This window comes from Pteropus medius, unplaced genomic scaffold, assembly GCF_902729225.1.
Source record: "Pteropus medius unplaced genomic scaffold, Ma_sr-lr_union100, whole genome shotgun sequence".
In the NCBI taxonomy this organism is placed as follows: Eukaryota; Metazoa; Chordata; class Mammalia; order Chiroptera; family Pteropodidae; genus Pteropus; species Pteropus medius.
The window spans coordinates 6,782,080-6,854,168 of NW_024352783.1; the positions used below are offsets into that span (position 1 = coordinate 6,782,080).

Here is a 72,089-nt window from a genome sequence, read left to right on the forward strand (position 1 = left end):
GAGAGAAGTCTTACATTAAAATTACTTTAAAATTGTTGTCAAATCATTCATCTATCACTAGAAGATAATGCATACAGTATCATTCTTTCAAGATGTTTTATTTCCCACTCTTTCCTTTGTATTTTTCCATATGCTTACAAATGTGAACACCTTTTTTGTTTTCTTTTGTTTTTTAATGTAAAAAAAATTAGCATTGGCTTCCTTGTGTTTTTCTGGCTGTTGCATTTCTGTCCTTCTTTTCACTGCTGCTCAACTCCTATTGCCCATGGAACATATTCCTTTTTCCCTTAAATTCCTGTTATCTGGCTACAGATAACCGTGCTCCCTAAAGAGAAATATTAAAAGTTATAGGCAACCTCCTTCATGTCCTTCAAGTCTATTTCTGATCTTTAACCTTCTATAACTTCTTATGTAATGTTACATCAGTCACCACACTGTTTAGACTCACCTCATCTGCTTTGGCCACTGCCTAGCCTGGCTCTCCTCTGACTTTTCTGGGGGCACCTTCTCTGCCTCCTCCCCTGCCTCCTTGTTCTTTCTGTACTTTCTGTACATGGTTCTCTTCCAAGAATGGATGGGTGGCCCTCCATAAGTTACTTAACTTTGATCTCCCCCAAATCCAAAGCACATGAGGTGGTTTAGTTCATGTGGTTTAGCTCACATGACTTGTGTTCATCAAGCACTAGCTAACATTTTCACAACTCAGTCTACTATCAGTTAACATCTTCCTGACTTAAAAATGAACTGCTCACCTTCTTGTGGACTCTGAGAACAGGTCCCCTCCTTGACATTCCAATGCCACCATTGTCCCCAACACCTTCCAGGTGTGACATCTTCTGGGTATAAAATAAAAGAGCCACTAAGTTATAAAACCTTGCCACATGGTTTTCTTGAAGTCCTCACTTCTTTCCACCCTAAAAACACAACTAGGTTATTATTCCTAGTTCCTTAGTAGCATTCACTAAGAAGTTTCTTAAAAGATTCTCAGGTCTCCTCTGTCAATGGATCAAATCCAAACTTCTTAGCTTGGCATTTAAGACTACCACAGTCAGTACACAAACTCTGATTGCAGTATTGTCACCTACTGTTATCCTAATTAATATTTAGGTCAAAAGGATCTGGATTTCAGTCTGGACTTGATCCCTTAGTAGCTGTGTGAGCTTAGACAAGTCACTTAGCCTCACTCTCACCAAACCCAAAGATCTTGGAGTGGTATAGTCAGTGGGATTTACCAACCTGTGTGTGTGTCAAGCACAAGCAACCCTACTGTGCTCAAGAGACTTGCCTGTTGAGCACAGAGGCAGAACTTGACTCATCTTGTACAACTGTAGTGGTAACAGCTCTGGACTTCTGCAGGTGAGCACGGGGACACTTCCTTCCTCCCTGGTGCTCTACAAGGTCCACACAAGGACTCTCTTTTCTTCTTCTTTGCTCTTAAAGGTCAATAAAGTAATTTTCTTTTCTTATTTCTCACTTCTCCTTTTTTTGTTAGTTTCAAGTATACAATACATTGGTTTGACATTTATATAGTTTAGGAAATGATCCCCCGATTACTCTATCTTCCTTCTGGCTCTACACATAGCCATTACATTACTGTTGACTGCATTCCCTATGCCATGATCCCCTCTCCAATCTATCAACTATAATCTATCAACTACTAATTTGTACGTCTTTAACCTTTCACTCTTTTCTTCCAGCCCTGCAAACCTCTCCCCTCTGGCCATCACCAGATTGTCCTCTATATTTGTGAGTCTGTTTTCAATTAGTTTGTTCTTTTTGTTCCTTAGATTCCACATATAGGTGAAATCATATGGTATTTATCTTTCTCTGACTTATTCCGTTCAGCATAATAACCTCGAGATTCATCTATGTTATTGCAAATGTTAAGATTTCATTTTTTTATGGCTGAGTAATATTCTATTATATATATGAACCATACTTCTTTATACAGTCATCTCATTTTATTTTATTGTTTTATGCCTACAGCACCTGGTATTCCAACATGGTCTCCCATCCAAGTACTAACTGACCCTGCTTAGCTTCCCAGATCAGACGAGATCAGGCACGTTCAGGGTGGCATGGCCGTAGACTGTACAGTCATCTCTTGATGAGCCTTTAGATTGCTTCCATATCTTGGCTATTGCGAATAGTGCTCCCATGAACTTAGGGATGCAAAGATCTTTATGAATTATTGTTTTGGTTTTCTATAGATAAATACTCAGAAGTACAATTGCTAGGTCAAAAGGTAGAACCATTTTTAATTTTTTGAGAAAACTCCAGACGTTTTCTACAGTGGCTGTACCAATTTGCAATCCCACCAACAGTGTATGAGAGTTCCCTTTTCTCCACATCCTCACCAACACTTGTTGTTCTTTGATTTATTGATGATAGCCATTCTGACAGGTATGAGGTGATATCTCATCATGATTTTAATTTGCATTTCTCTGATGATAAGTGACCTTGAGCATCTTTTCATATGTCTATTGGCCATTTGTATTTCCTCTTTGGAGAAATATCTATTCAGGTCTTCCGTTCATTTTTTAATTGGATTGTTTGTTTTTCTGTTGTTGGGTCGCATGAGTTGTTTATATATTTTAGATATTAACCCCTTATCAGATGTATCGTAAGTGAATATCTTCTCCCATTCCATGAGTTGTCTTCTCATTTTGTTGATGGTTTCCTTTTCTGTGCAAAAACTTTTTAGTTTGATGTAGTCTCATTTGTTCATTTTTTCTTTTGTTTCCCTTGCCCAAGGAGATAAATGTGAAAAGAAATTACTAGTAGCAATATCAGAAAGTTTACTGCCTATGTTTTGTTCTAGAAGTTTTATGGTCTCAGGTCCTATGTTTAAGTCTTTAATCCATTTTGAGTCTATTCTTGTATATGATGTAAGAAGGTGGTCCAGTTTCTTTTTTTTTTTGCATATATCTGGCCAATTTTTCCATCGCTGTTTATTGAAGAGACTACCTTTACCCCCTTGTATATGGTTGCCTCTTTTGTCATGTATTAAATGAGCTTATAGATGTGGATTTATTTCTGGGTTCTCTATTCTGTTCCATTGATCAATGTATGTTTTTATGATTACTGTAGCCTCATAGAATAGCTTGATATCAGGTAGTTCTCGCTCCTTTTTCACCCTATTTTATTTCTTGGCACCCCCCCAAATACTTATTTCACTTAAAAGATGCTCTATAAAACTGCAAATAGTTGTATAAGACCACCTGTTCACAGTATAGAGAAAGGATCACTGAGAGCTAGAAGATCTGGGTTTTCCCTATTCTGGGCTGTAACATTGAACAACTAAATAACTTTTCTGAGCTTTAGTGCCCAAAATTTTCATGTGGGGCTCTAGTCAGTGTTCAATAGCCACATGTGACAGGTTGTTGCCATTTTGGACAGCGAAGATACAGAACATTTCCAACACTGATAGATAAAATACCACAAGAAGGATGGTATGCCTGACAATAATGTCATAAAATAATATTTGTGAGAAATGCCTAGAACAGAAGCTTCAGTGACAACAGAAACACAGCCACATTAACTAGAAGAATGAGATTAGTGGAAATTCATAATCATCTGGGAGCTATTTGAGCTCATTAAATAGTAGGAAGGAAGAAGGAAAAGTAGCCCCACCTTATGTGGGAGTCTCTAGCATTAAGCCAAAGATATGAGGCAATTCCAAAAGATATTGTGAGGTTTCAAATGTGAAATGGTGGTTTTCAGATCTATTTCTTAATCGATTTAAGAAATTGAGCCTCGATATGAGGAAACAAAGGGAACTGATATTTAACTCGGACAAAATGAAGATCAGAAGAAACTGTGTAAGAGACTGTAGCTTTTCCCAACCAGGAGACTTCATTAGATGACACTCCCCTCAGTTTATCAGAGTCCTCTTCAATATATTTCTATAACTTGTTACTTTTAATAAAACCCCTTGGCCAGATTTGGTTTTATGAGTCATACTATAAGTTCCTAAAGGGCGATAACTATGTCCACCTTTCTATTCTTCATATCACAACCAGAGTGGTTCTTTAGGAATTGAGATTACATCTCTACTTTTCTAAAGCCCTCCAATGGCTACATATTACAGGATCAAAGTCCCATGTCCAGACCACTTACATACTTTGAGGGACCCAGTGCAAAATGAAAATGCAATTTCTTACCTTTCAGATCATTGCTTAAATGTTACAATTTCAAGAAAGCCTTCTGAGGTCTAATACCTCTCATAAATTTTCATAATTAATTTAGCACTTTGTGTGATTATTTTATTATCAGTCTAATCCGCTGGATTATAAACTCCATGAGGAAAGAGGCCATGTCTATCTTGTTCATCATATTATCCCCAAAGCTGAATATAGCACTACCATGCGGAATGCACTCATTAAAATTCCATTTATTAAGCGAGTGAACAAATTAATGAATTGCAGTTTTCTGTATCTTCAGAGAATTGACTAGGGTAGGGAGACAGGAGGAAGATGACTCTGGAAGAGGGCATATCACAGTTCCCACCCAAATTCCAGTTCCTAGCATAGGTTCACTTTGTACATTTTGCTCTGCTTAGTCAGGGATTCAATCAGACGGTGAGCAGGAAGACAGAATAAAGAAAGCTAAGGTTTGGATTACTTCATGATCAAATCATCCTGCCCTCCCTGTTGGGTCTCAGTGTATTCTTACTTGCCACTGGATTTTACTTGCTTATATTTTATTAAGAGGTTTTTACTAGTTACCTAAAGTACTTAATTAACATATTCCTTAAAGTCCTGTGTGGATTTTTTAAATCTTGCTTTGAAGGGCACAGTAATTGTTCCCAAAAGGCCAAACAAAGCAGTATTTACAACCAAATATTTGAGAATGCCTCAGCAAACCAATAACAGTACTTACCTCTAAGAAGAGAGAGGCTGGCACTCTGGGGGGTGAGAGGATGTGGTCAAAGGAGAATTTAGCCTCATCTATAATGTTTCATTATTTTAAAAGAATAATATATTTCTAAGTCATCATGTAATTTTAAATAATATTAAAATATAAAATATAAGTTCTTTGTCTCATTGAACTGGCCACAAAAAATTTTAAACTCAAATCGTTAAAAACTAAGCTATCCTAGCCTCTGTGTGTGTGTGTGTGTATTGTGCCTTGCTATGTTCTATTTCCAATCATATATATATATATATATATATATATATATATATGATCATATACACACACACACATACACACATATATTTATAGTTTAAATGTTAAAAATAGTTGTCTTGATTGTATCAATCACATATCTGACTTTACTGAGCTTTTCATTGCTGGATTGATTTTATCGACTAGTTTAATTTTTTAGATGCTTTAGTCTTTTTACTGAGCCAATGTGATTTCAGTAACACTAATCTGGTCTTCAAATTTTTATTTGGTATTTCTTCATCTCCAAATTATACTCTAACCATGCAGCCTTCTGTAAATTTATGCAAGAATGGGTGACATCAAGTCCTTCAAAATGACCAGTTTGGGATTTGTACAAAGTCCTTCAACTACATGTGGCCTACATGTGCCTCTCTCTCTAGTTGTTCTGCTGCCATTTCAAATTTAACATTTGAGAGTGTCAGGCTCCTTTAACTCTTCATAGATAGAATTAAACACTACTATACTATTGTGTAGACATTGGTAAATGTATGTTGTACTCTGGGTTAGGTCTGGTTGATTTCTAACAACCATAAATTTTTAAAGTTATTTTATGTCTTAGTTCTCCTGAATGATCTTTGATCCAATTTCTCATTTTCAGTTGAACAATATAGTGCAGTAAAATAAAACTCTATACTGTTACCTGTCCCTATAGGTATATTCTTAGATTTCAGGGGTTGGTTCATCTCAGGCTCAATGTGGCCATCAGCACTATAATATACAGTATGAATATAATAAACCTAAGCTCCAGGTCTGAATCAGGGTTCCACTCCACCAGGATCCTTATTATTAAGTTGCTTTGTAAAACAAGCATCTGAAGATATTATAGTATAATTTCAGTCTTGATTTCTCTCATCTCCCCAAGCTAAAGCCTCTTGACTTGAATAGGATTTAAATAACCACAACAGTGGGGCAAAGCAGTTCCAGCAACACAGGACCACATTCCTGCTCAGCAATAATTTTCCAGAGAATAATAATGGCCCCCTCCTTTAGACTGGGCTCACACTCCTCAGTTTATGTCAAGTCTATTCTCCAGCTCCCAACAGTCTCTTTTGTTTCCCCAACACAGAAACAGAAGTTCAGCTACCATTTACCCTCATGATTGCACTGTTGTTTTTCTTATAGCAGAGTTATACCAGGAAACTTACATACTTTTTATTTATATCTCCTGGCTGGCCTGTAGGCTTTTGAGTTGCCATCCCAGCTCTAGAGCCTTTGAGAATTTTGACATTAAATGGCCTTGGGTTGTTTTGGTTCTTATGTAGACTTGGAAACACCTGCACCTCTACACTGGTTGCTCCTGTGCTTGGAAAGCCTTACCATATCCTATTTCCAATCCTAAATGTGTGCAAAAGATTTTGTCTTAACTTGCTATTTTTAGGGATGGTGTGGACTCATGCCCAGTTGCTTAGTCAGCACTACTGCTTGCATTCGGGGAAAGTAAAGAGTCTAAATTTCACAGTAGAAAATGACCATTCTCCATTTAGTCTGCATTCAGCTGCTTCTTGTGGCTTGTGTATCACTCAAGATAGGCTGAGCTAAGCTGCAATACAAAACAACCCAAAAGTGTCAGTGGCTTCAAATTATACAAATATATTTCCTACACACGTAACATGGCTGCAATGGGGCAGCAGCTAAGTTATTTTTCGTGTAGTTGCTCAAGGAATATCTCAAAAGTTACTACTTGTCATGTGCAATGCTTAATTTTATGTGTCAGCTTGACTGGGCTAAGTGACTGGGCTAAATATAACATTATTTCTGGTGTGTCTGTGTTGATATTTCTGGAAGAGATTAGTATTTAAATTGGTAAACTGAGTAAAGAAGATGGCCCTCACCAATGCTACTAGGCATTATCTAATCTGATAAGGGCATGAATAAAACAAAAAAGGTGGAGAAATAACAAATTTGTCTTCTTGAGCTGAGACACCCATCTTCTCTTGCCCTCAGACTTCAGTGCTCCTGCTTCTCAGGCCTTTGTATTCTGACTGAATGACACCACAGGCTTTTCTCATTCACCACCTTGCAGATAGCAGGTCATGGAACTTCTTGGCCACCATAATCACATAAGCCAATTCTTATTTTATATTTTCAGATATGTAAATAAAAAAATAAATATCTTTTTCTCTGGAGAAGAGAATTTTGGAAAGTTGCATGTTGGCTATTAAATACTCAAGCCTAAAGTGGCTCACATCCCTTCTACCCATAACTCATTGCACAGAACTAATCACATGGATCCACTAAACTACAAGGACCCAGGAAGGTAGAAATAATTTGATGTACAGCACTGATGACTACCACAATTGGTTTCCAGTGATGATGTTTAACAAATATGGCAACATTGTCCTCAATTCTTTTCCTGGTTATAGATTTGCTCCACATGCAGACCAAGCCATTATGTGGCTATTTCATTTCTGCATTTCACCTCAAATTTATTTTATATTTTACCAATAGCTTTATCTTAGCCTAATTCATGCTAAAAATTTTTTTACAGAAACTAGTCATTTGTCTTCAAACACTTCTCACATAGGCAGACTGGAAAACAAATCAAATAACTGTCTGACATATAGCTCAGAAGTGTGTCTTGGTGGGTGACTAGTCCTCAGTTTTCTCTTCTGTAAAGCAGAGACAAAACTCCTACTAATAACCACTTTATAACATTGAGATCCTCAAATGAAAAAATATCAAAGCATTTTCTTCTATATGTCTAACCATGCATTCAGCAAGTAGTTTCTTTTTTAAGAAATAGACTAATAATCTTCTTTCTTTAAAAATTGCATACTTTCAAAACCATTATAAACTTTGAATGAATTTATTATTTTTGAGTTGAGCTCAAAAACAAGTCCAAACTCCTGATCAGAGTCAGTTAATTCAGACCAAATTATTTCTTATCAACACACCACCTTTGCACAATACTATTTGGGATGGTGGGTTCTACTCTCTCAATATCTAATCAACCCTTCTGAAAGTATGCCCTACTGTAGAGGCTAAAGCTTTTTTTAATACTACATTTTATAGACTGTCTTACAAGCTCAGATTCTGGATCTCATTTGGATTCCATTAATCAGATTGTAATTGTGAGAGGCTTGACTTTGGAACTCAGTTATATGAGAAGAGAGGAAGGACGTGAGGTGTGAATTTTGCTCCTGAGGATGACAGAGGTCATGTTCCTGGAGTTGGTGATTATGTTTACTGCTTCCTGATTTACCAGAGGTGAGTTTCAGATCCCAACAGAAGTGGCATAGTTCTAAATCTGGTAACTGTAGTGGTAGCTTCTCAACTCGGTGGGAAGTTTTCCTGGTCCTGATAAAAGGCATCTTCCTTAGTGACCTACCTAGTTTAGCAATGAGATTTTGGAGTTACTCAGGAAAGTTAGCCAAGAGTCTGTTTCTTTAGCTGTCACAGTGACTCTAGAAGCCATTTAATACCCCACTATATCTTCTTCTGTCTAATTCACCTAGAGGAGATTTTTCTATCATGAAACTGACCAATAAAGATAGTCATTATTTCACTACCAGTGGAGTTTTTTGTTGTTTTTTTTCTCATTTCTAAACCTATGAGTTTTCTCCTTCCTAAGAGACAAACATTATCTTCCTCTTCTTGAAGGCTTCTATCCTTTGTGAAGGTAATTACTCATCCTGAGTACCAACCAACAAAAACATAAATGACTCTTGAAATTCTCACTAGATAGCTATATGTCTATAAATTTGGGTTATTCATTGACTCATCTCTGTATTTCATAATTAGACTCCTTTCCACATTCTCCAACACTGCCCCTCCACAATTCTTAGTACTCATTTTATTAATATGTTCCTGTGTGTCCTGAGCTCCAAATGAGCAAAGAAACCTGTTGTGACTTAAGGGTCTTAAAATCTGCAAGATACTCCAAACCAAGGTAAGAAAAGGAAGGACCTAATTCTAAATTATCTTCTCTCTCTAGAGGAAATTAGCTATTTATGTAGCTATAACTCCAGCTCAGATGACAGTGTAAAATGTAAACATACAGGAAATAACTTATTTTATTTAACTAGCACCAAATTCTGGTATAACTGGTCACTAAATACAAACATTTGGAACCGAATGCTCTTTTGGAGAAATATGCTGCCACAGACCCACGTATGTGGAGGGCAATCCTACAATCTATCAGTGTCGATGGTCATTGCCAAAAGGACATTAGAAGAGACTAAATAAAGAATAATTATTTGATTTCTAGAACTGAGTACCTTTCATCAAATTATTGGAGATTTTTCTTCTATCTGACAAAATAGTATATACTCAGATATTGTCTTTAAATTCTACTTAAAATTAGAGCTAGGAATTTGCAATACTATAGTAAAATTAATTTATTGTGTTGTTGAGATTAATTGTTCAAAATATCACACCTTCATGAATATCTGTGGGCAAATATAAGACATTGGTTTTAAAATAATTTTCTTTAAAAACCACAACCTTTGAGAATGTCAATTCATTCTAAAAAGCTTCAAAAAAGGCAATGAAAGTTTGGAGCAAAACTGAGTTCAGCTCCTGACTCCAAAACATTTATTAGTGATTCAACTCTGAATTATTTTACTTCTTTAAGTCTCAATTTCCTAATTTTGAGTGTAAATAATTAATTGTATGAACCTTAGAGAATAGCTGTGATAATGAAATTACATGAAAAGTTGCTCTGCTCAGCAAAAATTAACTGTCATTATCATTTTATGTATCAATTTCAATATGTGATCAATGGCCCAGAAGCTGGATCCCACTCATACTCTAATTTTATACAAATTTTCAAAATTAAAAGTTTATTAGAAGCTTCTGTGCTCAAATATAAATCTATCGATGCAATAATTTTACACATTTTGGTGTTGCTGTTGAAAAGGGGTGCTAGTGGATAAAATAACGGTTAGGAGCTCAGATATTAGTGTCAGGTAAGGACATTGAACACTAAACCCCACCATGATCTATCTGAGTAACCTCAGACTAGTTGCTTAACCACTGTGGGATTATTTAACTGGTCTAAGTCTCTGTTTCCCCATTTGCAGAGTGGCAATAATAACTATCTCATGAGATTGTCATGTTAGACAATGGAAATATAATAGTAAGCACTCAACAAATATTAGATTCCCTTTATCTCCAGGTATTTGATGTCTGAAAAGCCAATGAAAACTTGTTTTGGTTGCCTACCATTGCATAAAAATTATCCAAAACTTAGTTGTAGTTTGTTTAAGACAACAATTTATTATTTTGTATAACTCTTTGGGTTGACTGGACAGTTTTGCTTCACATGTGATATCAGCCAAAGCACTGGGAGAGTGGGAAGAATCCAGACATTCTCTCTAACATAACATGGCTGCTAGTTGGAGTGCATCTGTGGCAATTGGCTGAGGACTCAGTTCTCTTCCACACAAGCCTCTCCATTTGGCTGCTTGGGTTTCCTCACAGCATGATGATCTCAGAGTAGTCAGACTTCTTATGTGGCACCAAGCTTTCAAGGGCATAAAAGCAGAAGTTTCTAGCCCTTCTTAAGGCCTAGGCCAGAAACTGGCAGTGTTATACTGCATTCTGTTGGTTCAAGTGATCGGAGTCAGCCCATATTCAAGCATGGGGGTGAGGGATAAATTTTGCAACATCATAAACATTTGGAGGCATGATTTTTTCCCCTGAAGACCCTGAGAAACAACTATTACATCTCCCTTAGGAAACTGGGAAAGTTGGTTGCCCCATCCAGCATTGTTTTAAAGTGTCAATACTTTAATCTATTAAACTGTAGTATGTGTGGCATTCTGGGGTCTTGTCTGTGGCCCTGGCTTATTATCCTCTCCAGTCGCCTGGCCTTATCTCTGTTAAGGAGACTCTATCTTTGCTACACACATTAAGTGGGCTGATGTTGGGAGGTGAAATCCATCAGCTTGTTGCAAATAAATGGATACCCCTCAATACATATATAGATTTTTGTTATCAGTAAATATATAGGTTTCCATAAAGAGCAGGTTTTCAGGCAAGCAGAGTACCATTAGAAGGAAGTAGGACAAGCATTCTTATGTCTGAGTGACTGCAGAGCTAAAATACCCAAGATGAGAACTTTGAAAGTCAGTCCAATGATATCACTTCACTTTACAAGAGAAAAGAAAGTAATTGAGAAATAAAAGTAATTCTTATAGTTCCCACAGCCTTACTCATACATAATAGGATATCATTTCAAATAGCAGTGAAAGGCTTCTGTCCCCTAGGAACTCCTTTCTCTACTAGGATGCAACCAGAGGTGCTTTTTTTGGGTCACTAGGAGCTCTTTAGAAAGTCTACATTAAATGGAATAATTTGGCAGCAGAAAGAGTCTCCTATTAGCTTCCAGCAAAATAGCAAACTGCAAGGTCTTCAGGAATGAGCCATAGATCACAAAACAGAATCTTTTTGAAGTTGAAAGATAAAGATCTGAGCTGAAGGAGAATTCAGAAATGTTTAGAGCAGAGATAACAGAATTTGTGCTGCCACTCTTTATCCTGGACCCCCTACAGAGATGACTATCCTATGGGATCTCTAGATTCTTACCTATCTAAGCTCACACGTGACCTCAGACTCCTTCCTAATTCAACAGTCCAAATAAGCTCTACCCTGGTAAGAGCTAGTTCTCAAAGTGAAGTAGATTTGGCATCCCTAGTGAAGAGATTAAGTATTGTCTTTTTTTTCATGAATGCATGAACTCTATCTAATATAGGATTCAGAAAATGCCATCGGGACACTCTGCACAGAAGGCTGGTCTTGACCATCATGCCAGTGGTGAACCCAGCACTGCCAGGAACAGATGAAGGGCCAGAGCTAGAAGACTGGAGACCAGTCTAGAAGATTTGGGCACAACAATGAGCAACAACTTCACCTCCTTCTCTGTGCTTTGGGTCAGCCCTTCACAAAGGAAAGGAAACCATCCCTGTTTTCAGAACAAAACAAAAATTATAACCTAGAACCAGACCCCACCTCAGCTATTTACAGCATGAACTCAGGATTCAAAAGTGCCAGGTGAGGTGTTTATGACAACACTCTCCAGAGACATAAATGGAAATTACTAAAATTGTAGGTGACTTGGCTATTTAGGGGCAGTTACACACATTTCTAAATCTGAATGAAGCTTGGGTAGGTGGAAGCCTTTGACATTCCAGCAGCCCACCTTAAAGCCACACAATATTAAAGATAGTTTGGACCTGAATATAAAAAGCCAGATCACATGTTGATATTTGCAGTCCTGCGATTCTTAAACAGGGTTACACTTTGTGACTCTTGGCTGCTCATGGACTTCAGCATTAGAATATTTGCCCTCACCAAGTAGTTGCAACATTCTAGAGTAGAAACCAAATGTTTATTTGTGGAATTTAGCCTTGCCTACAGTTTACCAAAATAACAAGAAAACTAGCCTTTTTCTATGTTTGAACTACATTTTCTTCCAATTATATTCTTGTAATGCCAGTAACATATTTAAGTAAAAGGACTCCATAGCCTATAGTCCTCAAAAAAGATTACAAAATGATAATTCATGGAAAAATCAGCAAGACTTTTCCCAGAAACATATAAGAGACATGGGCATTTATGTTTATTCTTACTATTATCTAAAAATGCTGACTATCAACACTTCATTGCTCTAAATGCTTAGTGTTTTAGCGGCACTTATATATCTTTGTTTCCATTAGAAGCAAAGGGAGAATGACAAAACCTACAATTTGACTTCTAAAATGATATACTGAGACCACAAAAATAACCCTAGTACAAACTTATCGTGTTTATGTAAACCCTACTAGCATTTTCAGATGTTTGGTGACATTTTGTGAAGTTGACTAATCAAGGCCTGAAAAAACATTTAAGAAACAGAGAGAGAGAGAGAGAGAAACAGAGTTTGGAGACAATGGGCAGTGATTAGGAGAGCACGGCATACAGAGAGAGATGCTAATAGGAGGGAGGGGGCTTACAAGTAGTGAGAAATCTGAGAGAAAAGAGAGACCTTTCCCATGGTAATTTCATCTTTCCATGTCAGAGCTTCTAGATGAAAGGCTTCGAAGTTAGCATGCTATCTGTATCATATTAAATTGAATTCCAGATGGTTAAATGCAAGTTAAGAAATCATTAAAGGATTTAGAAGAAATTATAAATATTCTTGGGATGAGAAGAGCTTTTGTGGTATACCTCCAAAGGCATAAATCATTTATACATTTATACAGTTTATTCTCTGTACATTAAAAACCATAAACAAAATGTAAAGGCAAGTGGCATATAGAGACATATGTTCAGTACATAGGACAAAAGTATCATATGGTTGATATATAGGGAACTAAAAAATAAGTGGGGGGAAAAAAAGTACTCAGGGAAACAGGCAAATAACAAAAGAAAGCAATTGACAGAAGAAATTCAAGAGCCCAGTGAACAATGTTACACTAGCTTCCAAAGATTGAGATGCTAAAGCATTAAGGCCATTTTTATACTATTAAATGGTAAAGAAAGATAGGTTTATCAAAAGGTTTATCCAAAATGCAGAAAGACAGATCCTCCCATAGACTGCTGGCGGGACTGCAGAGTAACACAGACTTTTGAGAGGGCAATCTGAAAACACATTGTAAAAGCCTTTTTTAAATTGTGTATAACTTCTGATCTATTGATTTCATATCTAGGAAATCAAGAAAAATATTAAAGATGTTTGCAAATACTTAGCTAATAAGATTAAATCATGGCTACATTGTTATAGAGAAGAGTAAGGCATGATACACAATAATAGGAAATTGGTTATAGAACATTCTAGAATCTCAATACAATGGACTATTAAAAATGACATTAAAATGAAGTTTTAAAAAGATGTTTAATGACATGGAAAGAGTACACATTATCAAGGAGAAAAGGCATAAATGAGATGAGGAAGGCATTGAGAATGGTGTCTGACACACAAGTGCTTTGTAAGTGCTAGCTACTTCATTAAGAACTATTCTGTTTTTGAGAGAAAAATATCCACATAAACACAGAAATAAAATCTACATATATCAGAACATCTAGTTAGTTTAGACATATGGAAGATTTTTATTTTCTTTTTGCTTGTCTGTATTTTCTGAAATTTCCACTGAAATAAGCAATATTAATTGTTTTTAGAGATAAAAAGGGAAGGCTTTTAAAAAGTCATGCTGTAGATAAACAGCCAGTGCAGTAGAAATCCATTTATTATATTTATATAAGGGAAAGGAGATTATAAGTCAGCAGTGTGGTCCCATGAGTGTTATTAAAGATTTAGATATAAACATATATTATATATATTTGTAAACAAATATAAACATTACAATTACCTATTATATAAATAACTATTATATACATATAGAGTCATGGAAAAAGGGTTGAAAGCAGTTACAATAAAATGTTGAAATCATCAGTGATTATTTCTGGGTGCTGTGATAATGAGTGCTTTTCAGGAGTGCTGTGTGCATGTATTTTCTCTGTTTTCCAAAATATGTGTCATACAAATATGTAGCATCTCCCTCTTTTGTTTGTAAAAAAAGAAAATGTTATTTTTAAAAAACACACTGACATAACACAGAACCTCCTAGAATTCAAACAATGTCTCATTTTCCAGCCCATCTAGGGTCAAGGCTTCATGTCGTGCTAGACTCTTTAGTGCTCCCTCCGCATATAGTTACTAAGTCCGTTGATCTGTTATAATATGTTTGCATTTCTCCTTTGTTTTCATTGCCATCCATCTGACCAACTCTAACTTTCATTGTTCAAACATTGCTTCCATAAAGCCATTTACCTGCTCAAAGATGTCCATCAGTTCCCCCAACCCCTTAACCTGAAGTTGAAGGACCCCACTTTTCTAGGCATCTCACGCATTGTATTTCTTCCTATACACCTTGCCTTATGAATCATAGTCAAACTGCTCTACTTACTATTGTTCCAAATGCGCTTTATATTTTCCACCTTTGTTTTTGCTCAAACTACTCCATCTAGCACATACCCAGAGACCTTTCTCCTCTCTGTGTTTCCTTTGAGGCATAGCTCAAAATCTACAGTTTACTATGTTATTCCTTCCCTTATTGCCCCAGAGAAAATACATTTCTCCTTTCCAGCCCATTCATGTTACATAGAAAATAAATAAGAATAAAATAAATAATTTTTGTTTACCTTCTCTATTAGATTGATTACATTTCTTTATTTCTTTCCAATAGCCCAGATGTCTAGTAAAATAGTAGAAAACCCTTTGGATGCAAACAAAAGCCTTTCCAAGACAGAATACTGGTACATTTCTAGCAATACAATCCTTTAATAAGTGAATATATTAGCACTCAGTTTAAATGCTACAACCAAGCTCTGGTTCAATCTTTCTTGAGGAGTAATAAAACTGCTCCCGGTAAGGCCCCTAACAGAAGCCCACCAGCCGTAGGGTGTTGGGGAAACTCTTGCGCATGCTCATGCATTTTTCCTGGTCGATGTACAGAGAATTGGCTTTGACTGCCAAGTCATGCTCCAGGGTAGCTTTGGTGTGGACCAGAGACTGCAGGGTGTCCTCAGCCTCCCTCAGGCGCTGCTGTAGGGTCTGGATGGTGTCGTCCACCTCATAAACCTCATTAACAAGGCTGCGTGAGGGAAGAAGCACTGGTTAGGTTAAAAGAAGTCACACTCCTGACAATGATTATTATCTGAATTAAAGGCTGCATGGTTACTGAATTCCTACTGGAGATGTGGCTGCTTGTGCTGGGCTCACTTGGAGCCCCAGCAGAACACAAGTCAAACCAACGTCAGAACTACTCCATTTTGCAAAGTTGCAAAGCAAGCAATACTTGTGAGCAGTTCTAGCATCTGGTCAGGCTACTCCTATTAACTAAGCCCAGAATCCAAAAAGCAAACTAAGCATGTTTCAGGGACATCAGCAAATTTTCATACACACACACACGTATACTAAATATTATATTTTTAAAAAAGTGGGAAACTTTTAAACATTTGATTTTTTAATTAGTAAAAGTCAAAACTTAGCTGGACTTTCTTATTTTATCGTTGAAATTATTATTATAATTAAGAAGAGGATATCCAACTTTATTCGGTGGCTGGAATTCAGCCCAGCCTGCCAACACATCCTGGACTATGGAGAGAGAGATTAGTTAATGCAGCACTCTTCAAATCACAATGCCCCTCCCCCCTCAACAATATCTCAAAGTAATGCCTCAAGGTCCCAATTATGTTTGTAGTTGTCAAAAACTTAATAGAACATGAAAATGATAATGGGCGAAATCATTTATATAAACCATGAAAAAAGTTGCAGTTCTAATTACGTTGTGATGATGAAAACACATGACACACTTTTCATTAAGACAAAAAGGAAAAAAAATTTTTTTTCACTTCATGGAAAAATCTAGCATTTCCTCAAATTATATTAATTGCTCTTGTTTTAATTTCCATTTCTTTATTAGTGAATCTTTCCTAAATTTCCATTGGCCTTTGCATTTCTTCTGTGAATTGCCTCTCCCTGTCTTGTGCTCCTTTTTCTACTGAGGTATTTCTATTTCTTATTCATTTGCAAGAAGCTTTCAGTATTAAGCATTTTGATTTTAGTTGTCTGCTATGCTTGTGGCAAATGTTTTCCCTAACTTGTTTTTGCCTTTTAATTTTTTTATGATGTTCTCGTTATATTTAAGAGTTCAATTTTTAGTAAGCCAAATTTCTCTCTCTTTTTCTTTATGATTTCTTCCATTGTGTTTATATTTAGAAAATATTTCTTTTCCCAAAGAAAAATTAAGCAAGGCCTCCTTTACTCACTGATTTGGCCAATAATATTCAAAGAAGATGGCTATGTGGTCACTCAAGAGGAAAAGTAGGAAACAGGTTATAAAAAGATAATAATAATAGCAAATCATTTATTAACTACTTTATTATATGTATAATATAGTACATATTATATACTAATATGTAGTATATACATATACTATCCTAAGTGCTTTACATAATCAGACAATGTAATCCTAATAACAACACTCTGAAGTAGATACTATGATTATCCACATTTTATAGATAAAGAAACTACAAAGACCTTAGATAACTCTGCTTATAGTTTTCAATAAAATCATCCATCAGCTTCTTTTAATTACTATGCTACTCCCCTGCCTGACTCTGATCACTGGGAAACACAACTTTAAATTCATCAAATTTTAACCATTTACTCAAAGTTAAGGTTTTCCTTATTTTGGGGTTCATTTATCAGTAGATTGGAGGTACATGAAATTAAAATATACAGTAATATATAGAAGACAGTGACAATGAACAAAAGGTATGTGAACATTCCTAGAGAGAGAGAAATATTTCATGATCGTAGGAAAATATCCAAATGATATTAAAATCATTATATCAAGGCATTTTATAGCTTCACAGAACTCTGCAACTGGAAAATAAATGGGAAAAGTCATTAAGCCCAGCTTCTTTGTTTTACAGATGAGGAAACTGAACCCAGAGGATTGATGAACTGGCCTTTCCAGGGAACATGGCCCACATGTGTTTATAAGCCACTCACGGTTATCCAGGAAGTTAAAAAGGAAATAAGGAGCCTCAGTGGCCATAATAAAGAACTAGGTCCCATTTCTTGGCCCCACTCTCAAAGCTCCTTGTGAGAAAAGGGCAGAAGCAGAGACCTAAGAAGTCGGCCTCAACATACGGGATCCCTTTCGGTAAGACCATAAGACCATCTCACCTCTATTTGTAATCCCCAAACACACAGGATATCCAGTTAAATTTAAATTTTAGATACATGCGATAACACACAGGATACCCAGTTAAATTTAAATTTTAGATACATGCATAATTTTTTAGTACGAGTATTTTTTTAATTGTGGTAAAATACACGTAACTTAAAATTTACCATCTTAACCAGTTTTAAGTGTACAGTCCTCTGGCATAACCTGCATTCACATTGTTGTGCAACCATCACCACCAATTCATCCACAGAACTCCTTTCAGATTGAAATTCTGTCTCCATTAAACACTAACTCCCAATTCTCCTTCCCCAGCCCCTGGCAACCACCAACTACTTTCTGCTTCTGTAAATATGACCACTCTAGGTATCTCATACATGTAGAATCAAGCAGTATATGTCCTTTTGTAACTGGCTTATTTCATTCAGCATAATGTCCTCAAGGTTCATCCATGTTGTGGCACATGTTAGAATTTCCTTCCTTTTTAAGGTGGAATAATATTCAATATAAGTATTTTTACTTAGCATAAGTATTTTTAGTATAAGTATTCCATGCAATATTTGGATATAGATCCTGAAAAATTACTCATTGTTTATTTGAAAATCAAATTTAACTGGCTATCCTGTGTTTTAATTTGCAAAATCTGGCAACTCTGCCACAGGGGCCATTATAGTGCCAAGCACCAAACGGGCTTTCATAGAATATTAAAATGTCACCAAAGCAAAAATTGTTCTACATGAAACCCTCCCTGCTTTCCTTTCCTAAAAGACAAAATTTAATCATACTTAAGGAGATATATAAGTCAGCAGCTATTTTTGAGGGGTGGGGGAAAGCGTGGCAAGAGGATAGAAAGGGCAAGAAAGAAACTCTCGTTCTTATTCCATAGAGACCTTTATTATTTGAATGTATCTTAAAATCAGAACATATCCCTATCTCTTCATAAGGAAAGACTATGAGGGCAATACTTTTTTAAAAAGAACTCATACTTGCCATGGGGAAAGAAACTCACAATATAACGATGGTTGAAAGAGTCAGGATATTAAATCCCATATGCAGAAAGATTACAATTTTGTTAATGTGCCTGGTGGCAAATATAACCAATTGCTAACATTGGTTATCCCTCAATGGCACAAAGACTTGAGGATGGCTTTGATTTCTTATTTCATTTTCTGATTTTTTTAATCATGAACTGATACTACTTGTAAAGGCGGAAAAAATAAATAAATATTTTTCAGAAAGAAAATACAATTTTGAGGGACTTGAAATCTTTTTGACCTTTAAAAAGTTTATCTGAAGTGACTCGGCTGACCAATACAACAACTGGGAAACATCACATCTCGCTTGGACAGCACAGCAAACAGTGAAACTCCCTAGGACAGCTCCACCATGCCCACAATCTGGGCACACCCTTCCTGGTGGATATGCCAGTATGCGGCTGACCCAGGTCGAGGTAGGGTATGGAACAGATGCATCATCTGCATCCCAAGTCACTTATGTGTCCTATCTCAGTCAATGGTGAGATGCTGAAACCTGGCAGAGGCTGAAACGAAAACTCCATGATCATTTTGACTCTTCTCTCTTCCTCATGGCCCCCCTCCACTCCTCAATCATAAAATCCTGTTATTCCTATCTCTCAAAGGGTCATACCATGTGCCACTGCGCCCTTCCCCCTCTCCTCTGCAGTCATGACCTGGAATGTGCTTGCTGTCTCCCATCCCCTCAATCCATTTTTACCTCCTTCCCTTCCCCATCCACTAATTTAACCCATCTTAAAAGCCCAGGTGAGCAGACACTGCTTCCCGAAGTTGCTCCCCTAACCCTGGGACTGGGTAGCTGCCCGATGTCATGTATTCCAAAAGCACCAATCCTTTTGCAGCCCTCAGGGAGCCTGTTGTTACCTATTTACTATGTTTCCCCTGCAGGTCATCAGCTCCCTGAAAGCAACATGGCCTTGCTCAAGCTGAATTCAGCAGCAGCCCCAACAGTTGACAGTCGTGCAAAAAATGCTTGTTAGATTAGGACCTGCTTCTATGTCCTAGGAAGTCTCAGTGAGAGGTAGGGAGCCGCTCAGAGGTTCAAGTCCACAGTGTCTCTCAAGAACAAGAACCAGAACCAGGCTATGGAGAGAAAGCCCAGGAGCCTAGAAAGAGCATGGAGGTTCAGCTTCCAACACACCTGCAGGTAGCCTGAAAAGGGGAGGGCACTGCAAAGGGCCCCCAGCACCAAAGGCTCATAGAAGCAACAACAAGCCTGGAAAATACATCTACTGTGCACCTCCTTTCATCTCAGAACCGTAACTGTTTTCTTACAGTGAGGGAGGGAAGGAATTGAAACTTAAGTGCCAAGTTTCTTTTGGTCTGAGATTGAAAGACACAAAATCTGAGAACTGATCTAAAACATATTTTGTTGTTGTTTAGATTATGTTGGATTAAAAATGTCTTTTTTTTTTTTTATGATCCCAGGGTATAAAATATCACTAGGAAAGAAATCTATCTTTGGAGAGCCAGTTTTTATAGTCACAGATTAAAATGTCAATGTTTAAAAAATGGAATTCAAGATACATAGAGCATAGGCAGTTAAGATCCTTGTTTTCCCAATGCTGTGTGAACATAGGTAGAAGATATGACACTTCCCTCAACTCTCACCATTAGAAATATGTTTTTCCTCATCTTTCAAGGCTACATTTCATTCTCAGTTTCCTTGTTCTTGGCAGATCACAGAGAGCTGTTTTGCTGAAACCACTTATTTTGAGGGTGTTACAGAAGTGAAAAAACATTTTTCATTTGAATATAAATAAAGCTACCATAGTTCAAAAAAAAAAAAAGTATCGAGATTATTTAAGTAAAGCAGAGCCTGGTCTGGCCTACCACCAAAGATGCCAAGAATGTTTAGAATTACTTTTGAAAGAACCAGTTTAGAAAATTTTAAATAAAAATAAAACTCTTGAAATGAAAACAGCAATTTTTCTCAGTCCTCACTCCCCTGAGTTTATGGCCTTATTTTTTTTTTTTAATCTAACCAGCCAAAGGGCTGCTTTCAGAAGGATCAGTTGAAGAGGAAAAATAAACCTCTCCCCCAATAATAATCCTAAATTCCGCTGTTGTTACTCTGGGACCATATTTTTGGCAATGATATTTTAACAAGAAATATTTACAGAAACAAAAGTAGGTTTTGTCTTAAAGTCAATGAGGAGCAGAGGAAATAGATATACTACAGAACTGACAGGAAGTAAAGGAAAAGCTGTGAGAAAAGAGGGAAAACTATTCAGCTTTTCAGAAGCCACTGTGACTGCTTCATTGCCTGATAACTCCAAAGTCAAATTAGACCACTACTCAAAAACCTTTTAAAAAGCAACCCTGGGTTTATCTAATAGCAGTCTGAATAATGTATTTATCCCTATCTTTGCTTGTGATGACTCTGCAGAAATTTTGGAGCATGAAACTTCATTTTGGCTTCTCTTAATCACATTTGCATAAAGCTACAATTCGTGATCCAATCCTAACTGGCAGAAGGGGTGTACTCTCACTATCAGACTCTTCTGAAGCAAATAGTCACTTCACACTAGCCATCCAGAGGCCCGCCTGACCTCTGTAGTGGAGGACAGCTTATCCTAAATAATGAGTTCTGTATGAGTAGGGGTTCTATAGAACCCACTCTGAGAAACATGTAGCTGGCTGAACTCCTCCATGGCTATGGCCTAGGCAACAGCTCCATAGGGAGAAATGCAGTTAATCCATTTACATATATTCTAAAGCATGCTTTTTAGCACCCAATGCAGATGATACCCATGCAGTGTGTAGAGGGTGTTTTGCATTAATGATTCTGTGACCTTCAGTTTCATCCTCTCTGAGAGAAAGATGAGGATACAGTACCTGCTTTGCCAACTTATTTCACATGAACATTAAAAAGGCCAGATGAAAGCAGATACATGATCGGGGAATGGTAAAAGCACCATGCAATGTGAAAGATGGGGGAAGCAGAAGCAAATAGTTGGTTTGATGAGATAGAGCCCTCTAGTAAGACAAGTAAAGATTCAGACTATGGCTCTCCTTAGCACTTGGTGCCACATGAACCAAGTCATTTAACCCACTTCTGCCTCAGTTTCCTTATTTATAAAATGAAGATAATGAATGACGTAGTGTAAAGTGCTCAGGACAGTGGCCAGCACAGAGGGAAATTAATAAATGGTGGCAGCTATTATCACCATCAATATCTTTATTATTATTTGCATCATTGTTGGCCTCACAAGATCTCCTGTTCCTTTCCCTCCAAGCAATCCACACTCATTAGTAGAGTTCGAAGTCATTTTATCCCTAGAATAAATCCTTCACGATAATACGGGAATTCTATCAGGGTAGAAAACAAGTGGCATCTCTCTCCAAAAACAATTATAGATTTCAAGTGCTGACCCTTTGTTCCTTCAGTTGCTATAAATTTAATTTGCTTCTGCATGGAGCATTTTATGACCTAAGAATAGCAATGATGAAATCCAGAAACAAAAGGCAGAGGCAGGTATTGGGGAAATTAGAAATAAAGCCAGAATTGAGTGGGGAAGGGGCACTGAATAGGGGAGACATGGATCTTGGCCAATTCCTTACAAGCCCATCCTAAAAAGAATCTTCAAAGTTAAAATAATAATAATAAAACACATGTAGAATTTAGTGGATAAACTGGCATCAGATTTCTCCTGCCACGTGTATGCAGGAGACTTGCTTAATGAAGACCAGCTGTTCTCAATTTCTGCTTAGAACAGAACCAAATGAAATGAACCAAAAAGACTGTCAGGGATTTTAGGGGATCATGAGGATGATCTTAATGACAAGAGCAGATATATTAACAGCTAAAAGAGGCCAATGAGAGCACATGGATGAGAGCAGATATGTAAGGGTCAATGGAATTGTAACACAAGTCCCATTTCCGATGAGTCTCTGGCACTGAGAAATATGCAGCAAGCTAATGCCCTCTGCTTCTTATAAGAGAGGTATTCCAGAAACTCTAGAGACGCCAGGGTAATGCGGAAGAATCCAAACGCCATCTTGGCCTCACTGAATGAGGCCTGATGTTTATTATCACTTTTTTGCGTGTAATGTTGATGTCATTCCTTTGTTTAAATTGTGGTAAGATATACATAACACAAAATTTACTATCTCGGCTATTTCTGAGTGTGCAGTTCGGTTGCATTGAATACATTCACAATATTGTGCATCCATCATCATCATCCATCTCAAGAAATTTTATCATTCCAAACTGAATCTCCATGCCCATTAAACAGTAATTCCCCATTATTAATACTTTTGAAGAAGGCCCCTCACACAGTAAGCATTACTATGTTCTTCCATATTACCAGTATATTGGCAAAAAATGCTTTCATAAAGAGCATGGAGCTACAGTCAAGCTGGTGGACCATCCCAAAGTGAGCCCAACTTTCCCCTCCTACCAAGGATGTGCACTCCCGCCTCACCGTAATTGGGCCATGTCTCGGCAGAGCTCTATGTTAGGTCTCCTTGTACGCTCATCCAGTCTGGTCTGAGCCACCTTCAGGAAGGCAGACTTGTCCTTGATGGCCTTCTTGATGGACTGTATGGTCATTTCTGTCTGGAAAATCTCCTGCAGGGTCTGTACAAATAGAAGCAGATGCCCAAGGCTATGGCACTGTGCCTCCTTCCCACATGCTCCCCGCCTCCTGCCTGTCCATTTGGGGCTCATCTTGCCTTGTCTTCTCGGTTGGGGAGATTGAGTCACTGAGTGCCCTGCTCCTTCTCAGCCCCGTTCCTAGGGAATCTGCAGTGTGTTGCTACAGGTGTCCCACAGCCCTGGAGAGCTGACCACATGCATCTTTTCCCAACTCCCAATTAGGGGTAAAACCAGCCAGGATGGGAGTATTTATACCACAGGTATTGGCAAATGCTACAAATAGGAGCTTCCCTCCTGCCCCAGATCACTGGTTGTTAAAAATTTACTGGCACATTTGTGTGTAACTCTGAGAAATGTGAGGCCATGAGGTCTGAGTGGCCCTAACTTCCCTCCTCACATCAACATATCCTTGCCTCTTATCTTCTGCTCTCTCTTCTCACTAATCTCACAGAGATGTTTTTCTGCTGGTGGAGGATTTGCTTTGAAGTAAATGAAGGTCAAGTTTCAGTGTTTCTCATTTGCAAGAGAGAAGTACTCAGAATTTTGTAGTCCTGATTTTATATCCTTTTTTCTTAAAAAGGTCCCCCAAATTGCATAAACCTAGATCTCTCCCTAGCTCCTCTTTTGTGAAGCTAGCCCCTCTCCTATGCTCTGAAAACTCTTCCTTGTCCTCTGAACTTGACCTCCATATTCCCATTTTTTCATATCCCTCCATCACTCTCACTCTTCCTCTGCCCCTTTCCTGTGGCCTGAATACATGCCCAAGTATTACCCCAATTTTTTTAAAACCTCATATCTTTACCACGTCACTCTTATCTGATCCCACCCGAGGGCTTCCAATTGGCACTCTCTCACCCTCTCCTCTGCCAAATGTACTCAACAATGGTCTTGCTCACTGCTTGCACTTCTGACCCACCTAATCTATTTTAAGTCCCTGGCCCTAGTTGCCCTCATGAGAGTGCACTCTGAAAGCCAATGATGAGGTCTCTCTGATGTCTCATCTCCTCCTTGAATCCTTCACCTTGTTTAATTTCCCTGGCCAACTACTGTCCTAATTCCTTGCCTTTTTTCTCTAACTACTCCTCCTCGCTTCTAGTGCAAAGTTTTGTCCTCAGACCACTTCTCTGCTACATTCTTTCGCTCCTACAGAGATCTCACGTAATCACACAGTTTCAGCATTTGTGTAAGCCAGCAACTCTTAAATATGTCACATAAGCTTTGACCCATCTCTCACTCTTTTAACAATCTTCTGAAAATCATTACACTGTTCCTATCACCAAGTCCATTCTCTGGGGCTCCTTGTCTCTCGCCATTGGAAATAACTGCTCCTTCTGCTAAACAAACATTTTATCTGTAAATCCAAGGAGTTTGTTGGCATCTTTCTAATGGAACTTATTTCTTATGTACAGGTCTTGTCTCACTCTAAGATTCAAGATGGTAGGGTCAGTGTGTCATTCATGTATGTATACTCCAAAATGTTTACCTTGAATGTAGCTGTTATGGGCTGAATTCTACCCTCCTCTCCAACCCCCCAAATTTCATATGTTGAAGTCCTAATCCCTATTACCTCAGAATGTGACTGTATTGGGAGATAGAGCCTCTAAAGAGGTAACTAGGTTAAAATAAGGTCCTTAGGGTAAGTCCTAATCCAATATGACTGGTTTCCTTAAAAAAAGAAGTTAGAACACAGACACATGCAGAAAGAAGACCATGTGAAGACACAGGGAAAAGATAACCATCTACAAACCAAGGACAGAGGCCTCAGAAGAAACTAACCCTATCAACACCTTTATCTCAAAAATTCTAGCCTCCAGAACTATGAAACAATAAATTCCTTCTGTTTAAGTCCCTCAGTCTACAATGCTTTGTTGTGGCAGTACTAGCAAGTTAATACAGTAGTAAACAAAATTTTGTTGAACAAAGGGACTCCATCACATCAGTCTTCTAAAAAGCCTTTAGAATGGCTTCTTACAATCCAAAGAATACCTTTCCATAAGTGTCCACTACGGTTTGGCTCCAATCTACCTTTCCAGAGCTTCTCTCCCAGCACACATACGATCTACGCCAGCCAAATGGGTCTCTTTACAGACCTGAACTCAACCTCTAATTGGCTACTCCTAAGGCTTTTTTCAAGATATTGTCCACCTGGAATGTTCACTTCCTCTTCCAAATCCCCAAAACACTTCCTGTATTTGTTATTTGGCAACCACAATATGTAATTTTTGTGTTTTATTAATTATTCATGAGTTTTTCATGTGTATGCATCTCTTCTTCACAAGAATACCTTCCCAAGGACAAAAACTACATTTTATACTTCTCTCTGCCCTTCACAGTATGTAGCACCATGGGGAGGAGAGATAAATTGCTGCAGTCTGAGAGAACATGGTGCCTTCAATTGCGTAATATCACCTTAGAGTGACATGACTGACTTGTAAGGTTCTTAAAAAAAGAAATGACTAATGTAGGCAGCATATGCAGCATAACCACATAAATAATAAGAGCTCCAAGTCTGATACTAAATATAAGAAGAGCTCCTTGTTTATCTTGAAATATATGAATTCTGCTTGAATCCTTCATTTTATCGTCATTATAAAATTCTTATACTTAGAGCACTTTAAAAAGTTCAATATCAGAAACACTTTGAACTACCTAATAGTTTCCTGTATTTGGTTTTGTATTCCAGAAAAAAAGTGCCCCAGATGATTTAACAGTAAACATTCTTGCCATATGTTCTAATAATAAATTTAATTCCTAGTTACATACAGTGATTCATTAAGCTTTAATAATAATATTTTTGTTTCTGTTAAAAATACCAGCAACCTTTTATTACATAGTGCATTCTTTGTGTTCCAAAAAAAAAAAAAAATCAGTGGATTCCAATTTCATTTTGATACCTTGCTACCTTGCTAAAATAAATGGTGCACTTTGTACTGTTTTTAATTTTTCTTAGTCTGGCCAGGAGGTCGTGTGCCTTATGGTGTCTTTCCAGGAGTGGTGAAAGATTTGTGGTCCCAGACCCTTGCTCTATCCATCCAGGTCACCTAATGGTACCCAGTGCTTGACTTACCTTTGCTAAGTGAATTTGAATCTTATTTTTAGCATCTGCAGTCTCAGCAATGCGATTGGTAAAAGCCAAGTTCACTTTGTTGAACTGATTCCACATCTCATTGGCAGTCACAACCAAGAGGTTTTGAATGTCATCTCTTAGTTTAGTAGAGGCTGCTCGTTCACTCTGGGAGTGGAGAATATTGTCATCTGTAAATTTGGCCCAGGACTCGGGCACTGAGACCCTGAAAAGAGGAAGTAGAACCAGACAATGGTGACAATGATGTATTGGCCTACATGGTCTGTAGGCAATCATTTATCCTATTCAAGAGAACCCAAATCATCAATCTTGGTTATTGCATAAAATGTAAACATCAGAGCAAAGCTTATTTTAAACTTTTCTTAGTTGCTCCTTATTCTTCTGCTGACCAACTTGCTAAAAATCCAAAGCATAATCTAACTTCTCTGCCAATCTAGGGAGAAAAAAAGGATTGTCGAAGGGTAAGGGTATGGAGGTTCATTACAAATGTGTCACATCGGCCCAATAAGCATACGAAAAAATATTCAGCCTCAGGAATAATCAAATAAGTAATTAAAACAACAACGTACTAATAACCCTTTATCATAACAGCAAAGAGTGAATAGAATGATAATTTGCTGGGGAGCATGTCTAGAAAAAGATTCTCTTATATCCTGCAGGTAGGACTGTTAAATTGGTACAACCATGCTGGAAGGTAAAAAGTCAGCATAACAAGAATTTTTCAAATGTGTATAACCAAGAAATATCACTTCTAGAAATCTTTTTTGAGATATAATTGACATATAACATTGTATTGGTTTTAAGTGTACAACATAATGATTTGATATAGGTTTATATTGCAAAATAATCACCACAGTAACTAGTTAACAACCATCACTGAACAGCTACAAATTTTTTCCTGTGATGAGAACTTTTAACATCTACTCTCTTAGTGACTTTCAAATATACAATACAATATTGTTAACGAAAGTCATCATGCTATACATTATATTCCCACAACTAAAAATATGAAATATTCCATGAATTTCTGTGTCTTCCTTGCACAGGGGCCATGATAATTGTCTCTCTATTGTACCAGTGTTAGTATGTGTGCTGCTGAAGTGAGCACTCTAGAAATTTACCCTAAAGAAATAATATGCCAAATATGTATATGTGAGGATAGTCATTTTTAGCAATATTTAGGCCATTTTCTGATAAATGGGGAACAGCCTAAATGTCCAAAAGTAAAAACAAATTAAGCAAATTATGGTTCATTTAAAAAAAAAGTAATCCATATAACATGCAAACTCATGTTGTAGAAGAATATTTTCACAAGCAATATTTTTGATATATCATGAAATGAAAAATTAGACATGTTATTCAAACAGTATGTGTGTAATTCCATTATTTAAAGACAAATCTGTTATCTACAAAATGGAAGTATATTGGAAGGACTAACAGTAAACTGTCAACATTGGGCATCTCTGGGTGGTTGGCTTATGGGTGACATTTCTTTCCTTGATGCAGTAGGATATTAAAAAAGACCCTCACTGTCAACTACAGGTTTTAGCTCAGGCCCCAATAGTCCAAAATAACACCCAATGTGCTCCGCACCCTATCATTTTATAAAAGATGGCTAAGAATTCATGCCATAAATAGAGGAGGCCCTTTATGGAGGGCTAAGCAATCAGAGTGCATGGTTCCATCCAAGCCCACCCCTACCCTGGAAGGAGCAAGAAAGATGATTCCTGCTCACCTCAAACCAAGTAGGAGGCATTTTGTGGGGACCACTTAGGACATAGAGTCTGAATCTGATTCACCCCTGAAGAATGTAAAAGTCAAAGTTGGTATGTGCTGCTGCTTCTACTATAGGAGCGCTAAGAGACAGGGCTGTTTTGGGGGATGACCATCCCCACAGGAGAGACACGTTTGGAGTTCACTTTACAAGAGGAAGGGGGCATGAATGTGGGAAGAAGCCCAAGGGAACTTTTGGGGGTGATGGAAATTTTTTATCTTAACTGTATTCATGGTTGCTTAGGTATAGAAATTTGTCAAAATTCATCAAAATGTACACTTACACTGATTGCATTTTATTGTAGGTGACTTTTCCCTCAATGAAGTTGATTATTTTAAAAGAGGTGACTGGAAAAGATCATGAACCCAAGATTTCATGCAATGGCCTGGCAAAGAAACCATTGACAAAGCAAGTTTAACAAGCCATGGTAATAAAAATAATAAGCTGTCTTTTAACTTGCATCCCACCATCCTGGGCATCCAATATACAAGCAGTACTTTTCTTTATGCTTCTCTGTGTTTTCTAGGTTTTCTGCTCTAACAAGGTATTATTTTTTATATTTAGAAGTATAAATAACAAGTATTCTTTTACAAAAGAATACAAAATGCAAGTTTCATGGCCTGACTGCAGAACATACATTTTTACTAAGACTTGTCCAAAGCAGATGTGTCTTTTACCTTTCCACATCTTCCCATGTCTTCTGTTTTAACCTGTAAGCTGCATCATTTTAAAAGAAAGGAAAGTGAATTAAAGGACATCAAAATTATAGAAGTGGTGTGTGCCTGACTTACGTTGCATCAACCCTCTCTACTCCACAAAAGTAGCTGATGCCACCTGATGTGTTTCGCAGATGGTGGCATTTATCATCAATCCGGTAAGCTGTCTGTTTATCACTCAGGTCCTTCTCCAGTTCATGCTGGGAAGCTCTGTTAGCTCTATAACACAGAGTGCGAAAATGAATGTTCAGGTTTGTGTAACAATTTCATACAAGGCAAAGTATTTGCCCTCCTGTGTGTTGAGATCCACCCATTATGCCTCCTTCACACAATGTCCAACTTCTCAGTTAAAAGGAGCCTTCCCTGGAGATGTCCGTATATGTGAGTAACTAGAACCCTCCCCACACTGCCCCTTCCCACACTGCATGGGAAAAAGAGGTGTAGATAAACAGAAGTCAGGTGTCTGGACCCCCAGGCCTGAGGCCCATCTTCCTAACACACAAACTGTTCCAGATAGGACATTGGTTTAGAGTAATCTCCCCACATCTGTGTCTCCCTTTCCTTTTTCCTTTTCCTCTTCTACATCCTAACTCTTTTCTCCCCCATTCTTTGAGTGCATATCTCCAAGAAATTTGAGGCATTTATAGCCTAGCTTCCCTCCAAGCCAGGCCTGAGAATTTGGCCAGAAGATGGAAACCAAGGGTCAATATTAACCCTCAGGGAAAGAGTCAGAGTGCTTTCAAAAAAAGATCAAGAATTGATAGTGGTAGCCCTCTAGGCCGGTGTGCTCCAATACCCACCTTTCTAGAAAGGAAAAGGCCTTGGTGACCTCTAAGATGCATGATATTCTCTGCCCTGCCAAGCAAAAAGAAGACCTGGCAGCTCACTATCAAAGATAGAAACCCAGAGGGCAGGCATGGATGACAGGTGAGCCATATCTTTACACATGGAATAGTTCGTTCAACAAATAATTATTGAGTGCCTACTACATGCCAAGTTTGTGTAACAATTTCCACAAGCCTGAGATGCATTAATGAACAAAACAAACAAATCTTCCTCAAGTAGCTTACATCCTATTAAGAGGAGACAGGCAATACCCACAATGAATAAGTAAATCATGTGGTTCATTAGCAGAACAATGCAGAAAACAAGGCAGGAAAAGGGAACCAGGAGCATGAGTGGTGATTTTAAGTAGGATGTTCAGGGCAGGACTCCTTGAGGAGGCGATGCTTGAGCAAAGACTTGAAGGGGGAAAATCGGATCATACAGGGCCTTGATGGGCAATGGGAGGAACCAGGTTTTCTTCTGAGTGAAATGAGAGACCACTGACTTAACAATTTTAAAGGATCATTCTAGTGCTGGGTTGAGAACAGACTGCAGAGGACAGAGAGACCCATTAGCCAGTGGTGCAGTTACCCAGGTGAGAGATGGTAGTGGCTTGGATCAAAGGGGTAGAAGTGAAGTTGGTGAGAAGAGTTCAGATTCTAGATATGTTTTAAAGATGAAACCAAGATATAAATAAGATGTCACACACACACACACACACACACACACACACACACACACATACATACATGAATATTATTCAGAAATAAAAAAAATGAATTAAATGTTATGATTTGCAACAACATGGATGGACCTACAGGATATTATGCTAAGTGAAATAAGTCAGACCGAGGAAGACAAATATTGTATTATTTCAGTTATATGTGGAATCTGGAAAACAAAATAAAAGGATAAACAAAATAAAAGGATAAACAAAATAAAATAGAAACAGATACAGATAGATATAGAGAACAAGCTGATGGTTGCCAAAGGGGGACAGTGAGGGAATGGGAATAAAAAATAAAGTATAGGGTGTATGAGAAGTCAAGAAACAGGATAGACTTGTTTTTAAACAGTATGTTAGCTTCTCAAATAATATCATCATTATAAAAAAAAAACAGATGGAACCAAGATAACCTCCTAGGAGGTTGGACATCAATCCAAGGATTGAGAAAAAAAGAACTGAAGTTGACTAATTGATATAGCAGAATTCCATCAACTAAGGCGGGCTAAACTGTGGGTGAGTAGGCTGGAGGAGAGGGCATAAGTTCAGTTGACACATTGAGTCTGAGTGTCTATTAAACATCCAAGTGGAGGTACTAAGTAGGCTGTTGGAATTTGGGAGAAGGGTCTGGACCATTAACAAAAATTTGGGAGGCACTATTACATAGATAGTATTTGAAAAAGCAGGCAACTGATGACCTTAATCATTTCTGTATTTCTGGTACCCAACAATGGTCTTAGCGTATAAGAGCCAATCAGTAAAGCCTGCATGGAGTTGAATAGATTAATTCTAGATTCGGCTCCCCTTTAACATAGCCTGTGTCTTTGGGTAGTCACCTGACCTGTCAGAGCTCTCTCTCTTTTTTGATTTGTAAAGTGGAGATGAGGGTAGCAGAATGTTAGTCATTTGCATTTTGTGATTTCCAATACAGTATACCTGTACAAAGAATGAAAAGTAAGAAGCTATTTACTTGTTACATCTGTGTTTAGCCTCTTTCCTCAGATTATTGTGTTGAAACTCTGGGATTAGAAGACCTTTCTCATTTGCGGAAATGAGACCAAATGGGACCAAAATGCCCTATAGGCTTCTTCTCGTTGGCTGACTCCTATGACCTGCTTTTGTCCTGACCTCAGGCTCTCCTAAGAAAAGCTTTTGAGGCTGCACCCCATTGGCCTATCTGTAGTCCAAGATATAAGACAAATCTTAGCTGCCATGTTGGCACCTAATGAGATTCCTTTTTCAGCTGAGATCCAAACTAAACACTTCATTGTTCCTTCCAAGACAAGTGGAGTTGCAAAACCCTCCTCCCAACCTTTGCTGTACCAAGCCAATAATTATGTTAGCTATCTGGACCCCCATAGATCCTGGGAAAGCCATCACAGGAAATGAGAGAAGCATTGCCCACTGTGTTAAAAGAAAGCCAAGCTCTTTAAAGAATCACCAACAAAGATTCCAAATAAGTACACATACAGAGACGGAACTTTCTGCAAAGGCCTGCACCAGGGCCACTACTGAGGCAGTTTGTAACAGGGATTGATATGAAGATGTGGCTGTTCCAGGGTGGAACAATTTAGGCCAAGAAGAGAAAAGGACACGGGAGATGGGCAGCAGATTTTAGATTAAGAAAGAAGATGGGGATTAGGAACTGGACCAGAAGAAAACAGAACAGAAACAATTACTTGAACTACTCTAAACTGTGTTTTTGAAATTTCCAGGGAGCAGAAACCAGAATTTAATATTGGAACTGGACTGCCTGGTATTTATAGCTTAAGTAAATCGTACAGTTAACCAAACTATGAATAATAAATTATCCTTAACTAATCTTTTACTTATCCTCACCAATTTTGAGTCCTTCCAATAAAAGTTTGAGAGATATCTCAGCCATCTGAAACTCACCCACCTTCACAGCATCAATCCTGATGGGCAAGGTAAACAAACCAAGTCAGAAATACCGACACCTTCATAACATTTATTCTTTTGGGATATATCACATATGATCCTTGACAATATTAGTATAAGCAGAATCATTGCTTCTTTTGTGTGATATCAACACAACTTCTTTCCATGGCCAGAACTAAATGAACACTGATCTTTCTATTTATGTTAGGCAGCAGGATTAGTCAATACTTTTTCTATGCTGACAGTTGTTATCTATACTTAAGACTTTCCTTTGATTATTATTCCCCCTCTCCCAAATTCCCATCATAAATATTAAGTACCTACTACCTACTATTGCCAAGAAAAGAGGAATATGCATTCTGGTAGAGAATAAGATGGGTGAACAATGCAATAGATGTAGTGAATGCTGAGATGGTGTAATCAGAGCAGGAAGGAGCAAGTATCAGGATCTGGCTGGGGTAATCAGGGAAGGCTGAGTCTTCATGGAGGCATGGAAAATAAACATAAAATTGAGACGCAATTCATTATTCTTCCAATTGTTGGGCTGAAGATACATAAGTCAATCTCTCATCAAAGAATAAAAGTCTTTTGAGTTAAAAGAAACCTTAGCCATATTCCAAGTTTGGGCATAAATCCTTTCTGTGGAATCTCAAAATTATTTCTTTAAATAAAAACTTAAACTAAGTACTCAACCTCTAAATAAAAACATATTTGTGCATGTGTGTGTTTGTGTTTCTATACAAGAAATATAAGAAATTAAGTCAAATCTGAATTGAGGCATAAAAGTAGTTTCATGACAGATCTTAAATTATATAGAGAGGTAAAGCTCTTACGCAAGTTGGGCAATGGCCTTATCCAAATGTAGCTTCATCCTTTCTTGACAACACAGAATAATATCAACTTCCTACTCAATTGAAAAAAACACACATTAATGTTTTCATTATTGAGTATAATATTCAAAATCAACAATGTAACAACATCAATCAAGGAAAACTTTGTTTCTGGGGAAATTGTGAAGTAAAACAAGAAAACAACTTTACATCCACTTATTTACATATATGCCCCTATGATGTTACAATCTAAGTATTAGACTGAGATTCACCCTTTAAAAAGCCATAGGGAAACTATACTATGAAACAGATTGGGACAGAGGTAAAATTTTATGGTTTTTCTTTATTTTTATCTCTGGTCCTAAATAAACAAAAAATAATTCGTGCGAGGTTGTGCAAGATTGTGCAAAGTTGAATTCAATGGCTTCTTCTATATTAACTATTCTTCCAAAATAAAGTAAATCAGGAAAGAAGAATCAGGAAATCAGGAAAGGGAAGCCTAAAAGGGACTTCTCTCTGGCAGTGCATTAATTTCCAACAGATCCAGCTCTTTGGTCCAAATGAGGCTGCTTCCCCTCCCCTCTGTCTTGCCTGTGCCCTGCAGCCCAGCTCCAAGATGTACAAACACCATTGCTAGCTATGCTTCCCTACTTGAGCACACACATGGCATTTTGATAATGCTAGTATGTATACACTATTACATAACATGTGTTGTGTCAGAGATTTTTAAAAATAAACATTTACTTTCCTCTGAAATTTATATTCACATTAGAAAATCCAGGAACTCAAAATAGCACCAAGGTGACATTTAAAAAGTGCACATAATCATTGTTAAAACTTTTTCGAGAGAAAAGTGATCATACTATAATACCATTTTGTGATCTGCTTGTTCATTTTAAACTTGAGCATTTTCCTGTGACATTAAACAATACTGTAATGAACAATCTCAATAAATATCTAGACACCGCCAAAGGGTATGCCTTTTTCAAGGTTTTGACAAATACAGCCAAATTGCCCTTGAAAAAAGTTTTACCCATTTACAACAATAAATGAGTGTTTATTCTCCACCGCACATACCAAGTGGCCATATGAATGCTCTCAATCTCTGCCAATGTGATAGGAGCTTCCCCAAAAAAAGCACACTTGCGCAAATTCGCACGTTAATATTATGACTATTTATTTGTTCGTCATTTGACTTTCTTCTTTTGTGAACCACCTGTTCATATGCTTGTCCACTTTTTATGTTGTGGTTTTTTTCTTATTAACTCATGTGTTCTTACATTTGAAAGTTAAATCTTTTTCTCATGATATATATATCACATATATATGGGATTTTTTTACAGTTTGCCTTTATATTTTGGCATGGTGTTTCTGACATATAGACATCAGACTATGATGTCAAACTATTAAATAATCAAATATCCCCTTTTGGTTTCTGCCTTTGTTAACTTGATTATAAAGCCCTTCGTGCTAATATTAATAATTACTCAACTATATAGTCTTCTATCTTTTGTTTTTTGTTGTTTAACCTAAAAATATTAACTGTACCTAGAGTTTATTTAAGTGATAACTCTACTGTCTGATTTTTTGATACTTTGAATTAATGGAGTAAACGAAAAACTAAATTCCCACCACATGTTATCAAGTTTCCCCTGCCCTGACAGGTAGCAAAGATTTCTCACATATTCTCATGGTAGGTTGTGCTTCAGCCTTAGTTTTAGTGTTGTTCAAGCTTCATCTTTCTCTATGGCTTGATTTGTGTGTATGTCTATAGCTGTTTCACTGAGGCTTTGGCAAAGGATACATGGAGTACTGCTTTAAAAATGCCACTTAAAACCCAAAATCCTGGTGAGCTATTATATTGTGCACACTATGCACATAGTGGGGATCCCTAGGACTTTTAGTGAAAAAATTATATTCAATGAAACTTGATATTAAAAATTACTCAAAAATAATTTTTATATTAAAATTTAAATAATGTCATATGGTGAAAATCAGATAGTTGGAGACAGAAAGGTCTAAATGCCTAAAACCAAAGACCTTTGGGACTTTCCTGAGTGTTAACTTATCTATTAATCTGCAGTCAAAGGTTCATTTGGCTCCAAAGTCTAAGGAGTTAGCAGGGTCTGGGAGTACAATGAATATAGTATCCTGATCAACTTCCCAAGAGAAGTCATCCTGTAAGAATTTGGTGGATATCACTTACTGAATACAATAGTCAACAGAATTCATGAGAAAATATTTCATCCCACCCACATTTTTCAAAAGTATGCTTTTAATGCTATGTTCATTTAATGCTGTGTTTTAATGCTATGTTCATTTTAATGCTGTGTTCATTTAGTTATTCTAAAAATTGAGACCTGTTTTGATAAAAATAAGATATTTAATATCATTACCTTGAGTACAGTATAAGTTACATTCGCTACTTGAATTAATTGGCAATGACTAAGAAACTCCGTCAATGGATGAACCATTACTCTACATGTAGACTCAGTTATTTTGAGGATAAGCAGACTCTGCTACTGACCTTAAAAACATTAACCTCTAAACCAGTGGTTCTTGTGTTTTTTAAATAGCTTTATTGAGATATAATTCATATACAACAGAATTCACTTATTTAACTGCACAATTCAGTGATTTTTAGTATGTTCACAGAATTGTGTAACTATTACCATAACCAATTTTAAAACATTTTTATTACTCCCAAAGAAACAACACATCTCTTAGCTGTTATCCCCAATTTCCAATGCCCAAATCTCCTCCTCCCAGGCAACCACTAATCTTTCACTCTCTGTAGATTTTTCCCTAATCCAGACATATAAATGGAATCATACAATATGTGGTCCTTCGTGACTGGCTTCTTTCATTTAGCAACATTTTTTTAAGGATCATCCATGTAGTAGAATGTATCAGTACTTCATTCCTTTTCATGGCTGAATAACATTCTATTATATGGAGAGGACACATTTTACTTAATATTCATCAGCTGATGGACATTTGGGTTATTTCTAAATGGCTGCTATAAATAATGTACAAGTTTTTGTGTGGGCATGTAATTTCTTTTCTCTTAGGTAAATATATAGGAGTGGAATTACTGAATCATGTGGTAATTACATGTTTAACCATTTCTCAAAGCAACTACATCATTTTACGTTTCCCTCAGCAGTGTGTGAGGGTTCTAATTTCTCCACATTCTCACCAACACTTGTTATTATCTGTATTTTTGAGTATAGCCATCCTGGTGGGTGCGAAGTTGTATTTCATCACGGCTTTATTTGCATTTCCCTGATGACTAATGTTGAGCATTTTTTTTATGCTTATCTGCCATTTTTATATTAATTTTGGAGAACCCTCTATTCAAATCCTTTGCCCATGTTTGAACTGGGTTATCTGCCTTTTGTTTTTAATTATGAGTTCTTTATATTTTCTAGATACAAGTCTCTTATCAGATATATGATTTTTGAAGATTTTGTTCCATTCTGTAATTGTCTTTTCACTTTGTTGCTGTTCTTTGAAACATCAAAATTTTTCATTTTGATGATGTTCAATTTATCTATTTTTTTCTTATGTTGTTTATGCTTTGTACTTTTGGTGTCAGATTTTAAAAACTATTGCCTATTCAATGTCACAAATATTTATGCTTGTGTTTTCTTCTTAGAGTTTTACAGTTTTAGCCCTTATATTCAAGTCTTTCATCCATTTTGACTCAACTTGTTTTATCTGGTGTGAGGTAAGGGCCCAACTTCAGTCTCTTGCATGTATATATTCAATTGTCCAAGCCCTATCTGTTAAAGAGAATAGCTCTTGGCACCCTGGTTGATGATTAATTAATCTTAAATGTGAGAGTTTATTTCTGGATACTCAAGTGCTATTCCATTGATCTATATGTCTATCCTTACTACAACTATCTGTTGTATTGTAGCTTTGTAGTAAGTTTTGAAATCAAGAAGTGTGACTCCTCTAACTTTCTTTTTTTTTTTTCAACATTATTTTGACTATTCTGTATTCTTTGAATTTCCATGTGAAATTTAGGATCTGCTTGTAAGATTCTACAAAGGAGTCAGCTGGGATTTTAATAGGAATTCTGTCAAATCTATAGATCATGTTGGGAAATATTGCCATCTTAACACTATTTAAGTCTTTCAATACATGAACATACTATGTCAATTTATTTAGATATTCATTAATTTCTATAAACAATATTTTATAGTTTTATAGCAGTAGTTCCTAACTCTGGCTGTAAACTAAAATTATTTGTGGAACACTTTTAAATAGCAACACTTATTCTCTATTCCAGATTTGAATCAGAATCTCTGGATGTGGGACTGGATCATTGATATTTTAAGAAGTTTCATCAGGAGATTCTAAAGTGCAGCCAGGTTTGAGAATTAGAATAATATGCTAAAGTATGCCACAAAAAAAAAAAAAAAAAAGTCTCTGATGAAGTTAAACTATTAGAGGTGGCTTATAATTTACTTCATAGAGAACACCTCAGGATCAGTGAAAACGAGAGGCCAAGGAATATTTGCTGATATATTCCTCCCCATTTAGAATGGCTGAATAAATGACAGATTATTTAACACTTGCGTGATTCATGAGAGCCTGGAAAAGAAGAAAGAACAGAGCAGGGAAGCATTGTTGTAAAGATATTTCATTCAAGATGTCTTATTTCATTCACTTATATGCAGCAGTTGGGACTGTGGCTTTTATAAAGTAGATGACATAGGCTCTCTGCAGTAGTGAAAGCTTTCCTGATTATATTGTTTCAACTCACATTTCTTTCAGAGAATCAGAAGCAGAGAAAAGGAAAGAGCAAAGGAAAAACTTCTGCTTATTATCCTTAATGTAATGGGTCACTAAAAATAATAATGCAGTATTAAAAGGGATCTTCTGAGGATAAAATACAGATTGCTAGCTAGTCATATTTACTTTCTTACCATGGATTCATTTCTTACCAAGGACTAATCAAAATAAAAAAGGTGGAACCCTAAAAAGCTGGTTATGGACAGTTAATAGATTTGCTGCAGCAGAAATTCAGCAAGTCAGAATGAGAAAGAAGACTGAGAAGGGGTGAGAGCCAGATAACAGAAGGCCATAGCAGATTTTCTCCTGTAGGAATTACGGAGTCAAGGAAGAGTTTTTAGCAGATGGAAAAACTGGCAATCATGTGCAGTACAAATCCAAGTGAAACTAGGGAAAGGGAAGGTATTTGGGGATTTCACCCTAACCAGCTATGAAGGAAGAAAGGATGACTTAGAATAATGGTAGAGAGGATAGAATCAAAAAGAGAGTGGTAAGAAACAAATCAGAGGAACAATCTCCAGGAGCCGGAAACTGATCACAGAGCTAGAGGAGATAATGGACAGCAAGGCATGCCATGGAAACTGGAGAATCTGGGTATCATTTACAGTAAGGGGAAGGCAAAGGAATAACAGAACCAGCAATGATACCATCAAAAGAAAGGGAATGGCAGAAGAAATGTTCACTTTTAGGCTTCATAAATGTGAACCAAAAATTGAGTTTCCAACATAACTATGTTTGGAAGTTATTTAAGGTTGCATAACTAATGCTTAATAGAGTATCTGGGCAGAAAAAAAAAAAGAGAGAGATTAGGAAGGGCCCCAGGCACATGACTGAAATCTTAAGAAATGGCAGAGATCTTGGGGGAGCAAGTCTATGACCTTAAAGGTCAGAGACCTTAAAACTAAATCATATTTAATTGGTGGAAGGTGGGAGAGGGCACAGTGAGAGAATCAGCAGAGTAATGCAGATATAAGGTTCTAGATAGCAAATTGGCTATATATCAAAAGGTTTCCAAATGTATATACCCTTTGACACATCAATCACATTTTTGAAACGTATTCTAAGGAAATAATTAGAAATAGTTATCAATAATATTTTTGTACATGGCAATGTTATTAAAATAAGCAAAAAAAAAAAAAGATGGGGAGAGAGAAACAACCTAACTGTTCAAAAAGAGAGGATTAATTTTTTTAAAAGTGAAAGCACCTTGCATTGGGGAACACTATGTAACAATTAAAATCATGTCTTAAAGGATATCTAATCTCATAGGGAGATTATCCCCAATATAATTTTTAAATGAATAAAGCACTACTGGAGGGGGGGGATGAATAGGCAGAGTACAAAGGATTTTTACAAAAGTGAAAATATTCTCTGTGATTCCATAATGGTAGATAGATGCCATTATAAATTTGTTCACATCCATAGGATCTGCAACACCAAGAGTGAACTCTAAGGGTGTACTGTGGACTTTGGATGATTATGATGTGTCAATGTAGGTTCATCAATTGTAACAAATGTACCACTCTGGTGCTGGATATTGATTATGGAGGAGGAGATGCATGTGTGGGTACAGGGGACACATGAAAAATCTCTGTGCCTTCTTCTCAGTTTTACTGTGAATCTAAAACTGCTCTAAAAAAATTAAGTCTTTTAAAAAGTAGCACTGCCTTCTCATCCCTATATTTAAGAATAAACAGTTTTGAGTATTTATTCAGCAGGAAAAGCAGTATTCAAATGTATATATACAGTATAATTCTAATCTTAAAAACATGTCTGTGTCTTAAAATTGCATGTCTATCTGAATATGATTAATAAAAAGACTGAAATACTTCAAAATAGTGATTTCTGTCTAAGTGAACCTCAGCTTATTTTTATCTTATCCTTTTCTGTATCTTTCAAATTCTCTAAATGAACATCTGTTACTTTTATAACAACCAAAAAAAAAAAAAGATCTTTTCTAAATGCTATAAACTCTTGACACTGTAACTTCTTATTTATAAGTGGCTTTATGCAACATCATTTTTTTGTTTCTATACATTAAACATGTTTGCAACTAAGTTTCTTGTTGAAGCTTTCCCCCATATTTACCGTCAGCAGTTCTGTTTCTACTTCATCATGAACTAGATCGATGCCCATTCTCTTCTCTCGATGAAATAGACATTCTTGGGCTACCTACAGATACACAAATAATGGAAACCTAATACAAGCTGACTCAGATCAGTGACTAGCATGTCTAATGACCTATTTCTAAAACAAGGCAACAAATACTCCCAATACCAACTTTTCAAGCCATTTTGTTGGAAATATAGCATGAAACTGACCATGACAAGTAAATCCTTGCTTCTAGTTAAAATGTTAAAAGTTAGCTCTTCAAAGTAGTTTGAAAAAACTCCTAATTTGGAAAGCTGACAAAATGAAGCATATGGCATCTACTTGATCCCACAAATTAGCATTAATTTCTTCTAGAGAAATACTTCAACAACCTAAAACACAGTCTTCAAGATATTATTTCCAAATATTTTCTACTGAGAAGAGTAAGAAAAAAACAAATGATTGTCTTTTAAAGACATTAAATATTTATGTAGCCAAAAACCCAAGTGATTATTTTTAAAGTACCATTTATTGTTTTCCTAATTATAAAAATATTACCGTATCCATAAAAGAGAAAAAATATAGAAAAATAGAAGATGACTTAGCCATGCTCTTATCAATGTTTTGTTTGCTTTCAGCAAAATAGAGGTTATAATGTCCTTATAATTTTATGTAATGCTTTTTAGCGTTGACATTAAATGATAGGTTTTATTCATAAAATATTCTTTGAGATAAAGTATACTCACAACTCCAGTGGAAAACAGCTTAGACTGCTAACAATAAATTATGTATAAGGGATCATTATTTAATTGTTAAAATCCTTTTTTCAAAGACTATTTCATGACATGGGATGACTGTATAATGTTAAATTTAAAATTTTTCTAAATATAATAATATGTAAACTGTAATCCTGATATAATATCATTGAATGAAATTTTTGAGTGAATCTCTAATTTTTTAATAGTTCATTTTGCATTTGCTAAAAGATGAATTAATGGGTCAAGGGGAACTCTGATAATTTTAATGTGTATTACTAAATTGCTTTCCAGGAAGTTTCTACTCATCCACAGTCCTATCAGCAATATATAAAAGTGTTAATTTTCTTCACTTTTGCCTAGCTTGCATGTTATCAATTTTTATTTTTATAAATTTGATAGGCCAAAGATGGTTACTTCATTGATTTAATTTGCATTTTTATTATTGAGTTTTAACATTGTTTTTATATGTAAGCTGATCATCTATATTTTCTCTTTTGAGATATATCTGTTTATGTGACTGACTCTAATTTTAATCAGGACCTTCTTATACTGTGTTGACAGTAAATGTTCAAGCACACAAGAACATCTGGACAAAAATTACAGAAAAAAATCAAATTAGACCCATCTCACTGAAAGTAGTCATCACTGAAAGTGTACTAACAGAAGAAATTGAATCTCTTCTGGAAATTAAGTAAGAGGGTAAGTGTCTATCTTTTTCAGGATAATTTAAAGTAAGGGGCGGGTTGAGATGGGATGGGGTGTAGAATAGACCAGGAAATCCTCAAAATGAGCCTGAGCATGGAGAAAGTATGGAAGAGCTTCTAATCCCCCAAAATAATCCATGATGAGTTAATTTAGAAGGACATCATTAATGTCTATTGACCTTTCTCAGGATTTCTAGCGGTTGTGTGTATTTGTGTATGCTTGTGTCTAGAGGGAGGGGCACAATAAGAAATAACAGTGTGTGTGCAGGGGTCTCCAATAAAATTGTCTACCCACTAGACTTCCAGGTCCTTGATTCTCTAAACCCTGCAACTACAGATGTCATAATAAATACCTATAGCAAATGCTTATCATATGGGAAATGTCATATAAACATGAAGAAAAATGGCATGAGCTTTGTCTATTCATATATATTTATATATATCTTCTAAAATAATTTCTTTCCTCTTCATATCTTCAAATGCAGAATGTCTTTGGAGGGCAGACTGAGGTTGGAGGGCCCCTTGTACACTCAGAGGGTTAGAGGCAATTTGAGCTCATTCAGAAGCCTGGTCAGAGGCCAGCAACCAACAGAAATGTGGCTTCCATGACCACCACAACTGGTTTAACCTCAGTCCCATTTCTCTATTCAATCAAACTCATTCTATCTCCTAGGAAGGTCTCATTTGATCATTTCAATGTGCCCTGCAACTGAATCATAACATATGCACAGGAGGAATTTCATGACACAAACTAAACAAATAGTCGATTTTGTTGTGTGTGTGTTTTTTTTCAAATATTGTTAATGTTAATCCAGGGACAGCAACAACTAAGCAGTCTTTTTAAGAGATGGGAAGATAGCATTTTCATCATAAACACCGTATGCCCTAAAGTGTCTCTTTAATTAGCCTCCTTTGCTTTGTGTTCAGAATTCTTTCTACTTAAATGGTTGTTCTATATAATGTGTAAAAATGGAAATTGTTTTACCATTACTAAAACCAGTTACAAATTTATTGATGGGGATTGGCTTCTACAGGTGAACTAAAACATAATAGATTAATAAGCTCAGAAATTAATCAGTGAATTATAACCATAAAAATGGTGTCATTTATCATAAGGTCTCATATTTACCTGAAGAGGGGCTTCTGTTTCCATCAAAGCCCTCTCTAATTTTTTCTTAACATCAGTTAGCTCATTTGTCTCTCCAATCATTGCATCCAACTCATGAATGATTTCAGATTTCCAAAACCCTATGTCATTTACTCGTTCTCCCAAGTTTTGAGTGGAGTTTGCCTGGGTTTTTCTTGTTTCTTGATATTTGTCTTGAATCAGGCGAGATGTATCCACCCGCAGTTTCTCTGAATTATGTCGGGAAGAGTTGGATTCCAGATAGTTGGTTAAATTGGACCTATACCAATCATCAGGAGTATACCTTGTGAAGAGAGTGGTTCTGTTGGAAACAAAGGGGAGCATAGTGCTCCCAGACACCTTCTGAGATCTGGTACAGTACGGGCCCAAGTTCGGTGAGTTGGAAGCTACTTTGTAGTATGTGCTTGGTCTCCAAGGAAGGCTTAAACTATGGGTCAAATTGTAGTGGGGGAAGCGGTTCTTATAACTTGATGTCATGGTACTGATGGCTGGTAGAAAGTTGGTTGGTGTTGGTCTAGGGTGGGCATAAGTTGCTGTTAAAGTAGAACCTAAAAGCTCCATGATGCTCAAATGTTTCTTGTAAATCTCTCCTATTTAAAAGGGGAAAAACAGATAGTCACATAAATTAATCTTTGGTGAAAACTTACAGATAAAAGGCCACATCTGACTTAGTATTAGTAGTAGTGCTCCCTAACACTTAAGACATTTGTTTTAATTTGTTATCCATCTTTACCAGTGATAAGATATTCAAAAAATTATTTTCATCCCTGTGTATCTAGATATATTAAAAATCACATTTTTAGATTGGCTATTTGAATTTTTTAAATATTTTTTTAAATTACAACAATATTGTAACAAATTCACATTAAGAGACTGAACTATGCATTTTAATAGAGATTCAAATCTTAGCTCTTTTTACTAATTTGCTATTTACTAACTATGTGACATTGGGCAAACTACTTAACCTCTCTGTGCCTCAGTTTCCTTGTTTCTAAAGTGGGAATAATAGTGCTGACTTCTTTGGATTGTTATGAGCAGTATTAACAGCAAGAATTTCCTGGCAGCATTCCCCTTCCTCCCTGCCAAGTCATCCTAAATAAACAGACAATCCAGGTTACAATGGTGTGGTTGGTAGACAAACATAACTCAAGGCAAGTACCTAGATACCCTTTTCCTGGCAACTTGCCACCTGTAAGTATCTCTAATACAGACATTCTAGAGCAGCTACAGGTGTATGAGGATTGAGTAAGACAATGTTAAGTATGTGGAATACTTAACACAGTTCTGGACACATAGTAAATGCTCAATAAATGCCAGCTTTTAAAATTCCTAATACAAATTATATGAAGTAAAATATAAATATCATTCTTCCCCCAAAACTGAACTCAGAAGTAGACACTGTGAATACTTCATTAATAGCTGTATCTCTCTAGATTTTTCCTATTCATATACCAACATATGTATTATTTAAAAACCTACATACATCTACCTATATACCATTTATACATTTGCACAGAGATTTTCAATGCAAAAATAAATAATCTTACTCATTATACTTATCATTCTAAAACATACATTTTAAAAAATATACACTTTGACCTTCTCTCCCTGTTAAAACATATAGATCTATTTCATCTTTTTTTTTTTTTTTTTTTTTTTTTTTTACCAGTTGAAAGCATTCTACTCTCTGGAACGTTTGGGTCATTATTAGTCCAGAAAGCCAAGGTTATGATAAACTATGACATACTTTTTAGCATCTAAACGTCATTCTGTTTGGGGGTTAATGTCTAAGGAACCCATTGACTGAAAAATAAAATCAGATCCAATTCTATAACCTGCTCAGAAAAAAAAAAAAATCATTCGATGATTATTTAAATAGCTATGTCTTGAAGGCTTTGGTGCCCAAACCACAAAATAATCTATTTGTAGAATTGTGGTAAAAAAAAAAAAAATCCACTAGGACCACATATGATGAAATAGCTGTCACTGCCAGTGGGGTGTGCCATCTGACCTTAGCTCCCTGACTTTTTCCTCAGTTCTTCCTTCTCTTAGGCCCCAAGCACCTACACTGGCCATGCTTAGAGTACAATGATAAAAAAAAGTTTCTCATTTCAGTTTGAAACCTAAACACTGCTTTTTGAAAAAGCAAATTCAAAGAAAGTTGAGATCTGAGGGTCCTCATGGCTACTTTTAGTTCCAATCCCTTCTCTAAGTCAAATCTAGAAATAATCCAGTCAGTTTTCTTTCAGCAAGAAGCTTCACGTTGGAATGAACCATTCTTACTTGGCTTTTCTTTTGACAATAAAGAATCTAAAAGGTAATGTCTCACTTGATCCTTCAACCAAGGAATTTCAAGAGTAGAATTACCACATATGCTTATCCAACATCTATTATGCTGAAATCTTGAAGGATCCAACCTGTTTGTCAGATATTGAACCATGAGTCATTTACTCCATGGAGTGATGTGTGAAGATGCAGAGGTTCGTAAGCCAGAGGAGACATATGAATTGAGATAATCGATATAGTTTACAAAAGCATCCAGTAATATTTCTTTTAATTAGCAATGAGATATAATTTAGAACCTGGAATCTGAAGCATAAAGCTCAGTTGTTCAAAGTTCACAGATGTAGACCTCCTTATGTGTGGCAGTTTCACATGAGAGATATTATTCCACAGCCACAACTAAAGTTCTAGCTTTAGTCAGCCATCTTATAAGTCATTCAGGAAGACTGAATAAAAAACAACAGCATGGCAATATCTTGTGTTTTTGGTCATTACTGGTCAAAAAAATTGAGTGTCATGGCCTAAGAAATACTCAAAAATTCAAAATAGACTCTGCCTTCAACCAGGATAGACAAATAAAAAGGACTTATATATATATATATATATATATATATATATATATATATATATATATATATATATATATATATATCTAAGCTTTATATATATATATATATAAAACCTGGACAAAATATATAAAACTATCAGCTATTAGGGGGAAAAAGCAGCACAGGACTCTGATCCCTGTGAGAAGAGAAATAAATAAGGTGAGCCCTCTGATCATCCTGGCATTCTGCCTGGAGGCAATTTTCAGACTATGGGAAAAACACATGAAAACTGAACAGAGCCTGGAAGGATTGGTAAGTTGAGGAGAAGATCAGAATTTGGAGGTGCTGAAACAGCTGGAAGTTCTGAAGCAGGATTCTGAAATAAAATAAGCTATGCAGGAAAAAAAGCTCTATACATCTATGTACAGGTCTGTTTGAATCTTTGCTGAGTAATAGGCTGCACATACATCAAGAGACATTCCACAGACCTTGGCAAAGAATGAGGGTAGGATAGTTAGCTGAACAATTTCTAGAGCTCACAAAGGATGAAGAGACATTTTGCATTTGCACCAGAGTGGAGAGTTATTAGTAACTACCTGAAGCATTCCATGGAGATCCCAGAGAGGTCACACATTGGAGATGAGGCTGAACTATCTCTAGAATGAAAGTATTGAAAACTCACTCTAGCAAATCTTAAAAAGAATCCTCAGAGAGTTTATTTGAAAAAATAGAAGTAAATTTATATGGTAAAAACAGCACAAATAATGGAAGGGCTAACGTGGAATGTATTATTGTAAAGATCTTATTTATAACTAAAATGGAATAATGTAATTTAAAAATATACTGTGGTAAGTTAGAAATGCATGTTATAAACTTTAAAGCAGCATTTTTCAAAACGTGATACAGAAATTCACGGGCTTGCCTAAAACCTTCTCTAGGGTGACAAGGTCAAAATTATTTTCATAGTAAATACTTAGATGCCATTTGCCTTTTTCACTCTCATTCTCTCACAAATTCACAATGAAGTTTCCCAGAGGTGACATGATACACAAAATCACAACAGACTGAGTACAAAAGTACATATGAGAATCCACCTACTAAGATAGAAATTTAAAAACTTTGCCAAAAATGTAAAACAATGTCATTCTTCTCACTAAATATTTTATTTCAGAAAACATAGCTTTCTTAATAAAAATGTTATTTATATTACTATATAATGGGTTGTTATGATTATTTTTAAAGAACCAATATTTTTATTTTTTAAATTTCTAATATAATAAATATTAATAGATGTAATCTACATATAAACTAAAGGTCCTCAGCATAAGGTCATTTGAGTATTAAGGGGTCCTAAGACCAAAAAGTATTTGACTGCTGACCTGGAGCAATCTCAAAGAAAAAAATAAAACAGTTAAAGCTAATAAGACAAGAGCAGAGGGAAGAAAATTGAAGACTTACAAAAGACAGATAAATAATCCAAGAGAAAAGAGACAAAAAATAAAACAAGGAGAAAACAAATAGTGAGGTGATAAACACAAACCCAATCATATTGATGACGACATCCACAATGAACGGTTTAACAATCCAATTAAAAGGCACAGGTTCTTAGATTGAATTTTTAAAAAGCAATATTGAACTATATGCTGTCTAAAAAAAATTGAATTTTAAATACAAAACATGTAAGTTAAAAATAAAAGTATGGAAGAAGATTTGTCATGTAAGCACTAATCGAAAGAATAGTAAAGTGGCTATATTAATTTCAAACCAAGTAGATTTTAAAACAAGAAATATTATCAAGGATAAAGAGGTAAATGGGATAAAGGAGATACAACAAAATGATCTTAAATGTCTGTGTAACCATTAACAGAATTTTAAACACATGAAGCAAAACTGGCAGAACTAAAATGAAAAATAGGCAAATCCAGAGTTATAGGTGGATATTTCAATACTCATTTGTCAGTAATTGATAGAACAAATAGAAAAGTGGTTAATAGATAGGATATTTGAACACTACAACTAACTAGATCTAATTTACATCTATAGAACACTCCACTGAAAACATAGATTTCACACTATTTTCAACCGCACAGAGAACATCCATCATGATAGACTATATTCTGAATCATAAAACAACTCTAAAAAAACTTAAAATGTTGAAATTATGCAGTTTATGTTCTCTGACCATATCAGAATTAGAAATCAATATGGAAAGGTGGAAAGGTATTCTGAATATCCTCTGTGTCACTAAAGAAATCACATGGGAAATTGAAAGATATTTTGAACTGAATGAGAATGAAAACAGCATATCAAAATTGTGAAATGCAGCTAAAATAGTGGTTAGAGGCAAGTTTATAGCTTTAAACACTTATATTAGAAAATAAGAATAAGCTAAAATTGAATTTATAGTGTAAAATCTTTCTTCAAAGAAAACTTCAAGCCCAGATGGGTTCACTAATGAATGCTACCAAACTTTTCAGGAAGAAATAATACCTCAGTTTTTAAAAACCTATAGAGTATTTTGGTGCTTCACTTTTTATAATATTTATTCTCTAAATTCTAACTCAGTCATGTCCTAAGAGGCTATTTGTGACACATACAAAAATCATTAACTGTTTCTACAAATATCTCATATTTAAACTGAACAAATTCTTTGAGGAAATGACTGAAAACAGCTATGGAAAAATCCATCCCCTAAATCATGTGATTGTTTTTTATTATTCTTTTAGTCATAACCAAAAAGCATTTTAAGAAATAAGACATGTGCTACAAAGTCAAATACAGTGTTTGACTATGTTCATTTAATGTGAGGTTAGTAGTTGTTTACATACTGGAAAAATGCTATAATAGTCTCCTACAAATATTGACATGATAAAAGTATAATCAATCACATAGAGATTTTAAGTATTAGAAAACTCTATTCATAATCCAAAAGGTAGCCTCAAGTTGGATAAGCATATTTTATTAGCAAATTTAGGCAAGAATAGTTGAATTATCTCTTCCAAAAGAAAAGGAAAGTGTAATAAGAAACTCTTTTTTTTGACAGTGGAAAGTATAAATTACTACACATTAGAGAGCTATGTGGCAGTATCCAGTAAAGTTGAAAAAGTATATTCCCTATGATTCAGTAATTCAACTTTTTAATATCTACCTAGAAAAATGTAAGTATGTATACAATTAGAATGTACAAGAATATGTTTCTAAGTTTTAAAAGGGAAAAGCCCTAAAAGCCCACCAACAGTAGTACACAGGCATAATTTGTTGTAAATTCATATAAGAATTTTCACACAACAGTTAAAATGAATGACCCAGAACATGTATAGCATATCATTATGTGAACTTAAAAATAACACTATATATTGGATTTTGAATAAATTCGTAAGTAGCAAAAGTATAAAAATATGCAGAGTATAAGTAAACACTAAATTTTGGTAGGTGGTACAGGTGGGGAAGGAGAGAGAAGAACAAGATTCCCAAGGGTACAGGTGGCCTCATTCCTACTCCTAAGTTTTTGTTGTTGTTATTGTAATGAGGCGTGAGTTAATGGATGCTTGAACGTTCTAGTGTATGAAATATTTCATTTTAAATCAGAAAAAGTAGAATATTTTATCAGATACCTCAAAATACTTTGCCTATTATTAAAACTATGTGCTTGCTTTTTTCACAACGACCAAAGAGTAATTTTACCCATTTCGAAAATATTTATTTAACTAGAACACCATAAGCATCTGGAGAGAAAACATAAAGGAGCTTGGTCTAAAATGTCAAAGGACAAGTGAGCGTCACAGCCAGAGCTCAACAGAACTCGCCACGGGTGGTGAGCTAACACCTGCCTTGACCGGCTTTACTTGAAAGACGGGCTAATGAAGCAAGAACAAGGTACAGTGTTTGAAGACACAAACACCGCAGTGGAAAAGCACAGAACTGCTAACAGGCCTAAATTACGAAGACATGGAATGGGGGACTGTGCAGGGTTGCCTGTGGGTTTGTGTGGTTTTTATTTTGGGGGTTCGGAATAGAGAAGTGAAAATGGGGGTAGGAATTCCAGAGTTTCCACGACCTCATCCTGAATTCTGAGGTCAGACGTTATAGCCGTGCTTGGGGAAGGAGGCCAGCGAGACCACTCACCTGTCAGCGGGTGCCGGGCGAGGGGTGGGGAAGGGGCGGTGAGCTGGAAGGGTCGCAGACCCACCACCTACCGCCCGCAGGGACTCGGAGGCCCAGCAGTCGAGCTCTAGCCCCACCTTGCCTGTGACGTCAGCGCCCACGGACCAGTCAACCACCGCTCCTGCAGGTTGGCCGGGAGTTTATTGGCCAGTGGGAGGAGAGCCGGACCTAGGGACCTGGAGAAACGGGTTGCCATGGACGCTCTAGCGCTTAGTAACCACAGCTTTCCGGGAGACCTGCTTGATCTGGGAGGTAAAAGGGGTGAAAGGCAACCCAAGCAAGATGCCGCAGTGATTCCCCCGCCTCTCCCGTGGCACCTGATTCGGAAATCTTCCAGCTACGCTAAACTTGGTGGCCCATTCTGCGGCGCAGGATGAGGACAAAGCCCCCACAGTTACACCTGTCTTCTGTCACGGAGATTTTCCAGGATGGAATTATCTAGAGATCTTCCCCTTTCCTCCTCCCTCTAAGGAAAAGATGCGGGCCTTCCTCTCTCTAGCAAATGTTTCTGTAAATATACATCGCTGTTCATCCACGCAGCCTCCTTACAACTGTGTAATAGGAGTTTATATTTCACATAAGGAAACTCAAGCTTGGAGAAAGAAGTGCGCTGACTTCGGCAAGGTCACCTAAACAATAAGTGGCGGAGCTAATACTAAAACTCAGATCTGTCAAACTCTAAGACACTCTTTCTTCCAGACAGCAGTCTAAAAGTGTGAACAGCTGGAGAACTCCCAGAGTTACTATTAATGCTAAAGAAAATAAAACCCTCAGTTAATCATTTTTGGTGTCTGGAAACTCCTGTGTGACTCTGCAGAATGGTGATGCTGGGGACTGGCTGCCAGAGTTAAGCAGTCTGGCCAGCCTCAAACAGACCTTAGCGAAGTGACTACAAGTTTGGGGCCTCAGCTTTGCCAATTCAGAAACTCAGTTCTGTCCATTTTCCCAGTTTATTTGAGGCTAACCGGGCTGATAGGAACTTGAAATAAAGAAGCTGGAATGCCACTGTAAAAGATTTACATTAAACAACATGACACTTCTGATAATGGAGACAAGCCCAGAATATTTTCCCCAAGTAGGAAGACTACAGACAAAATCCGATGATCAGAAGCTACTCAGTAGCCTGGTCACAGCACTGGGCAAGCCAAGTCTCCCTTCCCAGACCCTGCACCAAGACATTACCAACCTTGTCCTTATGTTTATCTATGTTCCTTACCAGCAATTCTTTCTATTTTTCTCTGAGCTGTTTTTTTTTTTTTTACTTTTTCTCATGCATAGTATGTTGCCTTTATATTAATTTTCAGAATTCTGAATGGGCCTTGCTGATGTCTATAGGCTGTAGAAACAGTAAAGCCACAAGCCAAAAGGTCTGCAATAGTTCTAAAATAGATTTAATTGCCTGCAAACTCCTTGAAGATGATGCACAATCTTGGTGCTTTTGCACTCATCAAAATGCCCAATATCATTGTTTAATGAATATCAAATTTATTTAATGTCTGATTTTAAAATAAACAGGTGAAATTATAGCAGAATTTGGTCTTTTCAATGATATATTGAATCAGTGAAATTTTAAAACATTCTAATTAAAATTTCAGGTTAAATTGGTCAACTCTGGTTTCCACAAAAAGAACTGAATGATTTTTTAAAATAATTTAAGTATCTCTTTCAAAACATTGTTCTGTGATTATCAAGTCTTTGTTAGAATTAAGAAGTTGTCTTAACCTTTAGCTTTCTGTTATAATGGAGACTTTTTACAGTGCTTATTTGTCTCTATTCATAAGGAGAATAAAGCAAATACTTCTGCATTTGTCTATTCAATCTCACAATTTTCTCAGTAGCTCCATTAGTTCTGGGATGTTTCTGTTCATCCCAGTATGTGGAGTATACCACAAAAAAGATGCTCAATCAACATTTGTTAAGGAATGATCTGTGATGTTTAGTGATCTTCTAAGGTATGGAAGTGAAGAAGCAATAATGCAGATTTTACCTGTTTTATAATGTTGCCTAAGGAGCACACTGAGGCCATAGTTTACTTTCTACCTTCCTTGTCTGCTACTTTTTCATCCCCATACTGAACCTCCTCTCCTGTCTCTTTGAGACTTCTGATCACTCAATCCATCACTCTTCATCAGGATACTATTAGTCCCTTCCCTCTGCTAGGGGTCTCCAACCTCTGGGCCACTGACTGGTACTGGTCGGTAGCCTGTTAGGAACTGGGCTGCACAGCAGGAGATGAGGGCAGGCAAAAGAGCTAAGCTTCATCTGTGTTTGCAGCCATTCCCCAGCACTAGCATCGTCACGTCAGCTCCACCTCAGATCACCAGGCATTAGATTCTTATAGGAACACCAGTCCCTGGTGCCAAAAAGGTTGGGGACTGCTGCTCTACACTTCCTCCTCAGAAATCAAGTGTGGCCAGGCCCTTATCTGTTTTCTCCCCTTGACTCCCACCCGCTGCTTCCATCCTCAAGGCTGACTCATGCCCACAGACTGCTTTGTCCATTCCTCCTCACAAACTATAAACTGTGCTTCCGATTTAGCCTATGCTGCTAGTTCACATTTGGTATAAGGTTTGATGCTACTCTTCAGAAATCTGTTTACTCAGCTCTGTACATCTCCCTAATTCACAAAGAATCTTCTCTCTTAAAACTCACATTTCATCCTTAGATGCTGAAGACTAATGGTAAATGGAAAACTTAGTTTCCAACTGTATGGAGACCAAATCATCACCTGTGTGTGTGTCTTCCCCTCCATACCTTACTACCCCATATCTCTCCTCTTACTCAAGCCCTCGACCTCTGAAAAGGGAGATTTTCTCTTTAATGTTCACTCATTACAGTGCATCCCACCATCCAGATATAAAAATATGTCCTTTACTCTTTAGCATCTTCTACTTCTCTTCCTCCCTAGGGACCTCCTCTTCCACCTTCCAACACACCTCAGCCATCGCTGTTACTGAATTAAGCCACTAGGTTTCCCTGTTTCTTCAAGTAATTAACCTATACCTCCCTTCCTTTTCCTGTCAAATTCCTAAATAAATGACCTATGTCCATGGCCTCTTCATGGATTCCTGCCTAATTTTATGACTATACCTGTGCCAAGGGGTCAATTTCTGTGTCTTAAGTTGTTAGCTCCCCTGTTGATATCTCTGACCCAGTGTTCCAGCCTGATTTGACACACTCTGTGCAAGACAGCCCATTGCCACCATCCTCTACTATGGATTTCCTGTATTGTAAGCTTCTTGGCCTGAAGGAACATCTCATCTACCCAAATTATGTCCCATAATGTTTAGTACAATCTCCTCATGTGCAGCAAGGACCCCAATGTTCAAAGCAAAACATTGAAGCTTTTTTATCCCCCTTCCCAGAAGGTGTGATAAAATCACAGGCTAGAAATATCTTGTTCATACATTCAACCTTTGCTTATTAAGTGCCTGCTGCCATGTGTCAGGCACTGGGGAGAAGAGAACAAATAACACAAGGTCTGTGCCCTAAAGGAGCTAGCAATCTAGGAAAGGTAGAAAAATGGGTGTGTCCATGATTGATGCCAACTGTTCTAGGTACATGGTGGACATCATTCATGGCATAGTGAGTGTACCATGGAACCAAATCTTATTTGCTAAAGGGAAATTGGAAATCGATGAGAATGGGCATTCCAGGAGGCAAAAGCCAGAGACATAGGTGGCTGGGAAAGCAAACTGGCCCCTTTGCTGCTCGCTGGCCTGGCCACACCAATTTGTGCCTCTCTCTGTGATGTGGTCGATGCCATTCTTCACACTCTTGTGCTCTTTCTCCTCCTTACCACCTTCCCAATAGCTAGCTTTCCTCCTCTTACCAGAAGCTTTCTGACTACTCCAATTCTCGCCTGTCTTCCTTTCATCTTACCAACAGTTATATTGAATACCCCAGGTTTGGCTTTAGGTTTCTTAGGTGCATTCTTGGCTCTCCAGCTCCATGGCACATTTTCTGATAGTAAGGAGCATGTCCCAAACTTCTTATAAATGTTCTACTGCAAATACCACAATGTTGAGCCTGCCATTACACCAAGATCCCCCTTCTCCATAAATAGAACTACCGGCAGCTCAAACAAGAACTTTAGAGTCCTAATTAGTGCCCCTCTCTCCTTCATTTATACTTCCAATCCCTCACCAACTCTTACCAACTCTATCTCCAAAAATATGCCCATTTCTCTTAGTCTCCAATGTCATTTTTCTAGTCAAAGTCACCACATCTCTTGCCTGGATTATGGGAATAACTCTCTAACTGAGGTTCTAGTTTCTAATATTGCTGCTACAGTAGCCTAAGTGATCTTTTAAAAATGTAAATCAGATAATGTCACAGCTTCTCATTGTATTTAAAATAAAACTCACACTCCAGTATCCTGGATGATTGCATCCTTCTTTCCTGTTTCCCCTGACCTCAGACCATGCCTATCTCTTCCTCACTCGCTGTATGCCTTTGTTCAGATTTTTCAATGCTCCATGCTTTTTTTCTCCCTCAAGGCCTTTTTACATGTTTTTCCCTCTGCCTGGACCACATTTTTCCCCCTCAAATGTCATTGCCCTAGAGAGCAGTCACCCATGCTCAGTTATGTCTCCATGCTATACTCCTCCAGCTCCTTTCTTTCATGGCATTTATCACGTACAAGTCATTTATTTGTATGATTATTTAATTAATATCTGAGTTCCCTTCCAGAATATAGTTGTCAGGTGGGTAGGAACCAGGCCTCTTCTGCTCACCATTGAATACTGAGGAGTTAGCCTGGCACCTGTCACTAAAAAGGGCATATCCATGCCTCTAACAAGTTCTGAGGGACAAAAAATACTCCCCCACAATTCAGCTCATGCTTTTACTGAAGGATTGAAAGTCAGACTATTTCTGGTTTCAAACTGTGATGTAAATGGTGAGGGGAAAAACCCTGGCATTTGTGTGGCTGCTCAAATGTTCGTAAAGCCCAAAGTTTCTGACAGTAGCTTCATATATGTTTATCTAATATGTTTGTTACATATGTGGTCCTCTGCCATGCACTGTAGCAGAAAAATAGTGGGAGTCACAGCCCCAGTGGCAGAACAAGAAAATTCACCAGATTGCTGCTGAAGAAACAGGGAATCTGCATTCACTCGAAAGCAAAGAGTTCAGAGATATCTAACTATACTATTACCCTGATCATAAATCTTTGCTGGTTCCTCAGAGCTTATAAACAAAGTCTAAACTCCTCATATTGACATCCAAGTCTCTGCATGATCTGGTCCCAGTCTGGCTTTCCAACCTTCTCGCTCATTCCATGATCCCAAACATAGGTAAATACACAACCTCTGTTCTAGCCTCCCAGCCTCTGAGTTGGCCCCAATAATGACCTGTAATTTTTCTGCATCCGTGATTTGCTCAGACTCTCCCTCAACCTGGAGTTCTCTTCCTCCCATCTTTGCCTGTGTAAATGCTACTCATTCCTTCATGTCAAGGGCAAATACTACCTCCAAAACATTATTCATTTTACTTATCAAAACTAATTTATCTTTCCTTCTGTTAGTTTGTATTGCACGTATAGTATGATCCATTTGATGTTATACTTATTTACTAACCTTTCAGTATTACTGTAAACTTGTATCTGCTCATATGTGTGCGTGCGCACACACACATACACCCCACTATTGCACTGCAATAATGCAAGTCATAATTAATATTTAATGAACCCTCACTCTGTGTCATATACCACATATTTGCTAGGGCTTTATATACATCATCTCACTTATTGCTCCTAATAGCAGCATGGGATAGACTATTATTATTTCTAGATGAGGAAAATATGTTTGGAGCAGTTAGGTAGCTTGCCTGAGGCCACACAGACAAGAAGAGGAAGAGTCATGTTCTGAAGCCAGGTCTGTCTGGTTTTAATATCCATGCTTTTCACCTATAAACTATAAACTATAAACAAATAAACGTGAAATAAGTCACAAATCAGAAACACAGTACCAACAATGAAGAAGTAGCTTAGAGTGATTACACCATGCCAAGCACTACCCTTACATCTGTGAACTCCTTCAACTCATCAATACTCCTGTGAAAAAAGTACTACTGCCCCATTACACATCAGCACATGCTGACAGCCTGTTGAGTTATCTTGTTTAAGCCTAATGACAGCACATTAAGCTGGCACTGGGACAGACGTATACTGTTGGAAGGTTTACAGTCAACTTTTGTAGGAATAACACCTTTGGTAAGGCAGCCTAAATCACTTAGACACTCTCTAAAAGGGAAGGTGAGTGGCCTGCACAGCTGGGTACAATGGCTTTTCCCAGAGAATTTAAACACAACCTCCTCAAAGTTCTAAAATTGGCATGCTTGAGAAGACATTTGTTTTCATCACAAAGTCCAATAAAACCACAATAACATGGGTTTAGGTGGCTGATGGTGGCTCACAGCTACTTTGTGAAATTCTTTAAAGGTCTGCAAGATTATAACAGGGTGAATGGTAGAGCAGGAGACAATGAGTGGGAAGCTTGTCAAACATGAATGTGAGTGAGAAAGGAAGCAGATAGCCCAGCTGCACCCTGCTTCCATCAGAAGAGGGCCAACCCTTGGAGGCTGATATGAAGTCAGAGAGTTCAGCCCTTTAGCACAGGAGAAAAATTCTTACTGCATTAGATGGGTGTTTCCCAAAGTGTGTTCCTTGGACTATTAAAGAGACTATCAATCAATCATATCAGTCAGTCAGTAATAGTTCTGTAAGCAAGTAAATTTGTAAATGTCTGACATAAATAGAGTTAAATAGTTTTTTTTAACCAAAATTCTCAGTCATTAATGTGCCAGTTTGTCTTTCTCCACAGGATTCAACCTCAGTTTTTAAAACTCAGAACACTTGTTAGCATCTCCAAGAACACTAACTGATGTTCCATGGAATAGAGGAAACCCTGGTTTAGAATAAAATGTTTCCAAAAATATGTGTCAGTGAGAAAATGTGTATCCATGTATAGCTGATTACAGACATTTTCCAATGCCATATAGAAATAAATGATTTATTTGTATATTCAATAAAAGTTTCTAACTCAGTTGTAATTTGATGATGGTTCCCCTTCTAAGTATCCTGTCTAGGAGTGTAAGGGGTAGGAAAGAGTGGCATGTTAAAGGATGGCTCATGGAAAACTAAAGGAATAAGGAGAAAAGGAGAGAAAAAAAGAGATGAAAGAGGTATATGGGAGTGTAAGAATGTTTAGGAATGGAAGTAAAAAATATTTATAGCCAATTGTCTCTAGTCTGCTTGTCCCTTCTAAATTCTTTTAATTCCATAAGTCCATTTTTATGGCTATTTATAAAGGAAAATTGGAAACGTTCGCACTGTCAAAATGAGAGAGGTGATAGCAACGTTTGCAGTATAAATTTTGTAATAATATAAGTTCTTGAAATGTATTCTTTATCATTTTTCTTAAAAATTACTTAGAAACAGATTAAGGCATTTTAGTCCAATTTTCCCCATTTAAATCAATGATATTATTTTCCTTGAGATCTGTGTTAGGAATCAGTACTTTTGGAAACAGCAATGTCAATCTATAACTGGGGATGGGATCTAAATAAAATAGATTTACTGTACAGAATATAACACTAATATTTACAGAAAAGTGCTTCGTGGAGAACTGATTAAGAAACTTGAGGACTGACGCAGTCACTGAGAATTTTATCATTTACAACAGCAAGTGATATAAGCTGTCACTGCTATGCTTTGTTTATGTTACTAAGCTACTTATTGGGTGTATATCATCATCAGTATTTTTAATTGAATAGACTTTTTTATAGTATGAAATTGCAGGGCACGTCTTTTTGGGCGTACCTCCAGAGAGTCAAAGTACACAGACTCACTCAAGTTTAGCTATCATCTTCTAATTTCCTTGTTTAGTAGATGATTCTAAAAGATAAAAGACATTCCCAAGGCCACATTTTTGCTTGTGGCCTCCTACTCAAGTGGAAAAGGATGGGCTCCCACAAAGCTCTTTGTTTATTTGTTTGTTTCCACCAGAGCCATTACCTCATTGTCTTAGGTTTTTACATATTGTCTCCTCCATTAGACTATAAGCCCTACAATGGCAGGGACAATGTTTTTTATAGCCTTGGCAACAGGAACCATTTTTGAAGTACTTGCTCTGTGCCAGCTTCATATACATCATCTATGACTCTCACAATAACCCCACAAGTTTGATAATATGATTCCCTTTTTATAGGAATGTACAGGTTGAGTAACTTGACCAAATTTACATTTAGCCAAGAGGTTAGAGAGCTAGAGTCCAATCTAAATCTGTCTGACCCTAAAGCCCATGGTCTTTTCCCTCCATCAGACAGCTGTATACCCTTCTTATACATTCTCCTTTTTATCTTTACCAGTTACCATCAAGCTTGGTCTATGGTATACTCCTAGTACATATTTGATGAATGAATGAATGAATGAATGAATGAGCACTTGGAGAAAAAGGAACCAGCTTCTCTCCCTGGTATTTACTGGTGATGGGATATTGGGTAAATGCCAAAATCACCCCAGGTCAGTTGGGTCTCTCCATAAAATAGAGATAATGATGCTTCACTGGACTGAAAGAGAGAGAATTAATCAGATGATCTGTTGAAATCCTTCCCAGAAAATGGATTGAAATTTGGATGCTCATTTGTGAGTGGTTCTGGAAAAACTAAGAGTACCTAGCCCAACTAAGTAGAATGGCCCCTACTTCTACAAGAGTTGGCAGTGGGACTGCTTCTCTTTCACCCCAAAAGAAATAAAACTCAAAGGAAAATAAATTCAGATTGGACTTATCAGGTGAAGTGCATTATGAAGTAATTAATCAGCAACTATCCAAGCAACTGATGGCAATAATTGGTCATTATGAACTAAAAGCTTTTCTTATATGATCTGAGGATCCTCTGGAATTTAATCACACAGTTCCATTTAGAAGTTCCTGGTATTTATTGACAGTCCAATGTCAACAATTAATCATCATGACAACAAAAATGACTCAATATTAAGTGCTATAGGGAGATCTTGACACTCTAAAGAAAGAGACAAAGTCTCAAAGAGGATACTTACGGGATGGGAGAAATTTTTTGTTTAGTGTTGTTAAGAGTTGTAAATGGTAATAATTGGGTTATAGATAGTATTAGGCAATGGATTATACTTCATACTGTGTATAAAAAAGGGGGAGGAATAGATGAAGGCTATTTAAAAAATACAGCGTTTTAGGATCTGAGGCCACTTTGTAATATTCTCACTAAGATTCTACAGAGATTATGTATTATTAAGGAAATGTGAATGATACAAGCAGAGAAAGACTAACAGGTATGAGTAGGCTGGTTTTTATCAGAGATATGCTGTATTTCATCCAGATAAGCCAATGGGACCTTTATTAGTTAAGAAAAATTAGCTTCTGAGCTTAGCTACCACTGGGAGATTGTGAGAATTTTGCCAGTGAGATAGAACATGTCAAACAGAGTCAGAGAATCAACATCTCTAATTTACTGGATTCAGATCATTTATACAATCACTGAACTTTTTTAGCCTTCAGCATGCAAGTCAATGAATTACGACCGGTGACTGACATTGGTATCCTAGAACTGCTTCACACTGGTTCACAAGAGTCCATTGTTAAATTTGCAAGCCAGTTGTTAAACACAGTCATTATTAAAAACTAAATTATATAAATTTATAATTAAGTAAATTGTATTAAAATGATGGCAATAAATACTCAAAACTCATCACTTTCTAATTTTTTTATATTTTACAGTTTTTTATCCTCTTAAGTTTATTTTCATCTGTGGCATCTTTTTGGTGGAAGTACTAGATAATGATGCCATCCCTTATTTAAATTCAGCAACAGTGTATTGGTATAATGGAATTGATCATGATGGTAGTATTTGCACCACGGAAATTATCAAAAGTTACAAATCAAGGCTTGATTTATTGTTTTGTTGATTGTCTAGACTCAAGAAGGTGATGAAGAAAATGCAACAATTCAGATTAAACTTAGAAATGTCTCATGTCTATAGTCATTAAATTGTGACAAGCACACACACACACAAAAATCGAAGGTATGTTCTTCCAGTTTTTGGAAACAATTATCTGACCCAACAAAGAAGTCACTCATGTCTTTGAGTGAAGTTTCAACATACATCTTCATTTTTGTCTTACTTGTTAATATAAATGAAAATATCAACCAAAACATTCAGGTTGGAACTCCTCTTGTTCATCAGTTGCAACTATAGGTTGGCCAGATATATATGTTTAACCAAAATCAGTAAAAGCATTTTGTAAAAATCAATTGGCTGTATGGAATTTACTATACAGAGTATTGTATACTTTATTATTACTTATAAATCGTGTGCTATACATCCTTTATATCATTAAAATGTATAATAAATTATTGTATGTATATATGCATTTTTCCCCAGAGCCAGCTGTTAAATGCTTACATCTCTGCAAGTGGACCCCTGTTCTTATCTTTACAGCAACTACCCTTGGTGGGACAGGAGCAAAACCCCTATGGTGCTGGTTCCAGTGTGGCGAGAACCATCAGAATGGAACCTGGTCTCTCAGGCATTCCAAAGGGGAAAAAGTACTATCAGCCAGGGACACTTGAAAGGTTAGTTTACAGGTTACACAGAAAATCATGTAGTTCTTTAAATTGATGAGAGTTTGTGGAAGTAAAAATGAAGTTGGAGATAGATAGATAGATGTGCTATATTTTTATAATATATTTTAAATGACATTTCTCAGTCAATTCAATAAAAAGTTCATTTATTTTTGTTGACATGGTTGAAAATAGTTGTTCTCTTCTTTATAACCTGGAACTATCTAGAGTTTGGCTAGTATTAACTTTAGTCCACTCTGTGTGGCCTTTGATTTATGCTGGCCATTCCAAAAATGCCACACCATAGACAAAGGTACTAGATAACTGAACTATTTACAACCTGAGCTTACATATCCAACTCGATTTATTGTTGTCACCATCAGGCAATGCAGGAAAGACTCTCTTCAGCTTGTGGTGTTAGCCATGATCACAGTGTCCTGGTGAAGGAAGCCTTTCTAGCTAATTCTTTAGATGGCTATAGCGGGTGAATAGTGCTCCAGTCCACATTCCCTCAGATCCATTGACCATTTTTTGAGCACAGGTTCCTACTGTGCTTTCACTCCCAATAGTAGATCTCCTTAAAGTGTTGCCTTCAGCCTGCCATAACCTACTTTGCCTGCACAAGAAAAGCTGTAAATGTCTGGAAATTTGTGCCTCGGGCCAACACTTAACCAAATACCAATGAGTTCAGAAGTGTGTATGCCCCAGTTCCTTGGCCCTATTGGGACAGCTCTGAGTTGTGACATACCCTCTCTCCAGAGTGCCCCTATGGCACTGAACCAGTTGCCTTTCTGGTTCTTCTACTTCTCTTGACCTCCCTTTTAGCTCTCGCTTCTTCATTTCTCCACTAATTTTTTTCAGGGAACTTTCTCTGATTGATAACTTTCACACTAATTAATCCTTAAAGTTTGCTTCCAGGGAACCCAACCTAAGATGGTGGCCATTTCTCACCTGATGTGCTTCTCATCTCTATTCAGTAACCTCTGGCCACTACTGACTGGACCACAGGTGGGCATCAAGCTCAAAGGCAGCACATCTGTAGGCTGGCCAGCAGGTTGAGGAGGCCTAGCACAAAAGCCAACCTAGGCAGATCCTCTCTGGAGAAGTTTGATCCTGAGTCATACAAAGAGTAGTTGAGTCATCATATTTAATGTTGCAAAACTCTAGTTGAGATTTATAGACTTGGACTGCCGGGGGCAACACAATAACACTGTCACTAAAGCCCTATTGCAATCTCAATGACTTTCCAATTTTCAAACATTTTCCCATGTCCATAAGATTTCTTATTTCTACATGTCTCCTTCTTTTAATCCTCATTACTCAAGGTAGTTGGCTATCTGTTTCTCAAAGAGCCTGAAACACAGGCTGGGGATCACCTCATTAGTGTATCCAATTTTCTGGCCACTCATTGCCAAATGCTTCAAGGAAAGTTTTCTGAAAATTATCAAGGAAGCTATAATGATTTGAGTAGAAGCAAAATCCCCTTCTGTCTTCCATATCCTTTTTTCCACTTGCAGCAGGCCAAGATGAGGCTTTCGAACTGGGAGGAGATCGATAGTAGAAAGAAAGAGTGAAAAGGCTGTAAACCAGGAATGTATACACTGTGAATGTTGAGCCCCTTGGCTTAGAGGTGCCTTTAGAGTATTTGGATTCCTTTTGCACTTTAGCTCTACTGATTAAAGGACTAGACTAGCATGGAAACTGAGGCTTGCGTCAGGCTTGCTCTATAACTAGATTAAAAATGAGCTTTCTGACTTCGCCCAACTTACCAGGGCCCCAAAAGAGACAGGAGCTCAGGGCAAACATCTTTGCCCAGAATGGGGGTTGAACAATCTCTGTAGTTTTGGACCAGATAGGCTGTAGAGGTAAGAGGTATCATCAACACTACAACACTCTATATTGAAAATGGAAAGTCAGAATTTTACAGACACAGCAAATGCTAATAGAATTTAGATTTGCCTGGAATCAACATCATCTTCCCTATCCTCACCCTACACTTCTCTAGGATGCTCATAAAAATACTAAGTGCTCCTTTTAGGCCAATAATTAGCTCATCAGAGTCACAATACAAAGACATCTTTGCTCTGCTGGAACATTCCCAAGTGCAGAGCATGACACATCAGAATTACAGAGAGCTTTTAAAATGCAAATTTAAGGTTCTTATCCCAAGGAGATCATATTTATTTAGTAAATCTTGGCTGGGGCCTGCGATCCATACCAAGGAGGAAAGAATTCACTTGGATTTGAACAATAATACCAGATCTCACATTTTGTTTAGATGCCCCTTACTTGAATCTTGGGAATTTTTAAAGGCAAAGAAGGCACTTTTATTCTGATTTATTTTGTTTGAGAAAAATATTTCTAAATTTACATAACCTACATTGTAAACAAGTTGCCAAATTTTTGCTTGTGAGGTTATTAACATAGTTACTTATAATTCTAATTTAAATTAAGTTTAATTTTTTGTAGTATTCAGGAGAAATCTTTAAATTTCTCCTGTTTCTCCCTCAGCTGTCCCATGAAGCACACATTTTTGGAAAGAGGTTTAAGGTAACTGTATTGAAGTTAGTTAAATCTCAGAAAGTGAAATCCAGAAGGTTTAATAACTCTCTTTTCGCCCTATTTACAAGATGAGAAAACTGTAGCCAACGAGTTTTATTAACTTGCTCAATGTCACCTAAGTGGCTTGGGAGACCTGTCACCAGCATCCTTTGATGTCTCCCCTATATCTGAGAGACCTGATGTGAGTATTCTCCTTGGAGCTTAATTTCTAGTCTTATGTTGCAAACAGGACTTCTGGCCACACTGAGAGTGGGCATACTATCTCTGAACTCACCACTCCTAGGCAGTTCCATTTCCCCCTCTGCTTGATCAGACCCTAGCTACACAGGATCCATCCATCACAGTCTTGAGGCTTTCCTAAGGAAGAGCCTTCAAGATTTAAAAATATTTAATTAAAAAAAGCAAATTTCATTATACCTCAAGATAGTCTAACATCTTCTCATTTATCTAAATTCCTAGAGCCCGCTTGCATAACCTGCTGTGAATATATGGCTATATATTCGTTCTCTATATACATATATACATATATATGCATACACAAATATATATTTATATACATATATGTGTGTGTGTGTGTGTGTGTGTGTGTGTGTGTGTGTATATATACATATTTGTGTATATATCATCTGCATATTCTCTACTTTCCTGGAAATTATTTGAGTCCAAAGTGAGAGTCGTAAACTCCACACTACATTATTTCTTCTTAACTCATTCAGTACAATCTTTGGATTATCATCCAATCAAGAGAAGGAAAAAATACAGTGAGTAATGTTATGATCTGTTGGCAATATCATGCCATCTCTCCACTCCCTGGGACAAGAGGTATTGCTCATAGCTGCCCACAAACACAGTGTCCTTTTACTTTCTTCCACCCCACCATTCAAAGTCACCAATGCTTCCAGGACGCTAAGTGTGTCATCACTGTGAATTCGAAAAGGGATCTTCTATTGTTTATCCCATGAAGGGAAGCAGTTCTGCAGAAGTGCAACAGTGGCTGTTTCTTTAAGACTATGTTTGATTTGTACCTGTGCTCTGTATGCCAAAGCACCCAGCACCCATGTTTTGAATGGATTACAAGTGTTCTGCCTACAGTGGCCAGGTTGAGATTGGACCCGGGGTGCCAGCCACAGCTAGGAAGCTGTGTGTTCTGGCCAGGATAAGGGCAATGGGAGACATTTTTCTACCTAAGGTGACTCCCGTGACATGTTGAAAAGAACATGAGCTCCTTTGAATGAGGCCCACCTGGACTGGTGGTCTCGGTATTGCCCCCTATTGGTCCGAAAAAATGAACAAGTCATTTGCCTCTCTGAGACTCGGTTTCCTTATTTGTAGTGTTGGGATAATACACACCAACTTTACAAGTTGTTATGTGAATGAAATAACACAGGTGAAATAATAGCTCTTCTCCACACTGTAAAGCACATTGTTTTTCCTATAGAACAAGAGAGAAAGTTTTTGAACCATCTCAGCCACACAAGGCAGCTATTTTCTCCTGGCCTCCTCCTCCCACAGCAGCTTAGCAGGAAGGGAAGCATTGCATTATCTTGCTGCAGAACCACGGCAAGACAGAACTTAATTATATGTGGCTGCAAGCTAGCCACAACACTGGATGACCTCATCAGTTCTTACAGAAAGTGACCAAGGGCTTCTTGAAAGGTGACAACTATTTTTAAATGACTAGACTTTAAAAAAAAATGTTTTCTTCTCCCTCTTTTCCGCATAAGGCAGATTGGCCTAAGGCCTAATTTAGATCTGGATTTATTGTGAGTCCTGTAGCTATTTTTCTTCTCCTGTTTCTATTCTTGGAATTTATGTGCATGTCCAAGCACACAGCTTACAAATAATAATGGAAACATATTACTTGATTTATATTTATACTTACATTTAGTACTTAATACATATTATCCAACACACACCTAGGACATTTAAATAATTTATCTAATGCTGCATTCTTTCTTTGGAGTATCTAAGAGAGCAAGGGAGAGGCTGCAAAGGAGAGAGGCACCATGAGCCTCTTGTGGTTCTGAGTTGTCCTTAGGAAACAGAACAGTGAGAAAAACAGGAAAGCCTTACCTGGGTCCGGGGCATCAACCAAGATGCAACACAGCTCCTTCCTCCAGCCCAGTAGAGACTACAGGACTATTGGACTAGCCTAGTAGAGGAACTGGAACACTTTGCAAGGGGCATATGAGCACTCAGTGATTTAATGCATTAACTTCCAGTCTTCAATTACATATTCATATCTACAACTGACCTGCCTGAAAAGGAAGCAAGGTCAAGGTGTCCTCCTGGTACTCTGTCCCTTTAATAAAGATTCTTCTTATTTTCAGTAGTAGGTTGCCCTCGGGTATAAAACATCCTGGGGTGCCAAACAAAGGGACAATTCAAAGACTTGGTAATGAGATCAGAAAGTGTATCACACTAATAATTGGGCAATAAGTTATTGTACCAATCAAGTGGTTTCCAGTACGTTTTCTACAAAATTAAAAGGAGACCTAAACAGTTGTCCATTCATCAAATAATTTTTGATGGTAAATATCTTGTTATTTGTAGCATATAACTCAGAAGGAGTTATGTTTTAAATTGAGTAACACTGATATAAGGATTTGCAGTCCTGTCTAATCTGTATGAAAAAGGTTTCTCAACACCAACATCTATAAAAATGAGACATTGGCATAGAACTGTTCTGAAAACCAGCTCAGTTTAGCAGTGATATGTCTGTTAATAGTAAACTAAGTAAATAATGTTCCGTCTATCTCATGGAGAGGTGCATTTCCAATAAAATTTTGTTTTGGGAGTTTAATAATAAAATTAATTTATGTTATTTAGATACTGATTATTAAACATTTAAAAAAAATTTTACACTTGTAGCTTTTTTAATAGGTTATGAAGAATTTAAAATCTTAAATATTTCACATATATACAGATTTTTGCAGAAGAGAAATATGATTGTGATCAAAGTGAAATTTTCAAGCCTAAACATATATTACATTAAAATAAGACTCTGTGGGGAAGTGAAATGGGAAAATGAGTCCAAAGAATGATGTAAAATTTCAGACAATTTAAAAAAAGCATGTTCATTTAGTTTGAAATGGATGATAGCGGGTATTACACATTATATATTTGACTGAATTATCAAAAAGAATGCTGTAACAGAGTTACTTTTGAATATTAATATTTGTACTACATGGAATGTTATTCCTTTGCAACTACTTAAACATAATATTTTTTAACTCCTCAGTTTTTAAAAATGCAAGAGACTACAAATTATTCAAAATTCTTATAAATTTACATAAGCTTCAAATTTTGAAGACTGTGTCTCTGGTGTGCCCAGATGATGGTGATTTGGCAACTCCTGTGCCTGACTCCCAAGGAACTTCTGCCTGCTTTTTTGCTTTCTACCTTAAGGCTGCTGATCATAGTCCTGTCACACAAGGATAGCCTAGAATGATTTATTCATGAAGAAGACACATTCTAGTATTATACTTTTTAGTCAATATCTTTCCACAAAGGGTAGAAATAATGCAAAAGTTTGTAGGATGCTTTTCAGGGCATAATCCTGAGATAAGAGAGATGACAAAAATGTTACCCAATGCTAGATAAAATAAGAGCATGGGGAACATGAACTACATCTGGAATGAAAGAAAAGATTACTCTGGAAGAAGGGGAAGGCAGAGTGGCCCCTACTTATGCTTGGATAGGAACTTAAGGGAAAGGAGCTGAGAAAGGATATGGAGGGGACATGCCAAGACAAATCCTAATCCTAAGGCCAATGTGTTCCTCCCTAGCCCATGTTCCAGATCTCAAGCACCTGTAGATGAACCAGCCCTTTATCTAGTGTCATCATGAAAAATTCCCCTTACTGATAAAGACAGATAAATGGCTATTGCTGTAATATCCTTCCCTGATCTGATAAGGAGACAGGAGGATGAACCTCTGTACCTGAAATCTAGCAGGAGTGTGCCCTATCAGAAAGTGAACTTTGGAGTTGAAGCAAATGACAGATAGCAGATCTATCCCAATGTTGAGAAGGGAGCAGAAAGTAGCAGATGGGAGGCACTGAGTCCCATGAGGTCAGGGAGCCTTCATTTTCCAAAATAGGCCACCAAAAGCAGAAGCTGAACATGCTGGAGGAAAACTTCATCAGCTGCACAGTGTTGCCAAGGCCTGATCCCGTTTGCTTTCAACTTGATAGAAGAAGCAAATGGAATAGTGCAGACTGATGACTTAGATCATGTGCAGTGTCACAAGTACACCACATTACAAAATCTTTGCTTTTCTGACACAGGCACATTCATATTTCTTATGCAACTTCTAAAATTTTCTTTGTTTTAACACGGCTGCCTTCATAATTAGAGAGCTTTGTTCACAGGTAATTCAGTAATCAAAGTGAGAATGGGCCCACCCACTTGACAACTTGGTGCTAGTACTCTGGACATAGGGCATTAGATGAGGAGAGGTACTTACTGCAAATTGCACTGGCCAGAATCTTTCTTGAGTATCTTAACAGTAAAGCAACAATGGCAAGGGAAGCTAGGTCACATTCTTGGTTGCCATCATTCCTAAGGTGTCTTACAATAGAATACTTATTTGGACAAAGATTCTGGTTCAAGTGTCTGGACCAGCTTGGATTTTGGTAAATCAGAAATGTAGGTAAGTTTATATGTGCACAGACACACATGGCATAAAACATGTGTGCACACCACAGAAAAACTACAGACCAATAACCCTTATGAATATAGATACAAAAATCTCAACAAAATACTAGCAAACCAAATAAAACAGCATATTAAAAGGATTAAACCATGACCAAGAGGGATTCATTCCAGGAATTCAAAGGAGATTGAACATCAAAAAAAGTAATCAATGTAATCATCACATTAATCTAACAGAAGAAAAAAACCATACTATCATCTCGATTTAATGCATAAAAGCATTTGACAGAGTAAAATACCATTTAAACACCATTGATAAAAGAACTCAGAAAACTAGGAATAGAAGATAACGTCCTTAATAGGATAAAGGGCATTTGTGAAAAACCTGTAGCTAACATCATACTCAATGGTACAAGACTGCAAGTTTCCCTCCTAGTATCAGGAACAAGACAAGAATGCTTGTTTTCACCACTGCTACTCAACATTGTACTGGAAGTTTTAACCAGAGAAATTATGCAATAAAAAAGGCTAAAAGTCATGCAAATAAAAATTACGAAAGGAAGAAGTAAAACTATCTCTATTCACAGATGACATGATCCTTCCTATATATAGAAAATGCCCATTAATCCCAAAAAAGGCCTATTAGAGCAAATAAGCAATTCAACAAGTTGCAGTATACAAGATCAATACACAAGAATCAGTTGTGTTTTTATACACCAACAATGAACAATTTGAAAAGAAAATTAAGAAAATATTTTCATTTACAAGAGCATCCAAAAAAATAAAATACCTAGAAATAAATTTAACCGAGGAAATGAAAGACTTTTATACATTGAAAACTATAAAACATTGCTGAAAGAAATTAAATATGACATAAATAAATGGAAAGCAATTCATATTCATGAATTGGAAGATTTAATATAGCTAAGATGGCAATACTACCCAAAGTAATCTACAAAGTCAATGCAATCTCTTTCAAAATTCCAATGGCGTTTTTTTTTCCCAGAAATGAAAAAGCTGATCCTCAAATTCATATGGAATTGCAAGAAGCCCTGAATAGCCAAAACGATCATGAAAATGGAGAAGAAAGATAAAAGAGTCACATTTCTCAATTTCAAAACTTGCTACCAAGCAACAGTAATCAAGACATAGTGGTACAGGAGTAAGGACAGAGATAAGATCAATTGAATAGAATTGAGAGTCCAAAAACAAACTCATATATGTATGGGTTTGATTTTGATTTTCAACAAGGGTGCCAAGACCATTCAACAAGAAACGAATAGTCCCTTCAACAAATTGTCCTGGGACAGCTAGGTATCCACATGCAAAAGAATGAAGAATACTATATACAAAATTAATTTAAATGTTCTAATGACCTAAATATAAGAGTTAGTTTCATAAAACTAATTTCATTTTAGTGATAAATCTCCACGACCTTGGATATGACAATGGATTGTTAGATATAATGCCAAAAGCATCAGCAACAAAAGAAAAAAATGGGCTTTATCGAAATTAAAAAACATTTGTGTATCAAGAACAGTATCAAGAAAGTAAAAAGACAACTTAAAGAACTGGAGAAAACATTTGCAAATTATACATCTGATAAGAGTCAACTGTCCAGATAATATAAAGAACTCTTACAACTCAAGAATAAAAAGACAATCCAATTTGAAAATGGGCAAAGAATTTGAATAGACAGTTCTCCAAAGAAGACATACAAATTGCCAACAAGCACATGAGAAGATGCCCAATATCATTAACCTTCAGGGAAATGCAAATCAAAACTGCAGCGAGGTACCAGTTCACACCTACTAGCACGCTTATAATTTAAAAATAAAATAAGTGTTAGTGAAGATATGAAGAAATGGTGCATTGCTGGTGGGAATGTAAATGTGGAAAACACAGTGTGATTGTTCCTTTGTTAATTACCATATGACCCAGCTATTCCACTCTTAGGTACATACCCAAAAGAATTGAAAACAGATACTTAAATGTATACACAGGCATGTTCATAAGAGCACTATTCACTATTCAATAGCCAAAAGGTAGAAACAACCCAAATGTCTGTGAAAGGATTACTAGATAAACAGATTATAGTATATACAAACAATGGAAAATTACTCAGCCATTAAAAGGAATAAAGTATGATACATGCTACAATGTGCATGTACCTTGAAAACATTATGCTAAGTAAAAGAAGCCAGACACAAAAGATCACATATTATATGATGTCATTTATATGAAATATTCAGAATAGGCAAATCCACAGAGACAGAAAGAAGACTGATGGTTGTCAGTGGCTGAGAGTAGAGGGGCATGGTGAAAAACTGCTTAATTTAGGCTTTCCTTCTGGGCAATGAAAATAACTGGAACTAAATAAAGGTGGTGGTTGTAGAACATTTTAAATGTACTAAATGCCACTGATTGGTTCACTTTAAAAGGGTTAATTTTATATTATGTGAATACTATCTTAATAAAATTTTAAATGTGTGTGTATATATAGAGAACAAGAGAAATATTATAAAATATCTATGTGATTATATGATTTTATACAGTACTCTGAAATAACATTAAAGTATATTTAAAAACCCACACAGTATCACAAATACTGTAAGCCAGAAAGCAAAAGTTCTTTTCTCTGCAGTATTTGCTGATTGTTTTTATTCATGCATCAAATTACTTTGTTTGCATACATATTGCAAATTTTTCTACATCTTAAATTCTTTAGTACCTCAAGGAACTTGAATTTGCTTAAGACAAGTACCGTATAATAGGAAGTGTAGTTTGAGTGCTTATTATGTCTCAGTTAGGACACTGTGCCTCATAGGCTTTATGTCATTGAAACTCAACAACCATGTACAAAGAGATTATATTATTAATCCCATTTTATAGATGAGAAAACTGAGATTTGGAGAGCTAAATTAGTTTGCCCAGAGTTAAACAGTTGCTATGTGATGGTGCCGGAATTTGAATCCATATCTCTCTGACTCTTATACTGTTTTATCAAAAGAAACTTGATTTTTACTTAAACTACCTGGGATTACTTGGCTTTTGAATCTTGGCAATCCATCAAGCTTGGCCATTAGGCATTGGAAGAAAGTGCATGCCATCATCCCAGAGTAAATAGCATTGAATAATTTGGGGACTCTTTCTTATTGGGGTCCCAAGTGGCAGCACCAATCAACAGGACTAACATGTGTTATAAAATATCACAGGCACAGAGCTTGGGTATATTGGGTCAAAGGCGGCTTCACCTATTTTCCCACTCAGATCTTTGTTTGACTAAAAATAATAATAAAACCTAAGAAGTATGGTTTTGAATTTAAATATTAGCTAATTAGATGACATGTTTGGTAGAGATACCTCGGTCTCTACTAAGTCTACCAAAAGGGACTCAGGCCAGCACAAGATAACCATTTCAAGACCTCAAAAAAGATGACAATAAGTGCATTTTTACTTGACTTAGTTCTGTTTCACAGCAGCCACATATATATAGACCACCCCAAATTTAAATTCAGTGGTTACTCACAAAAGAATGAATAGTAGACTTTTAGAACTAGAAAGAATATCAAGTGGCTTTATTTCTATTTCTGTCTCATTCTAGTATCAATGTTTTGTTTCACAGGAAGCGAAAAGTACATATACTTGCACTTTTTTTTTCTGAAGAAAGTTATTCACTGTCCTCTTCCTCTTGTTCTGCAAAGCAAAGAATATTAGAAATCTAAGAGAACTCAAAAAGTATCCAGCTCAGTCTCATTTCTTTACAAACAAGAAAACCAAGGAGGTTCAATGAGTCATACCATGGGAAGAATCTAGACCAGAACTTGGATACTCCAACCCCAGGGTGGAACATTTCCCAACTCAATTCAATGTGGCTTTCACAGAGTACATGTGAGCATCACTTGACACAGCTGGCTTCCTGATACTTCCGCTTACTTTTTTTTCCCCTCTATTAAATATTCTGTTTCTGGCTCCTTCGCCTTTTTTATTTCTGGTTTCCTCTCTCACTTCAGTGGAAAAATTCTTATAGCTTCTATGGACAGTTAAATCTGTGATTCTCTATATATTTAAAATGTCATTATTCTTCCCTAACACCTGATTAAGTTTGTCTCAGTATTAAATTCTAATTTGAAAATAATTTTCCCTCAGAATTTTGTCATCTTACATTCCAGGGTTGTGTGATATCACTTGGATTCCTAATCCAGTGAGACCTGGTTTCCCTCTTTTAACTTTCAAGATCATTTCTTAATCCCTATTGTTCTGAAATGTCATAAAAATACTGTTATGTGATTGTTATTGTTTGTTTGTTTTATTTGTCATGGTGCTGGACACTTAGTGGGTCCCTGCTATGTAAAATGTTATGTTCTTTAGTTCTAGAAAATCTTCTTGCACTATTTCTTTGATAATATCCTTTCCTCTGTTTCCTCTGAAATTGTTTCTTCT

The 72,089-nt window shown here is 36.8% G+C and overlaps 1 protein-coding gene and 1 non-coding gene across 2 annotated transcripts; both read right to left on the reverse strand.

Annotated features, from left to right (window-relative positions):
* Positions 1-15,525: 15,525 nt before the first annotated feature.
* On the reverse strand, positions 15,526-49,880 carry TEKT3 (tektin 3). Its single transcript, XM_039847403.1, has 8 exons — positions 49,793-49,880; positions 42,819-43,426; positions 40,225-40,308; positions 33,337-33,407; positions 29,131-29,274; positions 26,548-26,770; positions 23,308-23,462; positions 15,526-15,743 (listed from the first exon to the last, which is right to left on the reverse strand). The coding sequence occupies exons 2-8, from the start codon at positions 43,395-43,397 to the stop codon at positions 15,527-15,529; spliced, it is 1,473 nt and encodes a 490-aa protein (XP_039703337.1). The 5' UTR covers positions 43,398-43,426; positions 49,793-49,880; the 3' UTR covers position 15,526.
* Positions 27,567-27,673, reverse strand: LOC120589967 (U6 spliceosomal RNA). Its single transcript, XR_005649598.1, has one exon. It is a non-coding gene; the product is annotated as a U6 spliceosomal RNA (small nuclear RNA).
* Positions 49,881-72,089: the final 22,209 nt, after the last annotated feature.

What these genes read in the sequence shown, in the direction of transcription:
- TEKT3 (XM_039847403.1), bottom strand. Translation starts at nt 43,397, where the DNA reads ATGGAGCTTTTAGGTTCTACTTTAACAGCAACTTATGCCCACCCTAGA. An exon ending in GTAGAGAGGGTTGATGCAAC is followed by an intron (nt 26,771 to 29,130) that starts GTAAGTCAGGCA and finishes TCCTCTTTTCAG; the next exon opens with GGTCTCAGTGCCCGAGTCCT. An exon ending in TTCAAATTCACTTAGCAAAG is followed by an intron (nt 23,463 to 26,547) that starts GTAAGTCAAGCA and finishes CTATTTGTACAG; the next exon opens with ACCCTGCAGGAGATTTTCCA.